Consider the following 72,089-nt stretch of genomic DNA (forward strand, 5'->3'; position numbering starts at 1 on the left):
TTGTTGTTGTTGTTGTTATTGTTGTTGTTTGTTTGTTTTTTAGTATGCATATATATGTAATAGGCATACATATATATATAAGGCCAGCACTTGAATAAGGCTTGCTTTGGACATGAGGCTACCTACTTGGAAAGTTTAGAAAGATTAAACAAATATTTCTAAGAACAACCATGCCTCCAAGCAGAACAACAAGCCAGAGGGAATGCATAAGAACCTTTCTTCCTCTGCCTTTTATGACAGTATTTCAAATGTTGCTGCACCAATTCACAAGGTTTCAGAAAGGCTTACAGTGTTAAACTTTTAAGTGTTTATAAAGCAGATTATCAATTCTTCTCTGCTTCTTTGTTTTCTTCCCATCCAAACAGTAATAGTTTGTGAAAGGGCTGACACTAAAGAGCAACTGCTGGAGTTCACACAAGTTCAATTCCCATCTGATCATTTTAATGATGCTTTGGTGAGAATCTTGGTTTTTGTGGAAATAACCTCAGCTCTTTGTTTCCTTTACTTAGTTGAATCTGCATCCAAAACCTGTAAGTACAGCTCCATTCCCCCAGATATGGATTAAAATGAAACCAGGATTGGTAAAGATTCTTAGAACAAGTCCATAATGATTTCATCACATTAATCTGAACATTTGTCCTTTCCCCTTATAGAAGGGGAGGGTTACAGCTTCAAATTCTATTGTGTGATGGACCAAGAGCCCAAGGTGCAGTAGTCCAAATGAACAACAAGCTTAATGGTACAATCCAACCCAAAGGTCTCTTCAAGCAATCTGTTAACAGGCACGTGTCTGCTGTACTGACTAAATGCAGTTATTCTGCGGCAAAAGACAGAAGAAAAAGAAAAAAAAAAAAAAAAGTGGAAAGGATTTTGAACAAAGAAAAGTGTAATGAAGAGGAATGAGAACCAGGGTCCTAAGGAATCTGGGCCTCTATGAAGCCCAAGAACTGCTTCAGAGTGTCACAAGAGCTCTGGGTGGTTGAGGGTACAATGATGCTGCATTAATGTTTGGTATCTGCTGGAGGACCTCACAGCCCACACCTTGGTTTGGTCCCCCTTAGGAGCTGGAGGACATTTGGACTGAATTACAGAAAAACTGCTTTAGGGAAGTCATCAATGGAAGGGAAGGAGAAGGAATCATCAGAGAAGTCTACAATGAGAGGTCCAAGGTCAAGTTGAGAAGTCAAGCTGCAGGTCATGACCAGGCCCAGTGACAATTCTAGGGCCAGATGCAGTTCAGTGACTGCTGGAAAGGCTCACAGTGATAAGGAAGGGACAAGGAGAAGCACAGGCCCAACAGTGCAGTTCAGGTGCTGACCTGAGGGAGAGGAGGAGTACAACCTGGAAAGGAGCAGAGTGCAGCAGACTTTCATCAGTTTAAGGCACTCCAGAGCTGCACTTGAAGAAGTCATGTAACTGGGTAATAACAGATGAGAAATGATCCATCAAAAAGTGTGTATGCTTTGATGGAAAAATATGCGACCTCATCTTTCAAGAGCACTGTCCTCAAAGTTTTTGTCTACCAACTCACACAAGGAAAAATAAATACTCTCTGGATAGAAGGCAAAAGGTAAGCCCTAATGCCATTTTATCTACTCTTCAATCTCATTCTGAAATCTTTAAACAGAACATAAAATGTAAGCACCATATGACATCTGATGCCTGAGTGACTTCAGCTCCTGTTAGTGGAACGGTCAGTATTCACTCGATGGGGTATATCATTTTGTGGAGCTTGTACTAGATGCAGCACTAGATGCAGCACTAGATTTGTATATGTTTGTGCCATAGAAGAGCATTTTCCAGACTCACTGCTCAAGCAACTTCCAAATTAAATCTGCAATTGAAACATCAATTTCTCTCTCCTATAACCTGCTCCTTTCTTTGCTGAGAAGTGTGGTCACTTGTTTGGGTCCACAAAAGAGCACAAAGCAGAAGCTTACAAATGTCTTTCTTTCTATTCTGCCACTGAAAATATATCCACGACCTCCCGTAGCTACAATCTCATCCCATTAGCAGTGCTCCCACATTTACAAAATAAAAACACATTTTGAGGAGAAAAGTATCATTACGTGAAACAGAGGTAAGAGCTGTGCCTGTACAGGAAACCTAGCTTCTGGCAGATAAGTCAGAAGGTGGAAAAAGAGGTTATGCATTGCATTACATGGAGTTTCACTAGACCCCAAAACCCAGTCAAGCTGCACACCCCGTAGAGAGGACCTAGAGGAGCATGACATTGCTTTAAATGTTACAAGAATATACGCCAAGAAGTGCCAAAGCCCTTTCCACATCTTCAGCAAGACTCATGCATAAAAGGGTCAAATTTTGGTTCTAGTTGTGTCCACCAATATTTTGCAGCAATCTGATTTTTCATAGACACAATTAACTCACCTACTTTCATTAGAAAAACACTGTTATTACAGGAACCTGTGGTTCTTCTGAACATAGGTGCAACGGGAGAGATTTATTATGCCATCTCTGGGCATGTCCTTGCCAGGAGCCTTCTTGTTCCAGTTTTCCCACATTACTGATGTGCACTGAGTGCAGGGCTTTGCTAGAACAACAACAACAACAAAAAACCACGGGTGGGGCTGACTGTCACTTCCTTAAGTCATGCAGATGCTAAAGCTTTTTCATTTAACTATTCTGCCTTTTCTGATGAGGGCAGAGTTTGACCTCATGCCCTCAAGTTCTCTTTCTAGAAAGAGTATAAGAAATAGAAAAGAAGCAGCTTGTTACTCCATGTCTGTGGGACTGTTGTGCCAACAACACTGATGCAAAAGGAAACCATTTGCATTAGTTGTTAAAACAGCAGAAGCTTGTTTTACTTTGGCTGCAACGTCCTTCTGACTCCCACGCAGGAAGTTTTCGTGCAGTATTCCACATAGGCAGAATATGTCCAATTCCTAGAAGTCCAAATACAAGAAACCGTAGCCCGTTTTAGAAGCTATGCTGATCTTGAATTATCAAAGTGAGGGATAGTTTCCTTTTAGGTGTAACCCTGGGCTACAGTTCCTGAGTTCTCTTGTATTTTCCCTAGACTGGGTGGCAAAACATATCCTTCCAATGTGTCCCTCACCTTTAAAACAAGGATCATGACCAACTGGTGAACAAACAAGCCCTTATTATTATTCTGTGAACAACTTCCTACAGATATAAAGATACCTCTGAAGGGGGAAATTCTTTACTGCTGGTTTCTAACAATGCCTAGGTAAAATTTGCTATGAGAAATATAGACACTGTTCCACCGTTTCTGTTCTTTTGCACCAAAGCAAATGAGAGAAGTGGATTATGAAACTGGACACATCACCAAGATGGTGAAGGCATATGGTGTATTCACAAGAGCTTAATATTGTTTTATTTACACTTTCAATGCAAAGGGCTGTGAAACGGAACAGAATTCTATTTACCAAATGCTCTTCCCAGTGCAGTAAGTTAGAGGATTTCTCAATTAGCACATGGAGCTTATGTATAAAAGACAAGAGGTTAAGCAACACTGCAGTGCCCAGTGGACCATCTGGTGAACATTAGGATTGTCAATAAATCACGAAAGCATCAGTTCATCAAGAAAATTCCATTTCAAACCACTGACACACACACACAAAAAGGGATGGGAAAAAACTCACAAAATTGGTATTTTCATCTTTTATAAAAACAGGAGCATTAAATAACTTTAATCTAATTTCAATTGTTTTATTGGTTCTCTTCTGATGACCACATGGCTTCACATACTGAATGCTTAGCCTTTTGTCTTGCACAGAAAAGCATAATGAAATAACTTGGTGCATCATCGCAGGAGCTCAGCTTTCATTTTAGTCTTTCTCCTCACCATGGGTGATAACGTAACAGAGGTTCTTATAGTCAAGATTACCAGAGACATCTGGAGGGAAAGCAGCAAACATCTGGTTGATCTGCCAAGTGAACAGGAGATAAGTGTTACAAACATGGGACTGTGAGACAGCAACATGTACTGCTTTTCATTTTCAACCCAGTTCAGCTCCCTGCTGGCCTGATTCGTTAACCATTATAGAAAACTTTTCCCTAGTTTCATTAAAATTGAAATAGGAACAAGGACAAAAGTGGTTAACAATCCTATTAGAATCCCCAAAATTTCTCTATCAGAAAGAGCTTTTCCTAAAGTCCAGGTAAGCTCTGACTAAATATTGTATTCCAGTCTGCACTCCAGTCTGTTTCTGCCATGAACAAACTCCACTCAATCTCTTCTTTTGAAAGGAAAGTCCCTCTAAATTCCTCCCAGCGAGCAGTATCCATGTTCAATCTCACACAAACCACAAAGTCAGTACCTCATTTCAGAACTCATTTCGGATTTCAAACAAAATAACTCTCACAGAAATGGAAAACAGATCACAGTCCCCACCCAAATGCATTTGAACTCTAGTAAATTCATTGCCCAGCTCACCATAGGAAAGAACAGCAAGAGATAGGCCACGCTTACACTTGGATGGAAGTCCAAAGAATCTGTTTGACTTTGATTTAGCCATGGAGCTATTCAGAAGAGATGCTTTGAATTGTTCCTAATTGCTAGAGCTGGCATCAGCCTTCTCTCACACTGGATTTGAGCTGATTTCATGCATTTAAAGAGGGGCAAATGCATATGGCTGAGGAGTAGCTGGAGATGCATTCCTATTTTGAGTAAGGTCCTTACCTCTTCTTGACTGAACCGGTCTGCCTGTGTCATAAGCATTTCTTTGATGCTGTCCAAATAAAAATGAAATAACCTGATTAAAGGGTGATAATGGCACATGACAATTCAGATGGCAAGATCCCTCCTGAAGTCGCATGAAAGAAAATCTGTGTGACTGCATACATTAAAGCTGTTAATCCTTACACGATATTGTAAGAGATTTTCTGTGGGCACCCATCAGTGTCAATGCCTCGCTCTGCCAACTTATTTTGCTTTTGTGACATTTTATAGAGGTTTAAAATTGTTTAACGTTATTACCCTAATTGTAATACAGCAATTTTGTATGCTTATCTTAACCTAAAATGGTAGGTTTTCTCACTTGCTGTTTAAAGTTTGGATCACTTAGCAAAACCAAAAGAAAGAATATTTTCTGTAAAATCAGAGGATGAAAGGAACAGAGCATGAAATGAGAAAGAGGACTTGAAAGAGAACTCCAACAGCTATTCCAAATCATCATCTGAGGATCCCTTTATTTGCATGTAGTCATTCCCAGAGGAGACTGTGAAACTGTGTGAGACCTGTTGTATTTCATGGTACAACATCTTGATCTGGAGTTACAGAACTGTAACAAGGAGCTTATCCCACACACAATCTGCATCTTATGCAATTACATCAAAGAGAATATTTTTGGGACAGATCCTCAGCTGATTTTACACTCTGTTTTCAAACCCATTGTGGGAAGTCAGTTGAGCGTGTAATTTTTTTTACCTAAGTGTATAGGTGAATAAAAGCCAAGAAGAACAATTACTGCTTCCAGTTCAACCCCTTTACATAAAATGTCTTTACATTTCACCCCGTTACTCACATACTGAGGGCAGTGTATGTACAATCTGTGAAAACATCCACCATTATCAACTCACTGATATCACACAATCATCCCTTCCACTTGCACTGATAATAAATAGGAGAATTCCTATATTAATTCAAAAGATTTTGCATTCACATTGCAAAGGCACAGTTGTTTGTTGTTGTTGTTATTATCAAAGGTATTTACCAGGGCTTTTTCCAGATCAGTAAAACAGATTATAGATCAGTGATGACAAATGAACAGCCTGATGTACAAAAACAAAAGCTGAAATAAGTACAGAAATCTGTTTTAGTTTTCTGTAAAAAAAGGCCGCTTTTTTTTTTTTTTAAGAATTGGTGTGGGGAGAGTACAATAGCTCTTCTGAAGACAGCCCTTTCTGTTTTTTAAAGTGAATATTTAAAAATAACTACTTATAATAGAAATCATGCCTGCACAGGAACACTTTCATACAAGTAAAATTCACCTACTGTGGATGCAGATGTTCAGGCAAAATAGTAATGCTTCCCTTCCTGCTCCCATCCAGCATGCATCTTGAGTGAAACAAGTCACACAGATAAAAGTGTAATTTTGATGGCAAAGCTACAACTGTACTTCCTCATATCTCTAACACACATATTTTTTTTCCAGTAAAAAGCTACAACAAAGACATTTGCGTAAGAGGCATATACACTTCTGAATCTCTTTTTCATTGATGTGAAGTACTCACTTGGAAGGACACAAAGGGAAAACTGAAAAAGGAAGTTTATGGGTAATGAATAAGGACCTTACCCACAAGGACAAGCATGGAAATATGCAGGCAAGTTTGGGGAAATACTCTGAACTCACAGACAGGGCTTAAGCTCTTGTATATGTTTTCCTTGCAGTACTTTCCCATGCTCTTTACTAAACAGAGCCTTTCTTCACCTCTTTCTCTCATATTGCCATTTCTGTCTTATTAGTCTGGTCATTTGTTATGTGAATGCACTTTTTGAAGGGGAATTCTCAGATGCTCTCTGGTTGGGGGAGTAGAGAGATCATTCTCATCAGCATAAATTGATTATTGGATGTATGTGCACTGGGGCAAACATCATTAGCAAATGTAAATAGGAAGTGTGATACAGGAAGGAGCTCAGTGAATAGAAGGAAGCACTTACAGCAATTTTGTCAGAAGTCACAAATAAGCTTCATCAGAAACAGGACTGAATTAAAAAGAGATCTGGGCGCGATGTGTCCTCTACTCACATGCTTAAAGTATTTAGGGGAAAAGAAAAGATCAAATATCTAATTATAATCTTCTGATGCATATCCCAGTAGGCTCTGGCACACTCACAAGGAACAAGGACTGAGTTAAGGATCTGTGCACATTTTCCATTATTTATTTTATAGGGAAATGAACACTTGCAATTTCCAAAGCTAGAGATTATGTGTTTTTTTCTTTCTTTCTTCATGTATCTTGTTTTCTTTTTTAAAGACTATTTGTTTCTCAAACAACAACAACAACAACAACAAAGTCTTCTGGGCAAAAAAGAATATCATTTGCCTTGATGTGGGTGTTTAAATGTTATCTCTTGTCCTGCCTGACTTCAGTTCCTACTACAGAAACAAATATTTTGTTGTCTCTTTGTATTTTCAAAACATTTTTTAAATTATCTGTAAAATCTCTGGGACACTTTGTTATTCCCCTGGGATTTCCCTTCATACATTGTTTTCTCAGAAAATAAAAAATAAAAATAAAAATAAAAAAAAAAAACACAGGTGAGTTACAATAAGCAGTTCTATACAGCTATGATGAGAAACATCATTAGCTCTGTCAAACTAATCTCTAAAAGTCCAGAATGCATTTAAGCTCTCTGGGTCCATTTTCCTCTGGTACAAATCTGTAAAGTTTTGTTGGCATCAGCATTAGACACAGTTGATGTTGGCCTGACTCACTTTGTCCAATGAATGGCATTTAGGACTGAATCATCTAACCTTTCCAAAAGCTATGCCAGTTTACACCAGCTGAGAATCTGACCTAAAGCATTTTCTCTTTTTGACATCATGCTATAGGAAGAAGTTTATGTGTGGTATAATGATGCAGACAAACAAAGTCTGTCATTGAACTTGGAATTAAGTTATAAACTCCTGGAGCTTCTGGAAAGGTTAGAAGACTCCATCACAGCTACCATCAGATGGACTAAGTGAGTCATTTCCAGACTAGAGGTGAAAACACGCAGAGGGAAGAGACATAAAAATCCCCAGAAGGATGTTAACTCCATGAACATAAAAAGAAGTTCTGATTAAAAGGTCAACATGGCTGGTTTTGGAGAGGAACATTCCAGGATTTTTTAATATGGAGAAATATTATTTATTAACATTAACTGTCATATTGAAAGGGCTGCATGAGCCAACATAAAAATTATTTCAAAACCTTCAAATGCCTAAATTTTGGAAGCATATGAATAGAAGTTAAACCTCAAAGACATTCACGGAATTGATTTAATGGTTTGTTCTGTAATGATCAACATTACCCTCGGGTCTAATAAGTAAACATTATGCTCTGTTGTGGTGATGAACTAAAACAATTGTCTAATGTTAGCAGTGCAGTGGGGGTGGGAACAAGGTTGACCTTTTCCATCAAGGAAAAAAAAAATGTATTTCTCTCTCATCTTTATTTTGGAGTGTGATACTGCATTCCTAATTTGCCCCAAACTCCAACTGGCTTCCAGCTTCCAAGGAATGTAGAACTGGACATAGGGTGGCAAGCTGGCAGATTTTGTATGCAGTGCATTGTTACAGATAGTGGTGGGAAATACAACATTTCATGGGTTTTGTATCATCAGAAGGTTGTATTTCATGGTTGTGATTTCACTACCATGTGATCTGGCCTATTAGGCAACAGGCTAAACTTTATTCTGATAATGTTTGAGTCACTTTTGATGTATTATCCTGAGTGTTCTTCCCAAGCTGTTTGGACAGTGTTAACCCCAAAGAAAGCAGAAAAAATGTTAATTCTCTATTCCTCCCACTTGCTTGCTACATCCACTTGTTGCATCTCGATTTAATTAATTTGGAAGTTCTTTAGTGAACTTGGCTTTTTTTTTTTTTTTTTTTTGGGGGGGGGGGGGGGGGGGGGGGGGGCGGGGAGCATATTGCTTACCATAATAGGACTGTCATACCCACTGGGAATTAAGTGCCACTGCCACAGAAAAGCAAATTGGTAATGGAAAAATATATTGTATGTGACTTTCCTATTTTTAACTACCTTCACGAGACATTAGTAATTGCAGATACTGTCCTGGAAAACTCCATCTCAGAGGTTTGGGTAACAGGCTTAGTATTCCTTTACCTTATCACAACATTAGCAGAATTTCTTGACGCAAATACAGTTTTGTAATTCATGGTTCCCTAATAAGCTTGCTATGTGTACTATCCTTTAGAAAACTTACCTGAACTGGCTGCTACATTAATAGTACAGACCCCAAATTCACCGAGGAATTTCATTATATGCATAAATCTAGGCACATAAAGCATTTCACTGGAGCCATAGGTCAGACCTCCTCATCCACTGCCTTGATTTGGTATCATTTATCTCATTTACCTGAAGGCCTGCTTACACCATTTGGACAGTATAATAAGGATTTACATTTGTGCAATTAGCTCTTAAAGTCTTTTTACCCTGCTCTGTTGGTGTAACAAGTTATGAATACAAATTAGGTCCTCCCTCCTTATTTAAAGAATAGCTATATTGATAATAATTGTGATATTATTAATAGCATTATTTGCTTTCGCTCCCACCATATCTAGTAGAAATTTACAGCAAATTGTTGTCTAGATGCAGAATGCTCAAACAGTAAACATGTAACAAGGAAAATGTTCTTACTAAAACCATGTCCCCGAGTTAATTAAATTGATCACTTTTTTTTTTTTTTTTAAGGGAATAGCTTTCCCATTTTATTCAAGCTCTCTGAGAGCTAGGCACCAGACATTCATTTTAATTTTACATATGGAGTTAATCTACAAAGAGTCATGTGTTGATTTATATCCAGATCTTCAAAAAAGGCTATCTAATGGCCTACATGTGATTATATTTCCGTTGCCTCTTGCAATGTCTGAAGACAATAACATCTCTTTTTGGTATACAAATACAATCATACAATGGTCTAGTCTTTTAACTCTGGCTTACAAAGCCTGCCAGTTTCTCTGTCTCTTAAAATCCTATGAAAAATACAGCTTTTAAGGAGTTCATTAAACTTGTACAATTACAACTACTACTACTACTACTATTATTATTATTATTATATGATTATTATTATTATAAAAGAATTTTAGGTAAACTTACTAGTCTGCCTTTATGTGGCCTTTTCCTTCTGGGTCGAAAATCTTAAAAGCATTCAGAATGGTTTCTTCTGGGTCCGTGCCTAAAATTAATGAAATATAATTTAGAAGCCAGGGTGTATTTCTGTAGCTGCCGAATACTTGCTATGTAATTGCATTCACTGAAAAACAGAGCAAAATGGAGAATTCTGCAGTTGGAGGTTTGAAGACAAAGGTTCCTTAAGTCGGCAACATTTGTCATGTCAGATAAACAATAGAGGTGAATAGTTCAATGCTCAGAAGCTTAAAAATAATAACTCATATCTATTCTATGTCTGCAGGAGAGAAAACTTCCAGGAACTGGTCTCCAATATCAGTACCCAGAGGATTAGTGGCTTTCAGAAATGAAAATATAACAAACTGTTTCCCTCACTGGCTTCCTCTAATCTTGTACTGTACGTTCCTTGTAAAAACACTTTTTGATGTTACTTGTTCTTCACTATATAGAGAAGAGGTTATTTCCCTCACTAAAGGAAATGGAGCTCGTCATAAAAATCTGAATGTCAATGGTACGCAGTGGAAACAGGATGATCAATGCAAAATGGTGATTTGCTCTTATATTCTGTAGCACGCTCCCACTTAAGAAGATCTTTATTAAGTAAGTGTTAGTTATAGAAACAGGATGGTTTAAAGCACTAGACTGTTGCTCCAAGAGTTTGCTTCTGCTCTTAGATGGGCCACAAACTTTTGGTCTGACTTTAATTTCTCTGCTCCTCTACTCCCAGCAATAAAATTTTAGTAACAGTCTTATTTTTCTTCCATCCTTTATCTGCCCCATCTATTTAGACTGGGGAAAAAAAATGGGTCAGGGAATAGCTTTCACAGTGCCTTTGGCTGGGATTTTTGACTATTCTGTAGCACTGCAGATTCTGCGTATTCTTAATCACGATCAGTTTCTAGCCACAACGAAAGATACCCTATTTACTCTCTTTTTCACTATTCCTCAGTATTTCAAAACATTATGCTAGCACAATGCAAACCATTATTCATAACTTTAGGAAAACAAATTTACAAGCAGGTATATTGACCCATGAGGTTACTTGGGATGCTGAAGTGTTAAAAGTGTGATTAAAAAAGGTGATTAAACTATTGGAAGAATCCCGTTAGTATTTAAGTTTATATTCCAACATTTGACACAGAGAGAACCTGAAAGAACCCAGGCAAGGTTCTCTGCTCTAACAAGTATATACATTCTTGACACCTCCTTAGTTTTCTTTGTAATCATAAGGATTAGTACTAGTATCCTAGGAGATATAATGGTCAATAAACGAAAGACTATATGGCCTCCCTCCTGTTATACACTGGCCGTGTATATTTTTCTGCCAACCTACAAGCAATGTATTCAATCTACAATGAATATATGATCAATACAATGAGGATTGGTATTTAATGACTGTTTTGATAGTCCTTTGAACAGAAACTTCTCCCAGTTCTGAGGAAAGGTCTGCATTTTAAATAGTCACCACTGTGTGGGGGATTTTTTTTTTCTCCTTACTGTGTTTTACATTTTCTACTCTGTCATATCCTTGGACTTTGGCTTTGAAGAGAAGCAATGCAGCAGGCATTCTTTATTGATTAGCTGGTAAATAAAGTGGTTTCTTTGATGTGCGGCATCTCTGTTTTCTGTACAAATTGTATTATTCTGACTCCCTGTAGAAACAGCTCCATGTGGTTGGCATTAACATAAACTGAGTTTTGTTAGCTGTTCATCTGGCATCATAATCTCCATATACAAAGCTAAAGCTCGTCCCAAAAATCCCAGCTTCCCCTTTATGACAGAAATCAATTATAGCACAACAAATTTTACTTAGAAAGCACCTTTCACCAAATTCTCTGAGTGGTACTTAGCTAATAAAGAGTGTTGCAAAATTGCCATATCCACTTCCTCTAGCCTTTTCTCCCTTTCTAATTGCACTACAAAGGCTCTTCATCCCAATTAGTTTTGATTGGGAATGTGCAGTCTTTTGGCTCTGCTTCCTTTGCATGACAAACCCAACCAGAAGGGCATGACAAGCACAGCTGTGATTTTCCCTTCACCAAATGGAAATTTAAAAAAAAACTCCTCCTCTGCTAGTAGCCAACTGGAAAGCTGCAGACAACAGGGACATGCTTTACCATTCACCTTCTTGTGCTGGCACTGGTTTTAGGCCACACAATCGGCAGGGCTGGACTCTTTGCCAGCTTGAGCAATCATAAGAGACAAGAGGAAAGATGGAGATGGAGGCATGCTCTGTGCAACCACAAGCAACACAAATAGACAGGAATGTGCAGCAGGGCACCCCATCAGAAACCCACAGAAACACCCCATCAGAAACAGAAGAGCATGGAGAAGGGCATTACGTACTTTGCCAGATGATATTCAGAATGTAAAGGTGCAGGTACCACTATGATCAAGACAGATCAATGACTGTGTAAAAAAATCTGCTCCTCAGTGTCAGTCTAGAACCTTACCGTCACCTCTTATACTTCCCACACATGCTGTATTCCTTATCAATAGTGAGTTTCTTTGAGGACTAGTTACATCAGTTCTTCCTATTAGACCTCTCTATTTTCTATTCTAAGGGTAGAAAGCCTTTCTTTGAAATTGTGGTTAGCAGTATAAAGCCAGAGGCTGTCCACAATACACTAAATGCTTTTTTTAAGAAGAGGTGATCAGATTTTTCCTTTTCTCTAATTGTTTGTGTGTGTGTGTGTGTGTGTGTGTGTTATCTTCATAATTTTTTACCCCAAGAAAAAGTAAAGAGGGAAAAGAGAATAACATAATATTAGTTGTTTTAACAGACTTCTGGAATGTGCTTGGCTAAGGCCAACTACCTTGCTCTGAAGGTCCAGGCTTTCACCTATCTCTAATTCATACAGAAGGATGACTAGAGGGTTCTCTTGGCTTCACACTCCCTATTTTGCAGTTTCCAGCCATATAAATGATATAACTAAATTACTAGCTTCCACACAGAATTTAGTACCTACGATTTCTGAACTCCCTACAGTCATTTATATATATTCCATGGCAATGGGCCAAATTCCTCTGTGTTATCATTCTAAATCCACTGAGATTAAATTAGTCCAATTTATCCATTCATTAGGAGTTATTCAGCAAAATCTTCATTCAACTTAAGCCAATAGCTTAATTACCATTGACCTCAAATGAAACCAACCCTGGGCTACAGGGTTACTACTGTAACAGAAAATGAGGGAAGATCATGCTGCTTCTTCATGGCCGTTAACTGCAAGGATAGTGCAGAGGTCATGTTCACATAATGAGTCAAAGGAGTTCAGAAAGGTTTTCACAGAAATACTGAAGATAGTTTTAAACCAGTTAACACTGGGAATAATACCAGCACAGCATGAGCGACAGACTTCAGCCTAGAACCCGCAGATGGTGAATAACTCTTCTGCACTGAGCTCCAGGCTGCCATGATTTCATTACTTTCTAGACCTCAATTTGCCACTTTCATGTTAGCTTATGCAAGCTGAAATCACACCTTTGAATTGTCCTCTGGACTGTCTCTCAGCCTTTTCATACTTCATCTCTGTCTGCAAAAATGGAGATCACTCCTTGCCTTTAAGCATTGTTCTGTGGATACATTATTATAATTTGCAAGGTGCTGAGATATTTCAGTGCTGAGGATCTTTGACAGATACCTCTCCAATCCCCCAAAGGTACTTACCTTTCAGCTTTTCCCCAAACATAGTAAGAAAGACAGTGAAGTTAATAGGACCTGGCGCCTCCTTTACCATGTCTTCTAGCTCTTCATTCTTGACATTCAGACGACCTGCAGCAGAGATCATTTTTCATAATAAATCACAAATTGTGTTTCAAAAAATTATTCCCATTTATCTCCTCCCACTGGGGAGCTCAGGGCTCTGTGCAACTTTGCTAATAACATGGTAGAACACAACTCCAGAGTACTCCAATGTATTCTGACTTGGAATACAGAGTTGGCTCTAAGATCAAAGGGTGACTGAAGGAGTAAGAGGGATAAATGATACAGACCTGGCCAGCAGCAGACCAAAGAAGGGGCCACTTCCAAATAAATTGTTTTGCTGTTTGTTTTTGTTTTTGTTTTTATTACCTCAGGTGAAATACAGACCCCATTGTTATTAATATAGCAGAGTTCCAAGTGACTGAAGTGGATCCAAGGTCTCAGACTTTGCCCTCCCGTATATTGAGATGCCTTTGTGTGTAGAGGGCAGATGGATGAGCTGGGTAGTCCTATCCCCTCCCCATCCTTGTCCTGGACTACTGATGAGAATTTAGAACCTGGCATCTCTACTCAAATTGAGTGGTAATTTGCTGTGACTGTACTTTATAGGCATTGAAGGGCTTCACTGAACATGAAGGATAGCAGAACTTGGCCTTAAGAAATAAATATTTCAGGGTAACAGTAGCTACAGGCCAAAGTTGGCAAACTCCTTTGTCACAATAAAGAGTTCAGGAGCTTCTGCTCTTTGCACCGACTCTGCTGCAGTCTGATTCCACCCCAGGGAGCACTAGAGATTCTTATCAAACTCTTTTTAATAAGATCCAGATGGCAAAAGCCCAAATGCCTACATCACTGTTCAAACCTCAAATGTTGCAACATGGATAGAGCTTCAGGTTTGGGCTCTGGAGCATTTTGATTTTTCTTTTTCTTGGGACAATTTTTTTTCAATCTGCTTGATGTTGTCACGATTATAAGGCACATGAAATGGACAATACCTAATCTCATGACATGCGCATTCCACCCCACATCAATGCACAACAGCACAGAACCTCACATGAAGTCTTCCTACTTTTTGTGTGGGCAGAGGGGCAGCTAGTCCATGACAAGAACGTTAATTGGTAGATATCGCATGGCTCCTGGATAATAAAGGTGCAGCTTGTGAAGCGTGGATTCAGAGGCTAATCAGAAATGCCTGGCATGGACCCCTACTTGGGTGGGCTTTTTATGAAATAGTTGCAGGGGAGGGATCAGTGCCTTTGGACAGCTGCCAGCTGCATAGCTCTGTAGCACCCGCCAGTGGGTCCCAGAGAGACCTTCATTCAGCATCTGAACAAGGCTGCTCAGGAGACTTCCCAGCTGGACCTATGTAGTCAAGATAGCGACTACCATAAAGGAGGAGGAACAAACTGAACAGGTTTCCTTTTGCCTTCTATGTATCTCATTACTTCCCTCACTGTAATTCTAACACAATTTTTCGTTATATGCTTGAAATGTAAACTGCATTTCTTTGAGGTATTTCATTATCACTACCAGCTTACCTAGGGCAGCAAATGTGTCTCTCAAGTCTGCTTTGTCAATAAAGCCGTCCCTGTTCTGATCCATGATGGTAAAAGCCTGTTGAAAGAAAAGGGGCAACGTATTGCCATTGTCATGTTGCACTGGAGAGTGCTACAATCACACATACCAATACAGAGGGGCGTTATATTCATGCTGTAAAGAATATTTTACTTCCTTTGATTCTTCCATAACATGCCACATCATTGCACTTTCCTCACTTTCAACACTGTATTTTGTATTTTATACTGTATTTTGGCAAGTGACTTAATTAAACCCACCCAAACTTCTTACTAAATTAATGCTCGGTGCAGCATGTAGCTGGGCTGAAGCCAGTGCTGGCAGCTCTGCTCCAGCCATTCAGGCCTTAACCCATAAAAGCTTGAATTAGGGAGGTTTTAGTCCTTTCCCATATCTCATTCCTTTGTGCAGCCATCATATTTTGTAAAACATTTAATTACTGTAGGTATCTCTCTGCTATTGAGCAAAATTCAGTTTCTTCTGGGCCTTAGAATGATCCTTCATACAGAGATAGCTCAATTTTCCGAAGCACAGAGAAATGTATGTTTCCTAGTATTATTTATTCAAAGTTTGTTTCCCTTTTCAATAAATGGTATCCTTCAGATGCGTTGACCTTAAGTACTTCTTGTTAGGCAAAATTTAACTTCTTACAGAAAAAAATCATGAATATTTGTTATCCAGCCAGCTAACTGCCTAGCTGCCCGTCTATTTACCTATTTTCATGCCTGTCTATTTGCTGCTATCACACTTTCAATGTTTCATTGATTTTGAAAGATTTTAATGACCTAAAATTCCCCTGCATGTACTCTGGGGAGTATTAGTAGGACCAGGCACATCTCTGAAGCTGGTTATCTGTCAGACATGCACATCAATAGGAGACTGTGTCTTTACAATGATCAGGAATTGTTTTTATTTCAGGATTATTACAAAAAAACAACATTCTCCTTAAAATACAGCTAGTCCACTGCAGTTACAGTAACTTTCAGAGTTTTAAAATCCACTGCTCTACAGGCTGCACTTCTTTCCATGATCACATTATATCAACATATCTTCATTCAGTTTTACCTCCAGTTTCTTACAAAGCCCCACTGCTCACATTCCAGTTTGCCCATGTGATTACTTGCAGCATGCATGTTCATAACCCTTCATTTACCTGCCAAGCCATCACCTAATAAAAAATTAAGCCCAGGTCTTTATAGTTGCTTTCCTTCCTTTTTGGGGGGAGGCTTGCTTTAAACAATGATTAAGCATCCCCACAATTTGGAAGCAAAACAGAATGAAATATGAAGAGCAAAGCAGAGCCCAACAAGCTCACAGAAGAGAGGAAGAGTTTTAGCTATGTATCTTAATGAAGGAACTTAAAATAACATAATAATGGCAATGCTGATACATTTTCTAGTGAGCTGATTGAAATCTCTAAGTAAAACTGTTCTGATAAAAAACAATTTTTTAGCCAAAATTTATTCCAAGTAGGCAGTCTTTAGACACAACATGGTCTTGGTTTTTATTGGACCACTTCACTGCCTTGTGACTTTGCCATTTTCTGCCTCCATTCTCCCAGAAATGTTCTAAGTATTAGCTTATTTAGAGTAGATAAAACCAGCATTCTGACCAATTCTTTTTAATGGTAGGTCTTCAAACAGTAGTCCTTAAAGAGAATAAAACTGGATGTTCACAGGATGCTGATAAGAGGTGGGAGAAGAGTGCTAATGAACATGTTCCCATTAACTTGGGAAAATGTTAGCAGTTTCAATTAATTTACCTGGGCCACATCTATAATACCGTGTATAGGTTTTTAGTCTCATTCACCACTGAGCTTTACCTATGGGAATCCTCATGAAAAGTAAATTTGAAATTCACATGCACAAAATGAAAGAGTGTATAACATTGGAAATTGCTTTGCAGATGTGAGTTAGCAAAAAATGAGGGGAAAAAAAAGAGTAATTAAAAGAACAAATCAGTGGAAAATGTGATGGCCTCGCAGACGTTCTAAAATGCCCACTCAAGAATAGAGCCTAAACTCATCAAGCAAATTATCTCTCTTCAATTATGCATCAGCTTTTATGCCCATTAGATTGGCCTCATCACAGGTAACTGATCAAAGAATCCATAATGCATGATAATACCAAATTTTGGGGGAGCCAGAAGATGTTTAATTAGTTAACCTCAACGTGTTGTTTTGGTTTATGGGCATTTATGGAGAAAGTTGGCTGAGGGCTTCTTGGTATTTTTGTTTCTAGTTTGTGGGCAGTATTAGATGGGCACAGAAGAATATTTCTATTACTGTTGTAGAACAATCCACTAATTAATGCCCTGGTTCAGTACAACATCTTCATTCAGGATTACACTTAAGCACACAAGACAATTCTTATTTAAAATAGCACTTAAATTTAACTTTAAAAATGTGCTCAAATGTTTTCCTGAATTAGGGCTAAACTGGATTAGATAATAATTTTCTTTTCTTCCTCTTTTCTTTTCTTTTTTTTTTTTTTTTTTTTTTTTTTTAGTGCTCAGGAGTTTCTCAAATAAACCTAGAACTTGAAAAAGGGGGGGACAGAATGAAGGAAAGAAAGACTGAAAAAAAGAATGAAGGAAAGAACAAACACACAAGGAAAATGATATACTAGCCAAAACCACAGAGATGATTCAGAAAACAACTGTGTGTTCTATTAAAGCAGATGGAGAACTGAATAAGGATTACAAACAGAACCTATGTTATTCATTAGCAATGACAGGAGACTATAGAGAACAGCACAACAGTGACCAACCTCTTTGAACTCCTGGATCTGGGTTTGTTCAAACATAGAGAACACATTGGAACCACCTTCTATCTTCTTCTTTGCCTTTTTTGGAGCCTGTGAGACAAATAAAATCAAATATACATTACCTTGTCTGTTAAGCACCCATGAAAACAAATTCCATTTTTAACAGAAGGTAAAATATATGCAGGTAAGTAATACAAGAAGATTGTGTTTTGTGTTTTCTGGTTTGTTTTGTTTTAATTGAATCCACAACATATATATATATATATATATATATATATATACAAAAATGGGATAAAATATGCTGCTTTAGTTACAGCTGAATCTCTCACTGAGGGTTTTTGCCATTTCCGTGCTCTTGCCTGGAACCTGACAGCTCGTATAAGCAAGGACAGCTTGTCACTGTGCTGCCGTAAAAGAGGTGAGGGACCCAAAGTGTGACTCTGAATAACACAGCTGGGCCACTGCTTGTTCCTTGGGTAAGGCCACCTGTGCAAGCCCATTTGACACAGGACACTACTCCCTCTTCTGCACTGGTTTTGCAGAGCTCCATACTATGGGAGGAGAGATGTAAGCTTGTAGCCTCCCATGGAGATTTAAGATGAATTCCCAACCTGCTGTTCTGAAGGAATACAAGCAGTTCAAGTAAGTCCCCATATGAACTCCTTCCCAGTTCCCATGTGGGGACGGGCAGCCAGACTCAAAATTAAGCCCTGCATGAAGGCTCACCTCAGGGACTATAAAGGGAAATGATATCGATTCCAACTGACAGAAAAGTTTAGGAGTCTGCTCTGTCTAGACCAACACTGAACAAATTCTTCCTATGTAGGAACGCCTTCTGCACTTGGAGAAGTGATCATTCCTGATCATTGTCTACACTTGCACCAACCTACAATGCTGCACTACATTGCCTTACTAGCCCATACAATTATACTACTCTAGATAGTTATCATCAATAAAAGGTAGGGCTTGCTTTTATCGCTGTTCTATAGACAGGAGACTGAGACACAGAAAGACTGGGGAGCCCTACAACGTTATCAAAAAATCTAATGCTCACTAAAAATCAGTCAGAACTAGACATCATTATGTATCTTTGAAAAAGGGCCCAACCAGCTTGCCTAAGACAATATAGTTTTTGTTTTGCAGCGAAGAATAAAACCTGTGATTCCTACGGATTACAGAAATGTTTTAACCACAGCATTATCCTTACTTGGGGCAAGATAATGAACTACCCTGCCTTTTGAATTCCCTTCCAGATGGATTATTCTTTTCTTTATCATTCCTACTTTTAAACTTCATCATCATAGTCCCACCTGGTTCTCTTGTCATGGAAAATTAGTCTTACTTAGTTTGGGCTATTCTGCATGAAACAGAAGGGAACTTCTACTGTCTCCTTTCATCAAAATAAAAAAGCCTCTGAAAGTTCAAATTCAATACTGATTTCAAATATCCTGAGGAGCACAGCAGCTCAAGGAAATATTCCCACTTGACTCTGTTTGAAGTATACATTGTCTGATCAATTTAATTTGCCAGGCAGATTTCCTCACTCAGCCATCCTGCTTTAGATCCCAGGTTGAAAATTAGGGCTATGGTAGACATTCACCCACAAGTCCATACTCCAGACCTGTCAATCTTTAATCAGCTAATGCAAAGCAGTAAAATCTGGAATAGGAATGGAAATGGAAATGGGAAAAAAAAAAAAAAAAAACGTTTGTAGTGAGGATAAAAATAAGGATAGAATGCCACCACAGACATGGGAAGGAAAAAAAAAAAAAAAAGTGGATAAGTGGAATATTTAATGAACATAGAAATATTGATTTTGGAATAAACAGATTCCCTCCTCCTCCCACACATGAAATAAGTGTTATTCTGAGCAGCAATGGGCAATCATCCACATAACGTGAGGTGCCTAGTGGAGGTTTTCAGCACTTCCAGATTGACTGGAAATATTAAGGACAATCCTAAGTATTTACAATGTATTTGTTCCCCGAGGTAAAAAGAAAGCAGATGTTACCCAGTGAAATGTATTGCAAGCTGTCTGGGGGAACTGACCACATGGCACAAGGCTGGCCCCAGCCTTTACAGATGGGGTGGTAAAACCACTTCTCCTGTGGTCATGTAGCTGGTCTTTATGAAGACAAAACATGCTGCACCATTCTCAGGCTCTGCTCTGCTGTGACCAAATACAGCATCCAGCATGACAAACTCCCCGTGACAGCAAGCAACCTGCATCTTTTTAAACTAGCGCTGTGATGAAGGACAGTGGACTGCAGCTCCGGGTTTTGTTAACTTGAAAGGCCAAACGCTGGTAATACATCCATTATTCCTCAGCTTAGTGGGTTCTCTCTGCTGTAAGGCTTTAAGCAAGTATTGTGGCTGTAAGAAAGGCTCAGACAAACCCAAAAGCTGTGGCTCATTATCTATTAGAAACAGACTGTCAAAAACAAACAAAAAAAAAACACCCCAAAACTTTCCTAAATGACTGAAGTCCTATTCAAGGCAAGAGAGATTGAAGATTATTTATCCAGAGGACAATCACCATACCCAGCAAAATTCATCCCAGCACAATATTTGTTCGTTGCTTCTCTCTGGTTAGTCATCTCCAGGGATGATAAAGGAGACCAGTGCCCATGTGGCTTGATCTATCTTTAGTTTTTCTGTTGAAGCTCTGGGCGTGGATCCTATTTATGATCTACTCACTTGTGGAATGGGGCTGAGACCACCAGTACATTTCAGAGGGGCCAACAAACAGCTGTCAAATGGGAATGGCTTTCCATCACTGGTTTCGAGCTAAGTATTTTGGTATCTTGGTTTATCAGTCTTCTACCTTTTTCCATATGCAGTGTTGGGAATGTAATTTATCTGCTCTAAAACCTTGGGAGTTCATAATCACAGAAAGAAACTGCAACTTGGTTTTGAATGACTGGTGAAGGTGCCATGAAGAGGAAGGTTGAGAGAGAAGGAGGTGGTGCAGGCACAGAGAAGAGTGCGTTGCCACTGCTGCTCTGGTGGATCAAACTACAAACAGCTCTAGGAGCATGGAAATAGGACTGTGCTGCTGCCTGACAACTCCAGACACTCCAGAAAATTTTAATGAATAGAACCAGGATTCTGAGCCTGGAGTATCTCTTAAATAATTATATGGCAAAAAGGGCAACACAGAACTGAGCAAACATGGTTTCTAAACTGTCAAGGATTTAGCAGGTAACCTACAGAGGAGCAAGTGGGTGACTGATGCATGATTGCTGTCTGCCTTGATTTCCCCATTTGTAAAATGCAAAGTGTACTGAGCGGCACTTTGTGATGATAGCTGCTCTATCTTTGCAACATGTGCTTTGAGACTGACATACAAAATGTGCCAGATGAGAAACTGAAGAGCTGAGGGTCCCCTGGGCTCAGATTCCAAGGCCTCAATAGCACAGCAGTGGGAAGAATGTTGCAACAACTGAACAAGCCTATTAATATTCCTGCCTGAGTGTATTAATCATTCCATTGTGAAGAAAACAACACTTCACTTCAGAAGAGAAACCGCAGGCTTGTCGCATATCACTCATTTGTCTTACTAATGTTAGCACTCTCTCAATTAGCCTGGATATTAAAGGGTCTTTTTTTTTTTTCTAATGTTTAGGGGTTTTTTTAGAAACCTTAAATGAAAAATGGAGCCATACCAAAATTTGGTCCCAAGAAAACTCTGTTTAACCAGACACTGGCTCTGAGTTGAGTTTCCTTCAGTGAGGTTCTTTACATTTCTCCTGTCTGGAGTGCTGGGGAGCTGGGCAGAACAAGGACAGTGCAGTGACATGGGCACGCAGAAAAAAGGAGCACACACTGCCTTTGCCTCTGTGGATAGAAGAGTACGGATTCATTTTCTATATGTAGCTGGGAGGCAAGGGTTATGTTCAAGTGCATCAGAGTGAAGAAATCTCTTGATTTCAGGGTAACCTACAAAGAGAAGCTGGCAGAGAATCACTTATGTCTCTATATGGAAAGGAGGAAAGAGCTGAAAATACTTGGTTCTCACTTCAGAACATGAGGCCTTGTTTACCCCGATATATTCACAAAAGGCTGGAGCTGCAGTAAGTTCACAACACCAGAGATACAAGGGAAGAGACACTGAATTACTGCAGAATTTTACCATCGCTACCCCTTGTGACCTCTGAGGAGGTCAGCTCCTTGTTTCGACCACCATGCCCTCAAAAACTCAGAAAATACTCTAAATAACTAAAGATGATATGGTTCATAGTCCAGACAGACAAAGTTAAAAAAAACAAACAAACAAAAAAAACAACAGGCAGAAACATTTCCATGCTCAGCAACTTACTGTGTTATTGTCTTCTTCTCTCTCCCCCCCCCCCCAATGTTTTGTTTTGTTTTGTTTTGTTTTGTTTTGTTTTCCCAAAGAAGACACCAACCCTTTCCACTGGTGGATAAGCAAGACTCTTGAGAGGGAGTTCTTCAGAGAAAACCAGCAGCTCTCTATTAAGAGCCTGATTCTGTTGTCTTGTACCTTTATGGGCTCATTCAGCCCAGGGCAAACTAGACTTAAAATATTAACAGCTTTAAATTGCATTGTTTCTCATTTTATACTTCCTTCCTTGGCAACTACGTCCGTGACTACAGAAAAGACAGACTCATCCATCATCTCGCTCAGATTGCGTCCCCCACTGTGATCCACAGTATGATGTTAACTCCGAGTTACTATTACTTTTTCATCCATCATGCTCTCTCCTTAGTTTTCATCTGCTCTGGAATCTCAGTACTGACATTTCCTGTCTTTGAATTTTGGTTATCATTGAATCCAGCTTCCCAATCAAAAGTTACATCTTAAACCCATCCGAAGGATTTTTGCAGCACTGGACAGGATTGTTGTCATTATTGTCACACCAGTTTGCTCTGCTGCAATAATTCACATTGCATCTGCACCAAATCCCCAGCTATGGCAAAGCCACTTTTTTTTTTTATTATTATTATTATTTTTTTTTTTTTTGTATGGTTTAGGTCCTTTTCATGGCAGGTGAGCATCGTATGGGCAGCCCAAGTACATGCCTTTCAGGGAACAGTCTAGAGGAATAAGCAACATAAACTGCTCTAAGGGCACAATTTGCATTTCAAACAGGCAACAGCCTCAGATCATTCAAATAAAAACCCACGTTATCAGAACTGAGAAACACAAGATCTTTTTATTGCCTACTCCGCACTGGCAGACAGAGCCCTCCCTTCTCATCCTCACTCCATTGTGTATGTAGTCCCGGCCTCCCACACACCCACACAGACACACACACCTTTGATCCCTGCTAGATACAAAAATCTGTTGGACTGCATCCTCCCGGCTTCACGCTCCTGCACACTGGAGCATTCTCCTTTGCCCCACATAAAACCCCTTTCCAATCAGTCTCCTTTTTCCCCTTGCATATATACACAGCGAGGACGTGGCGTGTCCCAAAGCTTCTCTGTGAGCAGCAGATAACCTCTCCAGCCGCAGACTGCTCAACCTCTGCGACCCAGAGTTCACCAACCGCTTTCCCCACCCTACCAATTTTTCTTTGGCATACACATATCCTCCTCCTGCGTGTAAACAGATAGTAGTCCCTCCCCATCACGCTCCCCTGCACACAGACGTGCACACACAGGAGCGTGCATGTGCAGATGCGTGCGCACACACTTCAGCAGCTAAACAACAGGCCACATTTCCAGCTAGTGAAATCGGCATTGCTTCGCTGAGGTCAGTGCTTGTTTCAGTACAGGTGGTACGTTCCAGACAGCAGAGCAGGCTGCAAAACACACTTGATCAGAACGCAATCTATTTTTGGGTACTCGGTTCCCTTCGGCATACAGAATTTGCTGCAAGGTGTCACTTGAACTGAATAAACACCAGAATGTTTCAGGAATATGAAAAACCCTTCCCTCTCCCTCCTTTCCCTCCATCAGCGCAGTGCATGTGGAGACATTACAGGCTCGACTTCACTGAAATTCCCTGGAATTAGCAGAGAGCAATAGACAGTTCTCAGAACTCCATTCCATAACACTTGTGTGGTCTGCTCTTGTTAGAAATTATCTCCCTGAACCCTGCCTCTCTCATTCTCATCAGCCCTGTATGTCAGAGCCTAGTAGCACTGGCTGACTTGTAATTATTTTTTACTATGCTGCTTTGTCTGCACTAATCCTTTGAAAGTAGCTTTACTGCACATCTGAAATATTATGATGCTATAAAACCTCTGTAATATTTATAAATCCCTTAAGACATCATAAAGAGAGAAAAAAACCTCCCCACAGAGTTCATCTAGCATAATTACATATACATTTCCCTCTGATTAATAAAAAATGATCACTTCCTTATGTAAAGATATTCTTCAGCTTTCTTTCATTAAGGCTATTTTTTTCTTTCCATGTTAAATCTGTTTCATGTGTCCCTGTATAGTAAGGTACCTCAGAAGATATTTTCCCAAAACAAAAGGCACAGTGAAAGGAACCATCACAGAGAATCATCAGTTGAACTGGGAGTGAGGAAACAGCATAGTCTTTCACTGCATTTTGACATCTTCCAACTCCAGCAATTTCACCACAGAATGTCCTGAAATATCTTAAAACATCAAGCAGCACGGTGTGTCGTTTCACTGAACAGGAGGGAAGAGAACTGGTAAATAGTCAAAAAGAAAAAGAAAGGAAGAAAAAGAAGGGAAAAAAGACCCAGCACTTGCCCACCCTCACCACAAAGCGGCTGGCATAGACTTTACCAAAGCTGATTAAAAGGAAACCTATAAATCCACAACTGAAGAAGAAGAAACTGTCTACTTCTGAAACGGTGGTAAAGAACATGATGAGTGACTGGCATGGGGAGCGTGCAACCATTTACACTGGGATTGCACAAACTGCACTTGGATCCTAGTTTTGTGTGTGTGTTTTAGAAATGACTTTGAACATGGTGTTATCCTGCTCAGAACAGCACTTGGATCACATTTGTCACCTGTTTAAATAGGATCAGGTTTGAACTAAGCTTTGAGAAAGCTTTTCATATACAGCTCCTTCTCCAGTGTTCTCCAAAATCAAATACTCTATGGCCTGAAGGAGCCACTGAGCAGCACTACTCTAAGACAACCTGAAAAGGACCTGCAAAAAGAAGAAAAATAAGAGAAAATCACCTTTTTTTTTTTTTTTTTTTTTAATATTGTAGTCGTTCGTCTGAATTTGCAAAAGACAAAGATTGAGCCCAGTCTACCTGCTGTCCCTTAGGCAGGAATTTTTTGCTCCTCGGAATCACATCAAATGCACCTTTGGTGCAGAGGTGACTGCTTGAGTCCGAGATAAAAGCCATCAGTGAGCTAAGTAAAGATAAGACAAAGAAATCTCCGCAGTACTTCCTATTTCTCCCCTGTCTCAAGAGCAATACAATTAAAATTATAGAGATATCCCTCTCTCTTACTCCCCATCACGCCGTAGCAAACCTTAGCACTAATTAACACCAGCCATGCCAATCACTGCTTGCCCTAGTGAATTAGTCTTGGAAAGAGATGCACAAACTCTACCCTTTAGCAAGTGCCTCTGTGTTCCCTACCTTACTCGTTTGTTAAACATTCGCAGAAAAGTCTTCGGAAGTTCACAGATCACTATTGGATGTACCTTCATTGTGGATGTGGTACTAAGAGTGAGATTTCACGGAGTCCAGTGTGATCATTACTGCTGTGTTAGAATTGCTACGGCCAGAAAGAAATACAGACTGCTAAAATGACAGACATGGAAAGAATAAAACCTACCATGTTGCTGCTGCTCCTTCCGTTCCTTCTCTGCCAACTAGTCAGCCAGCAAACACAATGCCAATTGTCTCTTTATATAGTGTCACCAAGGAACAAAAATATGCCTGCTCCAAGTTTAGACAATAGATGTAAGATTGGAAAAGTGCAGTAATTGGATCCCAATACCATTCCAAGCATCTGTTCCATGCACGGCTTTAGCTTTCACAGAAATAATGCAGCAGATAAGTAGAGTAGGCAGTTGGGATACACTTGTACAGCACTTACAATAAGCTACAGCTGAAGGGACTTTCCCGTGTACTTCTAAATAATGAGCACAGGGCAAGCACTGAAAAGATCTTAAGTGGACATGGCATCCTGAAAAAGTAGAAAGAAAAATGCACTCCTTGAGAAAATGCAGAAGAAACTAGCAGTAAACCCCGGGCACTAAGATACCCCGTTCCTCCAGAGCATGCTGCACGCATTCAGAGCTCAAGAAAAAATGACTGAGGTTCTGTATAGGTGCGGCTGGAACTGGGAGGCATGCTGGAAAGCACGGCTCTGCAGGTGCCAATAAAGAGAGGCAGATCAAGCCTTTTTTCCCTGGATCTCTCATGCAGTCCAAAAGTTCAGGGTCTAGATCTTAAGCTACTACTGCAAACTGATGGACAGTTGTGGACTTCAAAGCATGAAAAGAAGTTACGTAGCAATGCATATGGAGTTGTGAGCAGGAGAAAACAGAAGGCAGCAGAGGAAACACAAGAGCTGTGTCTCCCAGGGAATGCTCGTGGCCATTAATGCACACACATTCCATCTGATTCATTAATCCTGTTTGATTTATATTTGATTTCTGGATAACAATGGGCCAGAACACTAACCGGTACAAACTGGTATAATCCCTCAGAAGTGAAATCATATTTCCTAAGGTTTAATATGTGTCTGTGAGAGTATCTAAACAGGACAACTGGTCCATTAGAAACAGCAGCAACACCAGGTATTTCAGGATCTGAAATACATGTCTGCATCAGTCACACTGACCTTGATTCAGGAAAGTTGTTAACCAATTAACTGAACTTTGAGACAGACATCCGTTTAAGTATCTAGCTGAACAAAGACCTTGTTCTTTCCCCAGGTCCAGCCCCTTGCAGTGCTGTCATCTCTAATCTTAGATTTGACTGCATGCTCTTCAGGGCAAGGACTGTTTTAGCTGTTGTGAAGTACCTCGAACACCTACAGGGATAACTAAGTAATAAATAAGCATAACACAATTCCTCTGGCTTTAGCAAAATTGTCTTGGATGCAAGTTGGAAGTTAGCCTCGTGTTCGTTGTTCTGACTTCAGTGGCAGTATACCATTACCTCATGTAATGCAGCATAAAAATAAACCCCGTGGTCCACTTGCCTGCAACTGCCCAATTGATAGTTATGTCTGTATTTTAGATTGAGTTTGCTAATCGGAAAAACTAAGAGGGAATTTTGGGGAAAATCTTAGGGAATTTGATGGGTTTTGTGTGGGCAGGAAAAGACCCACCATGTTCACTTGTTTAGGTGCTAATCCGGGCTTGTACTTAACTTTAAGGAAGAAATAGACCCGCTGAAATCAATCTAATAGCTCACGTACTTACATTTTATAATATGGTTTCATCTTCTGCAGGATCAGTGCTGTAATTCTAACAAGACAGCCAAATGAGCAGCAGCTTTGTCATTGAGTTCACTGGGCCCAGGACTCCATCCTGTGAATTTTGTGTCCTTTTTTGGAAGAACACTTGTCTTTTCATCCATCCATTTCATGAGTTTTTTCTAACAGCTCTGTTAACAGATGCTTTGTACTGTTTCCTTGGGAGTTTTGCTTTCTCTTATCTAGTATATCATCAATCATCATTATTGTCATCAATTTTCTCCTTAGTTTCTAGCTTGATCTGCAGGCATTTTCCAATAGTGCATGTATTTTCTACATTGATCTTTGTCTTTTCACAGAATTTCTATATTAAACGAATTCTTCCAAGCTGTTTTTAAATGACATGACATGTTAGGATAAAACCCACACAATACTGTGTATTTGTGATGCACGTGTACTGAGAGACCAGAACCCTCTCTGCTTAGTCTATAAAACAAATCCACAGAGGAATTAAGGGAGACATACATCTTGGCTTTAAAGGTCTGCTTGCTTCTGCAACTGCCTCCAAATTATAGAAAGGCTCCAGACTGGAAAGGGGAGGGAGAGAAGGGGGGAATAACATAAGGACTGAAAAAGAAAGGCTTGAATTTAATTGCCCTAAAAATTTCAATCATTCAATCTGGTAATTAGAGAGCTGGCTGATTCAGAAGGCAATTTCATCTGAAAAAAAAAAAAAAAGGAAAAAAAAAAAAAAGAATCCAACAAGATAATTGATGCTAAGTGAATATTTTACCTGAAATATTAAATACCAAACTTAAGTCTGCCTCCAGGGCCCTTTCTGCTACCCCTTTTTGATCTGTCTTTCTACTTCTTTGTATTTTCCTCTCACATGACTCAACAGAACAGGACACTCCTTTAGAAAATCAGATTGTCACAGGGACAGGTTTATTTGAACTCTGTGTGCTGTGAAGGAGACAACATAATGATTTATTAGTAAAGAAAATAATAATAGGAAGTCTCCTGAGACCCAGCCTGGCTGCAAATCTCAGTGAGATTTTACAGTGTTGAGTCCCTGTGTCTCTCTGGCCGTAAGCAAGGTTCGATGTCCTACCAAGGGCAACAGCTTTCTTTACAAATTTAACAAGGAAAGGCTAACAGCTTTCTTTGTGATCTTAATGATACTTGCCAGAATGTTTCATGTTTAATTCTGGAGTCTCTGATGTTGCAGAATGATACTTAAAGGTAGATCTCTGCGCTCATGCAGAGCACTGTGGATGTCAGTGTCACAGGGGTCTGATTGCACAGATCTCTTCGCAGGATGGAGAGCAGAGCTGGTTTATTGCACACTGATCAGAAGAAATAATTGCGAATCCTCTAATATTTAATAGCCTAATGAACAAGGACAGCATCCCATACACATCCTAAAGAACTGCTACGGGCCTGAAAATTAAGTAATATTAATTTATACTACATTTATAGATGGAGAAATAAAAGAGAAAATGCATGTGACTCACATTGGATTCTGATATCATGTGCTGTTCTAACTGCTCATCTGTGAGCCTTCTTCACAAAAACGGACAAACAAACAAATAAAAACAACCTCTACACTCTCCCCCTGTCAGCAATATTAATTTTTAACCTTAAAAAAACTTTAAAAATCAGATTCCACATTTATGACTGCTCAGGAAGACCCCATCAAATATATTCAGGTGCCTCTGTCACTTATATCTTTAAAATTGCTCATGAAAATGTTTCTGCTCCTTATATCATTCACTTCTTAAAAAGACACAGAGGGCAGGACGTAGAGACAATCTTTGCAGTGAGATGGGAAGCCAGGTAGAATACGGCCTCTTCTCCCAAATCAGTGAGGTGAGACAAAAGCCACTAATTCTGGATGTTATAGAGGAAATGTGTAAATTAATAGCTTACACATTTAGCTATTGTAGACTGAGTTTTGAGATCATCTCCACACCACAGCATTTCACTTCTCATGCTGCACACAGAGAGTTTTATTTCCTGTCTTTGAATGGCATGCCTTCCAAAGAAAACACGTGACAGCTATTCATATTTGAGAACCCAGCTAGTCTTATTTGGGAACTGAAACCTCCCATTGGCTGCCAATACACAGGGACGATTCCCAACCATTTAGAAGACATGTATCTCAGCCTTCATGCCAAAGGACACCCCTTCCCATGCATTGACCATCTCTCCATCTGATACCTAATTTGCTGCTGAGGCTAAAGGTAAGGCCAGGACTTGTGTAAAGAAAGGATTCATTTGAGCCCCATCTTGACACTGTGCTCTGGCAAAATGTGTCTTGAGGGATTGCCAGTTACTACTGCTCTCTGCCCATGTCATCTGTTTGCTCTCTGCTACGTATTCCTAACATCCTCTAAGTCACAGATGTTCATTTATTCTGCAGGTGGAGAACAGATATGCTCAGTGATTTATCCAAATGTAAATAGGAATTAACAGCAAACCAGCAAGCTGAAGCATTGCCTCACCAGTTGTGGCAAGCATGCCAACCCTGGATCAGGAGTGCAGACCAAATGCCTCTCAAGTAGGCACTGGTGCAAGCACACCAGCTTCTTCCAGATAATCCACCAGCAAGAACTACCAAGCTGAGGTAGCTTGGTTCTTTTTCTTTATTACCTTAAATTAATGAGGAGCTCCCCTTCCTTTTAGAGCCAGGATGGTTCCCTTTTCTTTTGTCCCTACAGAAGTTCTCGTAGCAGCTGATTAAACTCCTGATACAGAGGACAGGTTACACAGTGCTGCCCAGAAAGTCCATTGACTAAGCTTTGTCTGATTTCTGTATTTCAGAGCCTGGCAACACTGCGAGTCTCAGAAAAGCTAGTCATATGTTCAAGGTATATACAGCTCCTACAGCTCAGGTACAGAACAGGAAGAGCTATTACAGATACCTCTGCAGAATTTTAAATAAACCAAACAGTGCAAGTGCCACTGAAAATCATCTCTCTCTGTTGAGCAGACACGCGGCCCTATTTGGAAACAGCCAGGGCTGCTGTATCTGTTAACTGAGTTCTGTGCATTTGTTCAGGACACTGAATCCAACCCTCCTTCTCTCCTCTGACTCCCCCCTCCCTCCCTGAGAATTCATAGTCACTATCTAATCTGACAAAAACTGTGTTCTCTTTTATACTTGGAGGTCACTTTATGTTACTTACAGCGTGTTGCATTATGTCAAAAGGCATAACGCAACATAATGAAAAGCAGACTAATATAACTCAACATGACATCAATGACATAATATGATGTGGCTACTGAAAAATGCACTGTTGTCATTGTTTGGTGTTTTCATCTGACACTTACTTGCTATTCCAGCATGGAGCATTTGTTGCAGAATTTGGGGAAGGAGGTTGTGGACTGAGCATGCCTGATTCTGCTGTGGCTCCCGTCATCTTTGCAGTGGGATCACTTCATTGGCTTTGCTGGGGTGCCTCCTGATTTATGCTCGTAAGGATCAGGCTCTAAAAATCATCACATGAATGCAATTACATTAGGAAAGCCATCAAGTAGGAAAGTGCAGCTCCTGGGAGTAAGGAAATGACAACACTGTTATAGTCCCTGTAACCTTAGCTCTGCCCTCTTGGGTAGTAAATGAGCCTGTACTATTTTTCCTTCAGGATGTCATTTCATTTTGTAAAAGTGTGTAGCAAAGCAGCTGTTCAATATTTCTTTTAACTTCATTATATAGTCTGTGGTCCCATATCTCATTTGTTGCACATCAACCAAATCCTTTTGTGGGTTAGGTACTTTTCTTCTTCCTGTTTTTATTTGCTTTTGTATTGTTCTAATTACCACAGTATATGTGTATTTCAAAACCAAGGCTGAATCTGTCTTCCCAACATACCCGCAAGGTTGAAAAACACTGTTATTCCTTGCTTTGTACACAGAGAGCAGAAGCAAAAAAGGACTCCTACTTTGGGCCCAACAAGGAGTCTCTATAGGCAAGGCTGGAACACAAGGCAGCAGAATCCTAACCTCCTTTTGCATTAAGTCCTCATTTTTCATTCCCTGGCTACTTTATCTTGCCCAGTTCCCCAGTGGAAAAAAAAGTAGACATAGGCCATATTTGTGTAAAGGTCAGGCAATAATAATAATGGAGCTGGAACATTCTGGTCCTTCACTGAATCGCTGTGTAACAGCTCTGCCCTGTTCTCCACCCAAGAGAACCAAAAGAGAAGAGACCAAGAACAACAGTAACCAAAATAACCAGTCTGATGGATAGTAATGAAATCTGTTTGATACAACAGTTGCTGTATCAAGTGCATGCTTTTTGGTTGAGCTAAAACATACTTTTTGAAGTTACTATTATTATTATTATTATCTTATACTGGTAGTAATTGGCCTATAATTGGCCAAGCCAACTCAAGCCATAGCATCTTCAGTGACAGAATTCAGCCCTGTTGACTCTAAGCCAGCCTGGTTAATGGACTTGTCTTCACTGTTCTGCACTTAGAATCAGAGAATTATTAAGGTTGGAAAAGCCCTCCAATATCACCTGGTCCAACCATTACCCTACCACCCCTGTCACCCACTAAACCGTGTCCTTAAGCAGCAGGTCCAACCTTTCTTTAAACATCCTCAGGGATGGCGACTATCCTACACACCCCCTTTAGACCACTGGTCACACAAGAAGTGTCGCCTATACTGGAATGATCTGGGAGGGACTGGAAACAGTGGGACAGATCACATCATATTTGCTGGAAGATAGGATTTGCTGAGAAAGTAATTAGTTTCTGCTGACAATGCTTGCTCTGTCTGGCAGGAAAATACCTCTGAGAAGTTGGGTTTAACAAAGCAGAAGTCAAGAAGTGAGGTAGGCTGCAGAAAAGCTGAAGAGCTCTGGGAAGGTAGGTGAGGTTTTGATACCTGCTAACGTTTAGGGCATGTGCATTCAGAGAGAGAAAGGTTATGTTCATTTAAAACCCCAAAAGGATGGAGGAGCCAGCCCAGCACTTGACAAATGGCTCTCCCTGTCAGAAATTTTGCTTGAATCTTTTATTTAGCTTTTGCTGGCATCTACCATGCCTTTTTCTGTTAGGCTAAAATCGACTTTTCTAAATTAATCTGATGTATTTGAAATTTCTGTTTGTATATGCAAATATGTAATTTCTGAAAAGTTTTGGAATATATATGACATGAAGCTTCCTAAAATTTCAGGAGAAACAATATGATCTTTTCACCTAAAACCCAACTATATCAGGATGTGCTAAAATATAATGTTCTGCCTCCTTTGTCAAAAATCCAGCATAGCAAAAGCCAAGGTCATAAGAGATTTTTGTTTACAGAAAATAATAGCTGTATATTGACCTAGTGGCTAACTTCATGCCAGGTATTTGTGGTTTAATTGCAGATGAATCCCGGAGTATGTTGGATCACATCATACTGAGGTTTGGAGCCACTTATGTTCCGTTGTGGGTTACAACACAAACACGCATCTGAATGGAAGATAGGCAGCAACACCACCTCCGAGTACAGCATGGATTTTAGGCTATGCCACCCATAAGAGCACTAGAGAAAACACTGCCAAATGAGAGACGATACAGAAATTTAAGTCAGTGACAAACACAAGCTGAACTAGTCACTTTCACTGGAAATTATGACTACAACAGCTTGGCATTGCCTTGCAGATACTGAGCGTAGGACGTGGTAATGGGGCCGTATTCCACCAGCAAAATAGCTGTAAAAGCTATGGCCCACAAAGGCATTTAACAACTCCTTGTAAATATCACGAGTCCCTAATTCAATCCTTTGGCACTTTTCTAAAGCATCATTAGAGAAGAATCATCGTATGGCATAGGAGCAACCCCTCCTGTTTGCACTAAAGAAACAACCCACACATCACCCAGGCTTAAAATTAAGAAAAGCAATAGGACTGCAGCACAGCTGAAAGATTCCATGTTCTGACCCCCAAACAATAGCAAAAATCCATTTTTATCTCTCTAGAATGAGTGTGGTTATCTGGGATTTACTATCCTATGGCTGAGGACAGACTCCAAGCCAACATATTTTTCTTTGTAGTGTTCCTAATGCAGCGGGTGACAGCACGTCCTGGCAGCACAGGGAGTCAGGGTCAGACCCAGCCTGGCCAGGCAGTGAACACTTGTGAGACAAGATGAGAACCTCGTGTACCAATTTTCGAATAACAGGCAAAAAAAAACCAAATTCACAATGATGGCTAAGCAACTTGAAAATGCAGACTGAGTCTCTTGGGACTTAGGTCCTAAATATTTTGGTGACAGCAGACAAAGCCTTGAAGAACTGTGACCCTAAGTCATGGCTGAAGGTCTCTGCTCCTGACTTTGCCAGTAATCTTTACCCTGAGCTGAGACTAATCATGTTCTTTTAACTCAGGACCCCTCAAGCTATGCTCATTCTGTCGGTTGACTAATACTGTTGCGACATGTCTCGACCTGCTGCTTGGCTCGGTTAGCTCGCTAACCCGTTTTACATTCCCGGCACTTCAAAACAGGCATTAGTTATGTATGCATGCGAGCCAACATACTCAGAAATGCAACACAAAACCCCATGGTGGCTTGAAAACACACAGTAGAGGCACTCAAACAGGAGGAAATGCAAATGCCACATTCGGCCATATCATCATATTCCAACCTATTCCACTCAAGTACCCTGAAACCATGAGTCAACACCACAAAAGTCATGTTTTAGGGGACAGAAGTTTTGAAGAATAATGCTTAATTGTAGGAATTGCATCTCAGGTGGGCTGAAACACTCCTTGAGGTGCTAGTCTGTGAAGGAAATACCTCTAATGAGCATTTTTGAGGTTTAAAAACACATGAAAGAAATCTGGGCCATGAACTCAGCATCTTGGCCATAAAGAAAGACTCCCTGCAGCACGAGGTCTGATATCAAGCCATGAGAACAGACAAAATTGAAATGCTCTGAATGCACAGAGGGGTGAACTCATCTAAGAAACAAATTCAACCTACATTTTCCCTTTCAGCAGAACTCGAGACTAAGGTTTCTAGCAGAATAAAATCTCACTTGAAAGGAAGAGCAACAAACTGCTCATGGGACCTCCTTTGCTTGGTAGTTGCAGGTCAGTGTGTGCATGTGGAGACAGTGCTCTACAGGCTGTGTTGTACCCTCTGCAGACATGAAAGCTGCTCCCTGCTGAGGTAAATAAATGCAGGAGACGACTGCTGTTGGCTTGTTTCATCCGTGCTGAAGCTCAGGCAACTGCACTGTCAGCTCAGGCCAGGTTCCTCCAGAGGGCTGACACCAAGCACACAATCTATCCCCAGGATGAACTTAAGTCTGACACTGCTGTGATATTGCTCAGCATAATTGTGGACACGATGCACCATCTCGTTGAAAAAGTACAGAGCGATGCGGTGAGGAAGAAGTGCACTGGGAAGGAAAAATGTCTGGAATCTAAACTGGAGGACCCTTATCATTAATAACAGTGGCTCCCCGCCAGCCCTCAGCCTAACTTCCAGGAACAAATGGTGTATAGGTAATAGCAGCAACTGCAGGGGCAGGACCACGACCTTCTACAGCAAGTCAAAAACTAAACAAGCTTCTCAAAATGCAGAAGCAAGGAAAATACTTTTTTTTTTTTTTGTTTGTTTTAATTCTCTTATGAAGACTGAGTAATGCTCTCTCACCAATGACAGACATTGAATTAATGCTCTATTAGAGAGAAATATGCTTAATTACCCAGGAAATTCTCTGTGTTGGCTTACAGACATAAGGACACCATTCAGAACTTCCAGATCACGTGTGCCTCAGTCACAGAGAGCACAGAAGAAAACAAAGTTCCTCAGGAAAGATGCTTCGTGAACTCCTGGCCTAAGGTTTTTTCTCTACTATGCCAGGCAGAAAGGAATCCTGTTTTCATTAAGCTCATTAAGGCAGACACTATCCTACTCAGCCTACTGAGTGTGCACTTCAGTGAGGTGTGCAAGTGTACAGCCTTTCTAGACCCTATTTTCACCCACTGTTGTTTATACATGATGCTGTTCTGTTCACTCATTTAACCACAGTAGTTTTGCACTGTGCAGAAACCCATGTAGAGAAGCATGGGTTAGTAAAGGGATGTCATCATTGAGATGGGTATTTGTCAGTGGGACATGAAAACAGCTAATATGCTAGGAGGTGTCAGCTGTCTGTCATCCTATTATTTCCCTTCTAGTATTTATTATTTTTTCATATAAGAAAATAAACACTCTGATATTCGAGGTTAATAGAAGCAAAGAGAGAAGTAACTTCAGCAAATCCAGTCAACACTTTACACTTAAGGCTCAGTTCAGGACAGCTTGCCTGCTTCTTACCAGCAAGCTGACAGACCTTGGAAGATAAGGCCCCCTTGAAGACAAGGACACTATGGGTAGATTATTCCAGTTACCCTACTCCTGCCTGTAGGTCAAGGAATGTCTTCTCAGACTTCAGTAGGAGCTCATGGCTATGAAGATTTTTTTTAATTAACTCACTTATCTACTTGACAGAATGTACAATTTAAGTTTCTCGTGTGGAAGATAGGATGTCTAGGTGTCCTGCAATGTTAAGAGGCTAAAAAAAAAGCACCTCGGAGCACTTCAAGTAGTTCTTTCTCATTGTAAACCATGCTTGACTTCCTGATTTGTTTGAGGAAAAAGCCACTGAGTGTGTAGACGTCTTTTATCCCTCTTAGCCACAATTCCTTTGAGAAATCCAACAGCGAAGGTGGATACAATTATTGTAAATAATGTTGGATAGAACCCAGAGCAAATGAAGGTAGGAGGATACAGCTCAACAAGAACAGAAGTGGTTTCTAATGAGAGAGGGAATATTTCACTCTCAGCATGGCTATTATTATGTCCAACACATTAATTCAGCTGAGAAGTCTTGAAGTAGCAGAATGAGTTTCTGTTCGCTAAAGTGGCATGCGCTGGAATAGATGCCTTCATTTTAAGTCTTATAGTTGTTCCTTTCCTGATTCTTCAGTGAATATGCATTTGATGAGTTAAACCCTTTGAGGCATTGGACACCTAACAAACTCCCAGAACTTGCACTGGAGGCATTTTCAGACATTCAGTTCATTGAGATATTCCTGCCTACTTCATTCAAAGCCTTGCTTATTTCCAGTTTTATTTTGATTATTGTTTTCCCAACCTATAACAGAAATATGTGACAGGATTTATCTTCTTGAGAAATAAACTCTAATAATTCTAGTAGATTTGTGAAGTCAACAGCCTGGGGACACCCCCTGTTGGGTAGTTTCTTAATCCTTCCTTACAGTTCTCCTGGAACTGTCCACTTTACCCTGGACGACATGGTTTTGCTGGTGAGTGACCAGCACATGAGCTGCTGTAGTTATTTACCTTAAAAACTTGAGGTCTTTTCACCTTTCTTTAAACCTTTCTCTCTTCATTGTTCATCAGTGTTCTAGACCTTCCTGACTTGTGCACGTAGAGACCACCAGTCCTTCCAGCCAAAGCGTGAACAACTTTCTGTTTTCCTTTCCCTACTCAGACAGAAGGGCTGAGTTCCTGTGCTCTTTATGAGCAACTCTTCTCACACTGCTTCCCAGACATACAGCTGACAGAAAAGTGCCTAATGAGACAAAATGAAGTTAAATATGAGCAGGAGGCCAGGAAGGGTGAGGGGGATTATTTTCATGCTGACAGAAGTAGCCATGAGTAACTTATTTGGCAGTGGGACTCCAAGGCCTCCGTCTCCATATAGGAACTTTGGACTCCCGGATCAGCCCAAATCCTTAAAGGTGAATCCTTTATGTTATGGTATTATTCAGGAGTTACTCTTTAAGCACAATACAGCCTGAATATTTGATTTCCTAAAGGAGTTAACTCTAAATCATAAATCCTTGTGACATGTCCCATATTTCAGGAGAAGCAAAAATGTCCCACACTGCTTTTTTGGTATAGTTCCCTTGTCACCTGTCTCACGCATCCTTCCAGCTCACTGCGGCAGGAACTATTTGTTGTGCAGTTGTACAGCACCTAATAGGATGGAATCTGAGCCCACGATGGTGCTTCCTAGGTGCTACTGCACGGCTGATAAATAATTACCTGCAATTGGCAGAACAGCCTGCTGTTAGGCAGCATACCGCTGAAGATGAGAGCGAAATTCAGGGAAGGGCTCAGTGCCTGCAGTTCTCCGTGACTCCAGCCGAGGCTGTGGTAGCTCAGCAGCTCTCAGCATCTCTGAGGATTTATTCTGCAGCATGTTTGCTTTTGCCTCCAGTGTGCAACGTGAGGAAGCCAGCAGTGTGACTCTGAAAACCACAGCTCCCAGCCACTTCTGCCCTCGGTGCTGAGTGAGAGAGTGAAAGCTTGCAGACCAGCCGTTACCTTTCTCATGCGGGTGTCGCAGCGGGAATAAAAACAAAACATGGAGCTGAATTTATTTCTAGCCAACGGAAATTTCATATTGAGGGTTACAGGCGTCCTGTGCCTCTTAAAAGAAAGTAATAAAATGCTGCTCTCAATTACAAATTGTATTTACATTTTAAACCCCCATATGGTTTGGTGAGGTAGGGGGAGGTTTCAAATGCATTAGCAGCAGCACTGTGCCGTGATCAGTTACAATTTTTCACTCTTTGTAATGAGCAATTAATGCCTCCCCTTTTTTCTTCTCTGTCTTACAAACTAACCCTGTGGCCATGCCAGGTCAATAGCCAGTAGACAAAGCACAAATTCTGCCTGATGCTATGAACCAGAGCAAGCAAATGCATTGAACTGACCACCTCTGAAAAGCCTCCTGTAATGGGATTCACATGGTAAGAATAAATTCAATAACAATTGATTTTTTATGTGACTTCTTGGGCTAAACTTTTTAAACTGTAGGGACATTTAACAGAGAAGTGCAAAATTGCACACAAACATGCACAGCTTCATTTTCCTGTGCTAGAAAAGTCAAACTCTGTCCCCCGGCAGTGATAGAGGCAAAGTACTCATCATCCTAAAGGATCCACAGCTCTTGTGGCTGTCCCGCTGCTTTTCAGAGCTCACATATGTCCCTCAGTGTCAGCTGCTTAAGTGAAAACATTTTATCAGGTGCACTTTCTGAATAGAGACATTCAGGACTGCCTACAAGGCCTCAAATATTTACAGACTCTACTCAACATCTAAAAAAATCGGCTCTAGATCACTGCTCTCACAGTGTTTTTCCTCTTTAACCAGGCCAAGCAATAGAGATTATCTCTAAAGATCCTGGAGACTACCAACCACTTGACGTCACAAGCTGCCTTCTCGGCAGCCTGGATTAGCAACAGTGTCAGAAGGTGATTTCACATCAGCAGCACTTCTGTAGGAATAATCAGCAGGTCCTGGGCAGCTTCATTCAAAATCTGATATGGATCTGCTCGAGCCACCCTGCTCTGGGGTTTGGAGGAGCTCCTGATGTGAACAGGGATGTTTCCCCTCTGTTCACAGATGTATGTTCAAGTCACAGGTACGGGACATTGTTACCTTTTTGCACCTAATGATCCCCGTACAGTGTCAGGCTGTGTCAGTGCATATAAATGGCAGCAGTGTCCTTTGCTCTGAAGGCAATCTGCAGTTCTGCTGGGAACAGGTAAGGTCCCTGAAGGGAGCAAGGCCTAGAGAAAAACTGGTAATAATGCTACAACATAGAGAACAGATGCTCAGATTTTATTCCAGGGGGGTTATTGATGACAGGTAAGTAATGGCCTCCCAGGTGAGACATAGGAGTTTTTAAGGTAGCTACTAGGAACAATTTCTGCCTGGAAGGAAAGAATAACGAAAGAGATCCTCCTGAGAGGGTGTGGAATCCAGAGGGTTTTGCTAAATGTTAGCTAGCGGTTTAGCAGTCTGATTATGCTTTGGTTGTAATGATGCTCACGCCCAGGTATTGCTGAACAAGCTTGGGGCCTCAGGGGTGAGAGGATGTTCCCAGCTGGAAGTCGATGAGAACCTGTGCAATACTGTCCAGGGATGTCTTTTCCATGAACTTATCTCCAGAGCAGCAGTGACAGCCATGCTGGAAAAGCCTAGGCCAGATTCACTGCTGGTGTAAATCAACTTCACAATCAGCGGAGCTGTGTCAGTTTACCGTGGCTAACCTGCTTTGCTTTTATTTATAAATAATGCATTTATGACGCCGTGGTTATAAATAGCATTTCATTAATTTTATTACTTATTTAGATATTTCCCTACAGGGGTAAAACAGAGGTACGGCTGTGTTACTATTTCTGCTTCTGTTCTTCCCAAAGTTTAGGTTGCAGCTCAGCTGGACGGTCTGCTTGGAGCTGAGGCTAAGCTCAGCAGCTCACCTTTGGATGAAGAGCACATTTGGTGTAATTAGATTTGTGGGTTTAGGTATTTTGGGTTTGTTTTTTTTAGTGTACAACAGAGTAATAAAAAGAAATGGCTGTAATTTATAGCCCGGCATTTGGCAAGTGGCTTGTCTGGTCTAGGAGTTTTTTAATGGCAGAAATTTAAAATTTAGGTTAGAATTTCAAAAGAGATTAGCACCCACAACTAAGGCAGATGTTTGGTGTTGCCAAGGTCAGGCATTTAAAAATCATGAATCAGGCATGAAAATACTAATATTAACTTTAAAATAATGAGAAGACAGACACAAACTCACACCCATGTGCACACATAGCTATACAGGTACCTCTGAATAAGGCTAATATTTAATTTTGTATCGCATTCACTCTTGATGTAAATTTAGTCTATTATGTTTTTCATACAGAATGTACCGTTTGTGACACTGAAAATGAATCTTATAAACAAAAACATCTTGATGTTAGATTAAATATCCTTAAGGCAATAAAATTAAAAATATTTTATTTAGCTTAATAAGCAGCAATTCTCAGTGAGAACCTGGAACTAAATTATTCTGTATGCAACTCTAATTTAGCTTATGAATTTGCGTTCCTTTTTTAGCTCTCTGAGATTTGCTTTCTGTGTGCAGTTATTTCCAAGCAGTTCACTGCAATAACAACAGCTCCAAATTTCCTATTTTGAGTATCACACAAACTGAGATTCTCTAGGCATCATCTAGCTCCGGGGACTCTAGACTTAAGAACACTAAACATGATAAGAATCACAAAAAAAAATCAGAACTCTGAATAAGGTGTGTTGCTCTTCTTTATCAAGAAGGCTCAGACTTTGCTTTCTTTGCAAGACTTCAATTAATACCTAGGCATAATGAATACCTACTCATAAAGAAAACTTCTAAGAGAAGAGCTTTCTGAAAAATGTAATTGCACTTTTAGGTGCTGAGTGCCTCGGTAGAGCAAATATGCATTAGATGGTACAAATGGCAGCATAACAAATGGAAATACTTTGTCAAAACATATTACCTGAGTTACCGTGTACACTGTGCTCTGGTGCTGTAAATGCTTAGAAAGAGGGGCCCCTTTCAAACGTAAGAAAGAGGGGCCCCTTTCAAATGTAAGTATTGACCCAGCGTGATCCAAAGCCATCCAGAAGCAGCAAAACAATGTGCCACTGAACCTTGGATCGAGTCCACAGAGTGCAAAGGAAAGCACATGAAGAAGGCTTTGCAGGACTCAGAAGCCTTTTGAGCTCATGTCTTGCATTCAGGCACAGTGTGAAAAGTGCTGATTGTATCCCACTGTCCCAGTGCATAACACTACTGCACGGACTGATCTGCTTTGCTTTCTTAAAGCAGAAGTCCACTAGCCTGTGTTATTGTAACCCAAAGAAGTGATGCCTTGGCGCTGAAATACAGAGCAGCAATGGCACATTAACACCGTGTTACTGGAATCAGAGCAATTGTGCTTAGTGCTGTGTTACTTACTACAGGGCATCTCAGTAACAACACTCACAGAAACGTTGAGTACTCCTGCTGAGGTGAAAGAAACATCTTAATGGGAGACCCTGACATTTCTGCAGACCCATCTACATTCCTTCAAATCAACACAGTGTTTGCCCTAGCATGAGGTCACAAAGAGCCGCGTAAAAACTTTCAATCACAAAAAAGTCCAAACCCCAAGTCAAAACATAACTCACAGGAGTATGTGAAATCATACTGGGCTTTGAGCTCACTGCGTGAGCTGTGGAAACAATCATGGGTAGTGAAAGAAGGGAATTTCAGAGCACTTCAAGAAAAGCCTTAACAATATTCTATTCTCATGATTTAAACACTCAGAAGTCTATAGTGGTCACAGGGCAATTCATTTGGAAGAATTCATGAAAAATGTCATTTTTTTGGCTCCTGGACCTGAAGCTATGGAGGTGCCTCACTGTTTATTCAGTTTTTAAAGCGACAGTGATCCTCTAACCAGCCCTGGGAAAATTTCAGCAGACCCTTCCACAGAAAGAGCTACCTATACAGGAGAACTGTGAGCATTAAACCGAAATATTTTTTAAAAAGGCACGTCTGCCATGGAGATTTTCTTTCCAGTTCCAGTGACACCCTGCTGTTCCTACCAATTCTGTACAAGTATGGGTCAGAGAGATTTCACCTGGCACCCTCATGGTTATAACACTACAAGTCTTTCTTTTGTCACAGTTAAAGCTCAATCAGTGTAAGAAGCCTGCAATGGAAAGTTTGTGCAAAGTAAACTAGAGCATAAATACACAGCAGTCATCACATAGAAACTCAAAACAAAAACTCAACCTATGATAGCCTGTTCCACTTTCAAAGCTTGCATTTTGGGAAACACTGTGTGCTAGTCAGTCCAGCTGCAATTCACATTCAAACTGAAACCTTCACCAGAGAAGATTTCCAGTGACCTGGCATTTAGATAAGCTGCAAAACCCTTTATATGGACAAGGTCCACCTTTCATCTGCAACAAAAGAAAACAGAGATTTCATTCAGAACTTTAAATGGAGGATTTGGATTCATTTTGGTTTTACATTCATTCCACCCTACAGTTTTAGGGCTTGATTCTAGCAGCTTGTGAAGTCATTTACACCTGGGCAGACCAGGAGTAAGAAGCTTTCTACTGAGTGTGCAGCAATCCACACTCACCTTTGCATGTGCACGATGATTACACAAGGTGTACACCCCAGTGCCTGCAGGTTACTGACCAACACCTGAACACAAACCCACCTTCATTGGTAACGGGGGCTAAAATGCCACACTGTAAACTTGTATGGCTAATGTGCTGGCACAGCTCCTGTGCTGCCATCCCTGCTGCGAGGCACGAAACTTCCTGCAGACAGCTGGGACAGATGATGCAGAATGGTAACATCTCAAACTGCTTCAGCTGGAGCAATCAAAGTTCATCTGATGAATGAACGTGACCTGCCCAAGGTCTCAGTAAGCCAGTGACAGTGACTCTGCCTTCTAAGTCCCAGAGACCACGCTCTTGCTGCTTGCTAACATTTTATGCTACTTCTTTTCATTAGTATTTTTAAGTGCTCTGCCCAGCACTCAGTCACAATTTGACCTTCATTATTGATCATCAGGTGAGCAACTGCGAGTAGATGCCTACCTCTAGCAAAGTTCAGGCGGTCTCACCCAAGCAAACCCATGACATGCACAACAATCTTGTTCCATTTAACTGTGATTTCAAGGAAAAGTTGTGATTTGACTAATAAATTGCAAAATATTGTGTTTGCAATGTTTGTTGCGCATTTGGTTTGCTGATGGCATTTTGCTGGAAAAGTAAGACTGTTTTCAAGTAAAATCTGATTAATCAGAGTGTTTCTGTTTCTGAAGAAAGATTTTGAATGTTTTCAGATTTCCATGCTAATTCAGAAAGAGATTGAATTTTGTGTCAAAGCATGTAAAAATATGACTGTTCATATTTCAATGTCAAAAATAAATATTGTGTCAGATTGTGAAGAGCAAAACACAAGGCAAGCAGCAAAATGTGAAAATCTTATCATGAAACACATAAATATTACTTTTTACTCAACTTGATCTCTGATAAGAAATCAGGGAAGAGTTACACAGCAGTCAGTAGTTGCTGTAACACAACAACTGTTCAACAAATGTGGGAGAATCCCATTAGCAAGATGTTTAATCTTTAAATTAATATTAATTTAATTTAAATAGCCTACCTGGACTTGTGCAAAGCATTTGACACTGTCCCACACAGCATCCTTGTCTCTAAATTGGAGACACATGGATTTGATGGGTGGACCCCTCGGTGGGTAAGGATTTGGCTGACACCAAGCTGCGTGGTGTGGTTAACATTCTGGAGGGAAGGGATGACATCCAGAGGGACCTGGGCAGGCCTGAGAGGTGGGCCCATGCGAACCTCTTGAGGTTCAACAAGGCCAAGTGCAAGGTCCTGCACCTGGCCTGGGGCAATGCCAAGCATAAATACAGGCTGAGAGGAGAATGGATTGAGAGAAGCTTTGAGGAGAAGGACCTGTGGGTGTTGGTTGATGAGAACATGAGCTGGCAATGTGCGCCTGCAGCCCAGAAGGCCAACTGTACCCTGGGCTGCATCAACAGAGAGGTGGCCAGCAGGGCAAGGGAAGGGATTGTCCCCCTCTGCTCTCGTGAGACCCCACCTGGAGCCTTGTGTTCAGCTCTGGGCCCCCAGCACAAGGACAGGGAGCTGTGAGAACCAGTCCAGAGGAGGCCATGAGGATGCTCAGAGGCTGGAGCACCTATCCTATGGGGACAGGCTAGGGAAGTTGGGGGTGTTCATCCTGGAGAAGAGAAGGCTCCAGGGAGACCTCACAGCAGCCCACCAGTGCTTAAAGGGGGCCTACAAGAAAGCAGGAGAGGGACTCTTTGTCAGGGAGTGCAGCGATAGGGCAAGGGGGAATGATTTTAAACTAAAAGATGGTAGATTTTGATTAGATATTAGGAATAAAATCTTCACTCAGAGGGTGGTGAGGCACTGGCACAGGCTGCCCAGAGGAGCTGTGGCTGCCCCAGCCCTGGCAGTGCCCAAGGCCAGGCTGGAGGGGCTGGGGGCAGCCTGGGCTGGTGGGAGGTGTCCTGCCCATGGCAGGGGCTGCAGTTGGGTGATCAGCTCAAACCATTCTATTATTCTATGATTAGAAATACTTAAAATGCCAGAGTGAAAGCATAAAGGGCAAAGAGGTTTAGCAAATCGTGCTGATTCCTCTTTCTCTTGAAAAGGTTGTAACATCACCTGCAAAGTATCCAAAAGTAGAATTTTTTTATTTTTTTTAAGTGAATGCACAAACCTTGAACTGTACATTGCTCTTTTGTGTGTGTGTGTGTTGGAAAGTGTTCTGTTCTATATCTAAAGGGCGATTCCCATCCAGTGCCCAACACACAGCAATGAGGTTAAATTGGTTTGGATGATATCAGCTACATGTAATTAAACCAGCAGCCCATGTCTGATCCTTTCTGTGACCATGTTAGGTGTTAAATTAAGGTCTGATTAAGAGTGTGCTGCTGCAGTTAAGGTCAAGGACTAAAGATCACAAGCTTTGTTTCATCTAATAACAATAAAGACTGTCTGGCTGCCAAATACCACAACAGCCCTTGTTCTCCTATCAGACTGCTGTCCAGCTAGAGGGATCTGATTTCACTGGTATCCCTTTTTAAACCCTACTTCTAAGAGGGTTTGTAGCTATTTCATCTGTGCTAAGCAGCACTGTGTTACCCGAGGCTATATGGTACGTTCTATATGATCAAAGCAGAAATGCAGCAGCTTCTGACGAAGAGTTATCGTGGCTGAGGGGAAAAAATATCAAGGAAGGAGAAAAAAGATACAGCGCTACAAAATACCAGGTCGTGCCACCAAAGTAAACACCCACAGGTAAGTTCATACCATCAGACCACACAATGGTGGAAAGTGCACGTGTTTGCTTGGAACAAGTCATGGGCTGGCCCCACCAGCAGCCAGCAGGAGAGATGTGTCAAATGGGATAGACAAGAGATAAAAGCAGGGCGGTGAAGAGAAAAGACAGCAACTTATTTGTAGGATGTAGACAAGAATCGGTGCACAAGAGCTTCTCCCTGCATAAGTGTTTTCCACAAAGGCAGGTCAGGAAACATAACCAGAGCAGTTGTCTGTTGTGAGAGAACAGAATTCCTAACAGCCCAACAAAGTGTTCTCACAAAGCACGCCCGTATTAATCTCTAACAAATGCAGGGTACTGGGATGTGTTTGCCTCACAAAAAGGGGTGAGGAGCAGAGTAAGAAACCACATGGCCCCAAATTAATCTCGCACAGCCACATCATATTTTATGTTTCCATCCTTGGGGTCCAATTTCATTATAGATATGGATTTGTTTTTCAAGAGTCATCTGAAGTGTCTGTCGTTCACTGCTTTTACAGGCAACTGGTAGAGTATTAATAGAGTCCTGCTCATACCTGGGAGGACAATTCTGTTATTCTGTGAGGCTGCATGCAGGAAAGTCATCATAGGAACATATTAAACACAATAAAACCTCTACATGTTCAGACAATTCTTTGTAAATTGCATTGTACGAGTCATCCAAAATCTTAGTTGAGGTGTCTTGGTGCTTTGGATTTCAGGATTTGAGACATGCCTATTTCCTCATGAAGGCTGGGTGAATCCCAAAGGATTCAGTGGTACAGTTCAACATGGATTAGGCACCAACAGCTTACTGTAGCTGCTGAGCGAGAGCTATTTGCAGAGGAGGCTGTGCTGTGGGAGTTCCCACACTTCCTGGAATCTGAGCTGCGTCAGAAATACAGTGAGCACTACAGAACAGGCAGGTGTGAAAAATGACCTCTCCAGGACAAGAGAAGTGTGCCCACCATTAGGAGTCTTTGCCTCAACCAGAAAGCAGCCTTTTATCTAATTAAGAGTCCCCTACACCTTGATTCCCACCTGTCTGTGAAAATACTGTGACATTTCCAGTAAAATGGTGTGCTGGTCCTGGTAGAGTCTATCCAGTAAATGAGAAACTTTTCACATGAACACTTAAATTTCAAAACTCCAAACTTAAAAAAATCCAGTCACAGTAAAAGGGCAGGTTTGGTGTGACTTGATTCACTTCCTGATCGTTCTTCTTACTAAACTTTACAAACAAATATTGTACACAGAGAAACACAGTTTTATTTAAGTGCCAGAAAGACTGAACACATATCTGAGCACATCTATCATCTGGACAGCAATGCTGAACCATCCTGACTGACTTCTGCTAGTCAAAGGAAGTTGCTTTTGAAAATGATCAATAGTTTTGAAAATCGAGTCACTGTTAATAAGCTACTTCGCTATCATTTTAGATACCTAAATGTAGACACCGCAGTCTGAATCCAAATACAGTCAAAGGTGAAGTTCAGTGTAGGTGGCAAGTCAGAACAGCGCGGTTCAGCCACTTGCTCTAGTACGAGAGCAACGCGATTGTGTTGTGTCCTGACATCCTGGCTACCCAGGCTGGATGACCAGGGAGCCAACCACATGAACATGGACTGGCAATGGCTCTTACCATAAATCTGGAGTGAGCTCGGAGTCCTGCTTTTGACTCTGAAGCTGCTGATAGAAGGATTGCTTTTGAAAACTTTCCAGCCTTGTCTTGGATAGCTGCATTACGTTATCTCAGGATCTGCAGTATTCCCCAAACTACACTTAAGCTAGTATAAGAGGGATTGTTGCTCATATTATGGTAATGTCATTTATTTATTTTACACAACTGGAAAATTTAAGGGCAACCACTTCACTTCTGTGCTGTACAGATTAGAGCGTTCACAGTAACACCTGCTTACCGGACAGATAGGAAAAAGCCCTTCTATTCCTTCTGTATTGCAATTTATTATTATAGCTTGAATGGTTCCTACTGACTTCCTAAGATTAATGTTAATATTCTGATCAGAGTCTTCCCTCTGGGGTTTTATTATGGGTTTTGAACATTCATTTCATTTAACGTACACATGGGAGCAAGTCTGGTGGTTCCAAAAATATTTGTAGTTGGAAATCACAGTGATTTTTTGTTAGGCTCAGTGCCAAAGAAATCACAAATCAGAAGTCTGTTATAGAGTAGTTCCAATTTCTTGGCATCAGAATTTCTCTTTATGTATATGCATAGTGAGATATTTTCCCTAGCCATACGGCACTGAAGATTTACTCGGATACACATTGTTTATCTGCTTTTTAAGGTTTCTGGTGGAACTGGAGAGTTTGTCTAGCTGACTGGGGATTCATTGGGATTTTATGGACTTCCTGTGTGAGCCAGAGACTGCCCATTGGGTATGCATCTTTCTCTATCACAGCTGGTGTTTTTGAACCAAAGTGTGGAGTAGAAATTTCATCCCTGATTTTTTTTGGCTGGATCGATTGTTTAGTCTAGGAACTCTAAAGTAGACTTTCTAGGTGCTGGAATTCCTCTTTTTCTTCAGTCAGCAGCTGATGTAGTATGGTGTACATCAGAGTCTAGATTCACATCTTAGTGAGCAAAGATTTATGTTCCTCCTAACGCTTCTTGACATTAATGAGTATTACAGACATGTATCCCCATGGATTAAGTTGAGAACATACCCCAGAGTGTGCGTGGAGTTTGTCATTAGGGCATCACACGATTAAAACCAACAGAGAAATTCCAAGGGTAAAAAAGCAATTGGATCTCTTCCCTTCTCTCTGCTGGAGCACATGTAAGAGATACACTTTAAATCTTCTCGTATTTCCAGCCCTCTCACACCAGTTCCTGCATTCATTTTTGGTTGTTAATGACTTCAAAGAAGAATTGACTGCCACTTTTAAGACATTTCCCATAACAACATTATGGGAAATATTTTGCTGGCAGAGAATGTTTCTGTAGCTCTCTAGTGCTCTCTAATTAAGGAACTTTTATACAGCTGGGGGAGAGAAGAGAGTACTTTTTCCCTCATCTAGCCATTTCAGGGATTGGATCAATACAATGGGATGACCCTGCACACAGAACTCTCCATTACCTAGGGATTGTGACTCCTTGGTGAGACGTTATGGATCCTACTGGACATGCCAGAGACTGTGGCACAGACAGGCCTGATGCAATGTAGTGCATCAGCTACCATCCAAAAGGGCACGGTAACTCTGGATGCATCAGAGCAGGGCAGTTTCTGCAGACGTACATGGATGCGTTTGCTCTCCGTTGCCCATTGCTCTGGGTTTGGGGCTTATTTCAAGTGCAGCGCTGCATGGACACGTAGTCAGCTGCATTATCTGTACATCTTGGGGACAATTTAACTGCAAGACAGATAAACTACACACAAATAATAGAGTCCTGGGTGTAATTTCAGTCTCCCTTAGGGCCCTACGTAAAACGGACCTGTGGGATGGATTCAGTGCTTAATTTAACCCCCCCATGATCTACCGACTACAACAAGCAACTCTGGAGTCAGGATTCTTAGATTTTCTTCATAATATCCTAGCCATAAAGTAGAGATCATTACTGTGTACCTGGTCCATAGGAGTTTCGTAGGCTGGCTATTGTCACACGTGAGGGTTATTAGCTGGTATAGGCAGGATTACACAAGACTAACTGCAACGTGGAAATAAAAGCTGTGTTTTCCCGCACTTGAGATCTTTTTGAGAAAACTTTCACAGGAAAATTCTGATTTATCTCACTTGAAAGCAATGATTCCTGGCTCAGTCACTTCCCTTGAAACACACCCATTTCTCCCTCAGTAAAGGAGGGATAACAATACTTACAGAGATTTTTAAAATACTTTGAGATCTGTGAATATAAAGAGCTGTCTGTAAAGTGTTTAGAAAACTTCAAAAAAGGTGCTACATAAATGCATATTTACTGCAGCTCTCACACTCATGTGGCAGCTCTGAATGCAGAATCAAAAGCAGAAGGGGCAGCATATAAGTCAGAAAAAGAAACTGTCAGCCTTTAGCCTGTATCTTAAAGTACTTTGAAATGTTGCAGACATTCAGAGAGTCTGGTTTGCCAATATCATATGTGCTACAGTAATTACACCAATCTGGAATATAAGTTTTCCTCCCTTCTCCTCAGAGAAGGCAAAGCTCTTGGGAATATACACAAATGGAGCCCTAATCCTACAAACTTTAATGCATGTACCTAATGTTAGGCAGCATAGCTGACCCACTGATTTCAACAGCGTGCCTCAGATGCATGTGTAGAAATGTTTGCACGATTAGAAGTTAATACTAATAAATGCACGGTTCATACAAGATCCCTATGTAAACAATCTATTTCTGCATCCAAGTGATGATTTTATTGCTGTTCTGTAATTCTGTGGAGTGGTTTTGTGAAGAAATCTTATATTCTCTAAAGCAGTAAAATGCTTCTGATAGTGTTTTTCATTGCAAGCTCTTTGGGGGCTAATTAAAAGAAATATCTGTTAAATTTATTCAGTGTTTGGTTCCTTGATAGCAAGAGGCACCTGGTGTAAACAGTAAAAAGAAAAGCAGGCAGCAGCCAGACCTCATCAAATATTAGATGCATTAGGACATCTTATTTATAAATATGAAATTGGTTTTAATGACTTCAAAAGGAGGAAATGCCAGGAAGAGCATAATATGTGCAAGCTCAGTAAAGCTGTCAAGAAGATGCCAAAACCCACAAAAATCTAGAAATTGTACTTGCTCCCCCCTTTTCCCCTCAAAAAGTAAGTGACAATTCCAGCTGCAATTGGCAAAAATGTACGTAAAGGACTCGAGGACTAACCAAAACAAGCTCCAGATGAGATGGAGTATCTAAGAGCAGGTCTGAATGGAAAGCGCCATCAGTGGTTGATCAGCAAAGAGCTAATTTATACTAAGTTGACTGCTTCACTGAAATGAATCTTGAATTTTGACCCACATGATTTAGTGCAAAATGCTTAAGGAGGAGAAATCCATCCTTCTTTTGGGACAACAGTTAAGCAGGCACTTAATGTTAAGCATATGCTTTACATTCTCTTGACTTTACTTTCAAAAATGCTTAGCACTGTTTCACTCTGTTGCGCCTGCACACATCAATAAATCAGCGATGAAAAGTGCCTCAACACTTAATAACTAAGTACGCTTTCAGCACTGTCCCAGAAAAGATGCAATAAATTCTTGGTCAATAGACTAACAATGCAATTGAGAAATAACAACGATAATTCTTCTGAAAAAGTTCTTTCCTCATAGAGTCAAAATCTATCCTAAAGATAGATTTCATCTTAAGGCACTTATAATAAGAAAGCATACAAAAAGGTGTTATTTCACATGAGTAAATTTGATGTCTGTATAAGATCGTTGTCCAGTAGGATGAGTAGGATGAACTACGGCATCATTTCTTATATTGAGAACTGAAATTTTGAGCCAGATACATGGCTGGGTCCAAACAGGTAGCAACATTTATGTTACAAGAAGTATTCTCATTCAGTGCAACTCAGGAACTTAGGAAAAGTTCTAAGCTCAGTGGAATTTGGACCCAAATTAACTAAAGTCCAAACATTCTAACTTAATAAAATGAGAATGAGAACTCCATTCTAAGATAACCTACTGTGTGAAAACCTGACACAAGCCCCAGACTGTACCAAGCCTACAAAAGTCTCTCCTACTTAGTTTGACCTCTTCAAAGAGGCACTTGGACACAATTGTCCACATACATGGAATAGTTTTTTTAATTCTGGTTGGGTTGAAAAGCCTTCCAGTAACTGTTCTCCTCCTTGCACATAGCAGAGAACAGTATCTAGAAAAGCGAAGTGAGGAAGACAGTTAGAATGCCCCACCTATTTTGAAGCTTCTTGCGTTTTCCCAGTTTTAGCACTGTATAGAGTGATCGTGTGGACAGGGGATGCGACTACCTGGTCATAGAGGAGGAGAGAAATTAGGAGACCCGATGCAAGTTTTCTCCAGAGAAGCAACTTTTCTTTGCTCTGCCCTAAAGAGGCTTTCACATTGTTCCAACAGGAAGTGTAAGCCCATTCATGGAAGTCTTGGGCTACTCATAGCCCATAATACGATAAGGATTGTTGTAGCTCATGCTGTTACTGTTGAAGGAGCACGGATGGAGATGCTGTTACAGCTAGCACACTTTAATTTTTTGGATGTGTTTCACCTGTAAAACTGCTCTGTGCATATTCTGTATGGACCCATCCTGGTAATGGGGCTGGTATCTTGAGCATGTAGAGGAGGAACATTTCCCACACAGAGAGCAGGACTGATCCTCCACTGGCAGCAGGGCTATAGAAGAATTGGGCTCTTTTACATGAAGGAATAGCGTGTCAGGGCCTCCTGGAATACCGTCGATGTGATCTTTCCAGAGGGTCAGTTCCCAGTTTTAAAGAAGAAAATTCTGTTGATCTTTTAAATCACATCAGACGTGCCCAATTGCAGGGCAGGAATTTTCTCTCATGTTCTTGCAAACAAAATAGACACCAGTTTTCCATCCTGCCCTGACCTTTGGAAGAAGTCATCTCTGCCAGTGCTGTGCTCTCTGGCACCAGAGACACTCAGCATTTCAGTCTTGACTCTGAGGGAACCAAGCAACCTCTGAATCACCATCACACTTCCCACAGGCTAGCACCTGTGTTTTCCTTGGAGGTGACCCCATCCAAGAACTAACCAGGTCTGACCCTGTTTAACTTATGATATCCAAGCAGCAGAATTGTTCAGACCTCCAAAATTAAATATGAAACACTCTATCAAGCCTCAGAGGACTCTGAGAACAAGCAACTGCAGCCAGGGAATGCAGTCCCTGCTCAGAACTGCTGTTTGCAAGATACAAGCCCCGTATGCCATAGCACGTATTCTCCATTCCAAGTTTTAAGGGACTTCAGTGACAGGACCTTGCTAGGTTTAGGATGAGAACAGGCCCAGACGAGGGGGAGCAGCAGAGACTGTAACTTATAAAGTGACTCATTCCTACCAGCCCTATATGTGAGCCTTCTGCTTCCACCAAGCCAGGTGACATTTAACCACAGAAATATTTAACCTACTTTTTATAAGGATGTACATCATTGACCATGATAAAATACAGGGATGTGGGAGAGTCAGGATGCAGCCTTTTCACTGTAACTCCATATAAAGAAAAAAAGGCAATAAAAAGGAGGTCTTGACATAAGGAAAACATCCCAATGAAATCCTGCCTTTTAATCTTGGCCACAATCTCTCTTCTCATCATCTTCCCTGCTTTTTAATCCTTTGCTGCACTTAACATTTTTATACTCATTCACTTTATCAACTTCACCTGTCTCAAAAGTCAGTAAAAGCAGAGGCCATAGTTTTAAAATACAGGCAAATGAACTGAGGCATCAAACTTCTCAACTTCTCCAGAGGTGCCAACTATTCAAGCTGTCAGAACTTCAAAGCAAGCTATGGGTGATCAGTGCCTTTAAAAATCACTTAAGTGCTCCAAGAGGAACATAATGCAAAAACACAAAGGATAATAATTTCAAACGCATCTGATTGAAGAGTCGGTATTTTCAGAAGTGATTTCAGCACTTGAGAATTCAAGAACTACTTAAAAAAAATCAAATGTCCTCTGAAATGCATAGCTATTTTTAAAAATGATATACAAATATCATTTTTCATAACATATTTACCTAGGCCCTCCTCAGAGAGGGTTGCAACATGGTACATTCAGCATACCTAAAAGTTACTCCAGGTTTGATCACGTTCTCATCTACACAAGCTCCACCAACACTGTGGTGGAAGAATAACTTCCCATATTCGCTGACATGAATCTGACATCTGTTCATCACTGAGCCAGCAATAGATACAGAGTCCTGCCATATTGCATGTGAGCTCCCAAAACACTTTGAGAAGAAGGAGGAGTTTGCTAAGTGTACAGAGAGATGGGCAAAGCCAAGCATGTCATGTTTTAAGCCAGCCTGTTGATATAGGAGGTTTACAGCTGTCATTAGGAAAATAGAGAAGGGGGCCAGTATTGTAAACTCACACCAGTGACAGCTATAGATCAGGAAAAACCATTTCAACACGACAGTGTTTTACTGTTGAACTGTTGGACTGAACTTCTGTTAATATTTATCTGATTTGCTGATCTTTAACATTTGGTCTGCTGCTGGTAGCAAATACAGTCAAACCAGCCTGAGGCCTTCACAAGATAAGTGTGTTAACCGGTCACAGTCATCGATTAAAGCCTAGCAAGTCATCCTACCAAAGGCATCTAGACCTAAAGGGGTCAATCATCGTTTGAGCTCTTTGGACTCTTTTGTAGATAAAGGCAGTGGGGAGGCCTGGATGTGGCTCGCATGTATGATATACCTACACTATGAATTTGATCAGGGCCTTTGACAGATGGAACAGCTTGATCGTGCAGACTTCTTGGTCACTGCTTCTCAAGCTCACAAGAATCACCCAGCCACCATTTCTACCCCATTTCTACCCACTACTGTACATAGAGCTGAAACACAAAGAAGCAACAATTAACTGTGAGCACAGTGGAGTTAATATCTTTGAAACATACTGGTTTCAAGCTTTGCTTCTCCTTGGCAAGACACATTTGGAACACAAAGATACATAATAGTTTCTCTGTCAGTGTTGCTGAGGAGGATGAAGGTTCTCCCCTCACTTGAGACAGTTTAACAATAGCCTAGCTCCTTTGAACCTAATGAAGCTTTCCTCATACCATCTCTAGAAGGAGAAAAGATTCAGAGCCACTAGGAACTTAGAATCCTAAGACTGCTCTGTATTAGATTTGTAGCCTTGGTCTGCTGTGTGATGGTCAGAAGATTGAACTCTTGAACTGTTTGCTGGTTTTTAACTTTTTGTGAGTCTTTGAGTGGGCTGAATCTGGAAATGGTAGCAACATGCAACGCTGGCTTACCAGACAGTGCCTAGCATACGAGACTATAATACTGGTTGGAATATTAGATACCATGATGTACCTAGAGAAGAACAATTTCAGCAATTGTAATTGATTTTGCAAGGTAAAATTCTCATTGCTGTAACCACGTTAAACTACAGATTTTTTTTATTTTTTTTTAGAATCTCTTTTCTTTGATTGAGTTCAAGCTCTTTCTTTGGGATAGCATTTCAGTTTGCCTTTCTTAAGGTAGATAAGATTCCCATTATATATTTCACTGCATTCATTTTTCTTTGGTTTTCTCTTGCACAGAGAAAGGAAAACCTGTTGGTTTTCTCTTCTCTGATACCACATGCCACTTCTAATATGATTCAAGCAACCTACCTAGCTACATCCAAAAAAGGTTTTTCTCAGTTTGTCTCCTGGTCTGAAGTGCTGCTCAGATCTCTCTCACTGCAAGAAACCTTCCCCTCTTCTGCTATTCATCATAGCAATTTCACATGCTCCCTTCAGCTGTTCTCTCCATGGGTTGGTGAAGCTGGTACGGTTATTATCCTCTTTATCCTGTACAAAGTAAAAAAAAAGATTATTTATGGATAACACTGGAGACCACCCATGTAGCAAGAAAAATTGAGAAAAACCAGTTGTTTTCATGCTCAGGGCAGTTATAAGCATACATAGCTTGGATTAGACGATCTTTCCCATTCAACTTCTGTTCCTCAGTAAATATTTGTAACTTTGCTGATAAAGCAACGCTGGGTTTCTCAGCTGGATTTCCATGTGGACAATAAGCTGTGGGACTTGAGTACAGGATCTCATTCTATAACACTATTTCTTGAATAGTCAGTTGTTCCATTCTCTATCTTGGTCATGAAAAATCTTTTCAGGAATCAAATGGCAGAACAAAGTCACTAAATACAGCTGCTTTAACTGTGTTATTGATTGCTGCTTGTGAGGCCCACAGCAATAGATGGTAAGGGCTCAACGCCATTAAAATGATTTCTTATTGTGACCTAAATGCAGGCAATTCACGTTCAGGAAACTGCAACATTGCACATTTAAAAATACATATATTGTGTGGTTTCTACTTGATGCACAGTATCTTGATTTAGTTCTGTTGTACTCATGAGCAAGGCACATTGCTTCTTTGTGCCTGCCCTATCTACACAGACTAGAAGCTCCTGAGGACAGTCACCACGTGGAAGTATGAGCTACCCCTTGTGTGGCCAGCTTGGGACTTTGAACTACATGAAGTTGAGAGGTAGCTTAAGACAGCCTTCATGCCAGCAGGAACTGTGACCAGCACCAGCTCTGGTGCAGGACTGCTGATGGATCTGAATTCCAGCTGGCCAAGGATGCTGACTCTGAGGTCAGCACCAGTGGCTTGCCTCTGACCCAGCTTTCCATTCAGCCCAACACATTTTGCAATGGGACGCCTGGAGAATTGTCACCATCTGCCACCTGTAAATTGCTTTACAAATATCTGCGGCTCTTCAGTGCGCATAAACTGCATCCAACAACTAAGCCACAGGAAGGTTTGATACTTGGCTCGGGGGTCAAGACTGTTTGCCACTTCTAAATTCACTAGTTTGCAATCACTAAGTTCTTTCCAACAGAAAAAAAAAAATAATAAGTTAAATTAAAAAAAAAAAAAGATCCATCTTTAAAAGAAAAGAAGCGTAGGAAGATAAGGGTGATTTCAAACTTCAATTTTACATTTTTTTCCCTTGCTGAATTAATAACAACCCTAAGACAACCCTTTCACCCACAGATCTGCTTTACAAAGGCAACAAAAACGTCACTGACACCAGTTTACAGCTAGAGAAATGGGAGCAAAAAGGGGAAAGTTATTTAGCTGAGAAGCCCTCAAGAGACCAAGAGCAGAGGTAGGAACATGAACAGTAATCTGCCGAGTATGAAAGTTGCCCCACGTACATGCTGCCTGTAATCATCACACTTCTAACACCAATAAAATCTTTGTTGAGCATTCTTTGTCCTTCTGCTACAGACAGACTCATGCAAGAGCTGTTTAGCCCTCTCTGACCCCCTTATCTCTCCTTTTCCTCCCTCCCCAACATACACATTCCGGGTTAGTCTTCATCTGACAGCAAAAGTCCCGTTAGGATGGACTTACGGGTTACACTACTAAAGTTTCTTTTTTTCCAAGGCCTCTTTCTTGCAGTGTTGGCTCTGGTATTTAAGAGAGAAATTTTATGTTTTGTGCAAAGTGAGATTAGGCATGTGGGAGGTTCAACGTGTTCAATAGGTAGTTGAGACAACATCTTCTATATAAAGATTATTCCAAAATTGCACTCAGTGCAAGTTACAGTTGAATGCACTATTTAAATGCAGCCTTGGCTTTTTTGCAATTTCCTGCCCAGAAGAGCAGTTCTCTAACTCTTTTGAAATAAAAAGACATAAACATTGGAAGGATGTAAGCAGTCAATTGACCTCAACAGTGCTCAGCCCTGGTGCTAGTCAGGAATTTTCCAACAACTTTTTTTTTTTTTTTTTTTTGACAGAAAATGCTGATCTCTCAAAACTGGAAATCTTTGTGGGAAAAACATCAGTTTCAACAAAATGCTTGCTGGGAAGAATCTTCCACTCCAACTTGGGACGAATGGTCAAAACTTGATTGGGAAAGGATCCTCGCACAGCCAGCAGCCCAGCGGTTAGCACATTCCCCGATGATGTGGATTTATACCATCTGATACAGGAAAGATTGAGATGGCTCCAAATAAAGCAGAGCAAGGATTTAACATAGGCTTCCCACAGGCCTTGCAAATGCCCTAACATCTGGGTTATGGAACACTGTCTCTCCTCTGCCCCAAGGAATGGGATTTTATGAGTCAAAGCCAATCCACCAGGAGCAATTTTGCATAACAGATCGATCCTAGCCAAGGAGATGTTGTAGATCATAGACTTGAATCCTGGTTTCCCACATCTTACAGGAACGGCCTCAGAACTCAGAGCTGAACCTCTCTCTGTTCACTTGCTCTCTCTGTACCATGAGGTCCTATTTTTATTTTGATGAGAAAAAAATTCTAAAACCTCCACATTTTTCCTGAAACAGATGTTTCACTTTCTAGCCAGCTTTACTCAGCATTTTGTAGAAAAGAGTCCTTGGTCTGATACCAGATGTTTAACATCTGCCTGACTTCGGGTTTTCCACTGCAGCCATTTCTTTAAAAAGTGGCCAACACACAGAGAGTGAGAAGTACTTTCTATCGACCACAATAGACTGTAAATCAGATGCCAAAGTTTTTGGCAACTCCCTCAAAATGTTCATGTGTTTTTTCAACAACAAAAAGATACCTTCTTTACAATAAAGCATCACTTAAAGAGTCACTGCAGGAGCCCACATTGGAAGCGAAGGGGTCTGATGCTTTGCCTTCTGTGCAGTGCTGGTCTTTAACGCCTGCTTTGTCCGTTCCTGGTCTCAGAGATAACTGGTACGACTTGTGCAAGACCCTTGCATAGCTCAAGTCAGCTGATATTTTTGCTACAGCTCTGCAGCTACCAGAGAGCTGGTTTGCACTCCCTTCAGCTAGCGACTGCTCCTCACTATGGTCTTAAATATTGCAAGGTAGTGTGGAGAAAAAGGAGGAAAGGATAATCTGCTAAAAAACACTGTGACCTCCTGGTATTGAGGGAGGCAACGAGCGGTTTTCTCAGAGGGTCAGAGAGATACCAAGGTGTAGCAAAGACCTGTGAGATACGGCCTCGTCTGTTCCTCCCTTTGGCCAAGGCCAGGTACTGGAACCCTCTTTCCGAAAGCGCTTGGGCACACAGGAGGAGTGGCGCTGACAATTGTTTCTTTAACCAGTCCAACAGTTTCCATCTGGAAAAGAAGCTCTTTTCTAACCCAACAGTATAAACTAATGCTTTGCTCGGAGCTAATCCTTCTTCTAAATTAGGAGCTGAACTCATCAGTATTTACACAGAAGTAGCTGGTAGCTGGATGACAACCTCAAGGAGCATTAGCTGAAAGGTGCTGAAGAGTAATAGCATTATTCTATCATTACTACAAGAAGAAAAGGAAACTGTACATCACAGGGAAGGCTGACCAGCTGCTAGCATTACATAATAGATGGGTTCATTGTTGATTCAATAAATGCTAAGAATACAGAAATTTATCTAGAAAGCCAGATACTCTTGTGTCCACATTAAGGATTTACCAAAATGTATGGTTCAAACATACTATATATTTCTTGGTTAATTCTCTTTGCATGCTGGCTCACTTTATATCTTTTTTCCCCCAATAGTATTTTTTCAGAGAAATATAAATTGGAGAGGAGAAACAAAAAGTGTGTTTAAGCAAACAAGCACCTCATCTTACCAAAATAATTGAGAAAAAAATAAAAATCATTTTCAGACTTTACAAGAGCCCAGCTCCACACAGCACCTACTGTATCTGAGGGAGATTGAAAACTTGAATACAGACAGGAGGCACATCACAGCCCACCTTCAGAAAGAGAACAGCTGCAGCTGAAGGGGAAACTGGAGGACTAATGATCGTTTAAGTACTCTATTGCTGCTGTCAGGATGTTTACAACACAGCACAGGGAAGATGCACAAAAGGACTCCTTAGACAAATGCTGAGTATATTGACAAAGGATGAAAACATATCTTATATAAAAAAGTCAACATTTGTTAAATAAAATAAAGCACAGTAAAAACACAGTGCTGAGACTACCGCTCAATTCAAAGTGAATCCAGGCAATTTCACAGGTAACTGGAAAAAGTAGTGGGAGAGAGACAAAACTTGTGCTTCTGACAGACACCTGGTGATTACAAATTAGAAGTGGATATTTACTGAAATAACATTACCTACTATTTGTAATTTCTTGCATCTTTGTTTGCAGAATGTAGTTCTGGTGACTGGAGGTGTAAAATACTGAACGCTTGTATCCTCTTGGAAAACAGAGATGAGGAAAAGGAGTCACATCTGTTGTGCAGGTAGGCATGAACGTACGTCAGAACACGGACATGAACATGTTTGGCAAATACGGCGTGTGGATGGAAGCTTTGGGATGCTGATAACAGGAGCAGAGCCCTGGCAGCCCTTTCACCAGTAAAGCCTCTACACTGCAGCTGTACAAGAGACCTAAGGACAAATAAGATACCATGCGGTAATCTCACCGTGCTATCTAAACTGTGGTTCCAGCTCCTCTGCAGGAGGAGCAGACTTTCCAAGAGTTCAGCTGCCATTTAAATAACAAACCAGGTATCTTGGTTTTCCACAGAGCGTGAAAAATCCCAGCTATCACCGCTCTATATCCTGGAATCTATCAGCATAGCAAACTGTACTTCATTTGTAGCTGCACAGCTACATCAATTTACACTAGGCAGGGAGCTTCTGTTTCCAAACAGACCATGAGAGAGTTACGACCCACAAATCAGTCCAGAATATCCTTGGCTCGGTTTCAGGATGCAAATACAGCTTTTTCTCTTCAAAATATTAAAATTGAATGATCTAGTGAGGAGGCCTTTTCTACCTATTTTGGTTATGGGTCTTTTGAGAGGTTGTTTTGACTATCAAGTAGCTTTTAGTGGTTATCAGTGACCACAAGATCAATCTACACTCTTAGAAAATAAATACAATTCTTGTTTACAATAAAAAGCAAACGTGCAAGTAGAGAAGAAAAGAAGAGAGAACAGGATTAATAAATTACAATTGTTAGCAAGCACTAACATGTATCAAAAATGGCAAATCCTCTGGAGTACGGCTGAGCTTCTTTTATTCAGGTCAATGACTCCTTTTGCGATTCCCTTCTCTAAAAATGAGCATTTTTCAATGATTTATGTATAATAATCTCCACATCAGCATATCTTATTTTTCACTATTTGTTTGTTAAACATGCAGCAAGACTCTCATACTGAAGCCCTTAGCCTTGAAAATACAACTGGGACAAAGGCATAAAAATATACATATAAAATAGAAATATTTATTAGTAAAGCTCATGTTTATGTTTTGACGTGTAGGTAAGGAAACAAAAAACACACCATTTTAGATTGCTGAGCAGTTCAGACTTTAATGGTGTGAGTGTCAGACAGATACGTGAGGGCTGGTTATTAAGCAAAGAAAAGAAAATCATCCATCAGAGGCCACCCGAGCAGGAAACTGCAGTAAGCTTTATAGGGGCACCTTTTCCTTGGCCTTCGAAGCACGTCTCTCTGCAGCCTGTAGGACTCGGAATGGGACACAGAAAAAGACTGTTATTTGCATTAAGATGACTCGAGTCAGTTTAAACAGATCTGCAAATTCTCCAGCTCAGGGTGGGTTTCTCACAACCAAGAACTTCATCACAGAAGATTTTCAGCTACCTCTGCTCCTGCCCAGTTACCTAAATAAAACCCACATTCTCTCAAGTGCTCGCCCACCTCTGCTTACCCACCCCAAGTGCCCATTTCAAGTGCAGGAAGTGGCACGCTGATTTCTTGAAAACAATTCAGACCTCTAAGAAGTGGACACCCCCCTTTCATTAAAAAGACTTTTGCCATCCAATTGACCTGGGAAAGAGCCCTGTGACAAAAAGGATGTGATTTTCCAAGAGTGAATCTAAGGACTGAAATAGCATCTACAGAGAGGACCAAGACCACCTCTTATCAGGCTAGAAAAGTCAGAGCAGGTCTCAGTTGACCCTTACTATGCATGCCCCATTGGATTATTATGCTGGTAATCCCCTAACTGGATTTCCACCATTTCCACCATTTCCACCCTGAAGACTTTAAAAATGCAGAATTCACATATGGGAATATCACACCAGGCAAAATTGCACTGCATATGAGAAGTGACAGCCCTTTGGAGGTTGTAATTTCTTATAGGAGCTACTCAGATAATTTTGATTGAATACAAGTGACAATCCCAACAGATTCCACTCGCAGTACAAATTACCTTTGTTTCCAGCTCTGTCCGTGCCCTGCTCAGGAGCGAGACAGATCTGAACAGAGTACAAAGAGGGGCCTTCCCCTTCACACCTTTTCCAAGGGACTGTCTGTAGGCACGAGCAGGATGGAGCACAAAGAAAGTGGCCTCATTCCTGCTCATACGGTACCTGTCCCCCAGCGATGAGGAAGATTTCATTCTCTGCGCTGCCGGTACAGAAAGTTTCACCAACGTGAAATCCATTTTTAAAGTCCCGGGGGATGGAGGGGGGCAGAACTGATAGATGAAATGGCACATTTCCAGCACCTTCCAGCTAACAGGCCTGTCCCACCCAGCCAATCTCTGGCCAAGGCTTTAAAGACAACTGAGCCTTCTTACTAGAGCTGTACTCTCAAAATTGACTGGGTACTAAGTAGGCACTGATGTCCATAAATATTTCACAAGGAAAAGAATGCATTTCCCAAGCATTGACTAGCTACATATATTATTTATATAAAACCATAACTTAAGTTGAAAAACAATAAATGCTTCAACAACATACCTACTTGCAACCTACTCCATTACTAAGTAAAATGGCCTCTGGCTCTTCCTCAAGACCTCACAACGATGCAGAAATACAATGAGACCTGCACATAAACATGACCTACGAGGTGGAGCATGCGATTGTGGTCACTTTGCCCATACCAGTTAGCTATACAATTACTTGGGCAAGGGATCATAAAAGCCTGACATTCATTTACATGTTCTATTTGTATTATACTTTACACTCCCGTTTGAGATCAGGTCTCCCACTCCAAATAAAGGGCTGACGATGCACAAGGAAGTGGTGTTATCTCCTAGTTCATAAACAAAGGGTTAGAGCTCAGGGAGATAAAGGACTACATTTTCCACTGCCATTCACCCAGCAGAGCTCACTGATAGCCTTTTCGAGAGGAATAAGTTGCTACAAAAAAGATGAAGGTCAGGAAAACCAGAGATTGCACATTCCAGGGTCACGCCAAGAGACTGCTAAAGAGTTGGGAGCTGAATTTAGCCTTCCCACTTCCCAAATGACTTAGCTACAAGACTCCCCTTTCTTGGTAAATGATCGTCAAACAGTTTTTTAATGACTGCTTTGTCATTCAACCTATTCAGCTTTGTAAAGGAGGCATCCCAGAGGAGGTGCAACAGAATAAAGCTCTTTTGCCTGAAGCACTCGTAACATTAATGGAAGGAAGTTAATTCTGCTGCTGAAAAAGGGTTAAGTGAGTTTTGCTAGCTCACAACCACAGCTAGGGAGAAGGGAAAAGCTTTTGGAGGGGAGAAAGTAGATCTAAGATGTAGGCAGAGCCACCACCATTTATGTGTTTACCACTCAGCTGGCAGCTAATGGCCCATGTATAAACTCAGGATGAAAGTGGGTAAAATAAATTGCATTCTTTAAAAGAGCCATCTCTTCTTTCACTGGCACTGAAAAAGCATCTGAAACGAACCCCAGAAAGCTATTTTGAGTTTGTTTTTTTGGCAAGACACAGCAAGTGCCAAGATAAAGTCAGTCAATTCTGCATTGTGAAGAAAAAAAAAAAAAAAAAAGCAATAAAAACAGTGGAAGCTCTGGAGACGAGACTCACCTCAGTGCAGACAGCAAGAAGGATATTTATGCACTATTTGTACCACACCAAGTGCAAAGTTTGCCTTGCATCGATTAGAATGCACATTTCAAAGATCCTTCCAAACTTTGGCGTAGCGCTGCTAATGTAGCGACACCAGCCAGCTGAAGAGACAGGGCAGCCCCTCTGGACAACGTCAAACGGCACGTTCCTCTCTGCTTGACAATCTGAGACACCACGCAAATCCTGATAAGCAAGCACGGGGACGGAGCAGGGCAGGCTGAAAGCTGCGACACAACAGAGCTGTGTTAGTCAGGGACCGTTCCCCGAGCATCGCCTGGTTGCTTCCAAGCTCCTCCTGTGTCCCTTTCTCTGCCTGGAAGTGAGAGGACTTGGGTGCTGCTTGGTGTTACAGGGCTGTGCTGGGGCCAGGCGCCAGCCACTGTTAGCAGATAGAAGGGCGATTGGGATGTTGGAGATCTCCTGGAGATCTTCAAAAGCCGGCTGGATGTGGTCCTGGGCAACCCGCTCTGGGTGTCTCTGCTGAGGACCAGATGACCTCCAGAGGTCCCCGACAGCCTTAACGTCCTGTGATGCTGTGACTCTGTGATTTTGTGAGGCAAACCTGACTGCTGTGCTGCCTCCCCCTCCATCACTGCTCAGTGGGGAGGGAAAAGCAGCAGGTTTGTGAAGGGACAGGGAAGAAAAGTGTCCCTGAGAGCATCCCCGAGCTCTGCACAGCACAGCAGGAGGGAGGCCAGAGCCTGCCCTGCTTTCTCCATCCCCGAGGAGCAGAGAAGGGCACGGATCTGCATCCCACCTGAAACACAGCTCTCAGGAGAGAAGCCCACTCACTCACTGCGGTATTACTGGTTTATATGGCAGGTGTGAAGTAATTCAGTTCGTTTGGATCCAAGAGCTCTCAACAACAGACAGAAAGATAAATAACCTTGGGAAATGGGGTGTTGACAAGCAGAGACTTGTGGAAAGTGACGGGAAGGATCGGGAACCTGCACACCCAGCTCCCCGCTCCCTCAGCAGCCTCAAAGCACCCGCTCCATCAGAGCCTTGGCTGCTCTCCGCGTTTCCCTTTCCACTGACAAGGCATTTCAGGGATTGCTACGGTTGATGTAGGCAATCAGCCCTTGCAGCCAGTCCTTCCAAGGCCTCTCCTTACAAGGATTTCTGATGGCAGCTACCACGAAGACATGCCCAGCCCTCTGTTGCCACCTCACCATAAGGCCAGGCTCCATTGATGTTGCTTCTTTGCCCCAGGACCGCTTTGCCCCAGCAAACTGGTCCCACCAGCTGAACGTGGAACCAACCAGCAGGAGGTAGTGAGCAACCCAAAGCCTTCAAAGGATTATTCAACCGTGTGATCGAAAATCTGAATGCATCCCCAGCTTGGCTTCAAGCCCCGACATCCAACACACCTCCAGGTAGCTGCTTGCTCTGATTTCTGCAGCAATAACATCTCAGTGACCATCTTACAGAACCGAGTTAGACCCCTGGGAGGTTCACCTGAACGTCCCATGTGCACAATGTCCGTATCACCTTACGGCCACACCACAAGTGATGCAGATGCCTCTGCACATCCTCAGCACAGGAGAGCCAACTTCACGCCAAGCATAAAAGAAGACAGAAGGATCACGTCCAATCCAAGTCCCCTCAACACCGGTCTCAAGCAGAGGTGAATTTGTACAGGCTGCTTGTGAAGGCCTGGAAAAGGAAATCCTGACACAGCGGTGTGAAATCGCATGCAGCTCTGTCACTCTAAGGGCTCACACTATAAAACCTTCATTGCTCCAATCCGTGAAGCAAAATGACAAATGACTCCAGTCAAAAGCTCGCAGTCAGGACCTAAATCTTCCACCACCCCCTTTCTGCGTGAATTAATTTTAGGTGTTCTGTGAGATAAATTGAATTTTGCACTCTTCCAACTGCAGAAATAGATTGTTCTAGTTATTAAAATAAATATGTGAAAAAAAGGGGTAAAAGAAAAATGAAATGCTAAAGTAGTCAAAAGTCACGTCAAAGAATCACAGTGGTACTCAAACACTGGTGCTACACTTACGTAGTAGCACCAAGAAGAAAAAAATAAATAAAACCATGCACACATCTTTTTTCAGAGAGTCTTTTTGGAGGCAGTTAAGGTTAAAAGAAAAGGCTGCCATTCGGCAGGTGTCATCGTTTATCCTGATAGCCTGCACTGCACTAACAGATTGACTTCGGTGGGAGCAGGAATGGGCCAAGAGGTTTTGCTCTTCTGCTTATACCTCCAGCACTTTCAGTGCATTCTCTGATCGGTATGGGTTTTTCATGCCTAAATTACAGATTTTACCCATCATGGTGATCTTCTTCAGCCTTCCTCTGCCCTCTTCCTCTAGGCACCATTTTTCTCCAACTGACTGAGTTCAATGCTACACAGAAGACACTATAAAATCTTAATTGTCCAGGCAGCTGCAGTCGGACTTCCCAGGTCACAGGATGCAAAGTCCTTCTGAAGGCTGTCTTGGTCCCTCAGGTACGATTTACCTCCTTCCTCGTTGCATTACTACACATCTGGTTAACACACCTACCTTCTACCAATATTTCAGCAAGAAAAAGCCTTCAGGCAGTAAAAAGGAAAATACATGCCTACAGGGAAGCTGGGGAGGGACTCTGTTGGGGAGTATAGCGGTAGGACACGGAATAATGGCTTTAAACTAAAAGAGGTAGGTTTAGATTAGATCTAAGGAAGAAATTCTTTACTCAGAGGGTGGGGAGGCACTGGAACAGGCTGTCCAGAGAAGCTGTGTGTGCCCCAGCCCTGGAGATGCTCAAGGTCAGGTTGGATGGGGCCTTGGACAACCTGATGTACTTGGAGGTGTCCTGTCCATAGCAGGGGTTGGAATTGGGTGGTCTGTAAGGTCCCTTCCAACCCAAACCGGTCTATGACTCCAAATAAATAAATAGATAGTTAGATATCAGATATTAAAGGCTCAGAGATTAAAAATAAGATACTGACATCTACACATTTGTATATTTGGGACCCCGAGACAATTAAGCAGGCATTATCACTTAAAGGGCATGAGTCGTCCAACATCCCAGCCACCCATCAGACTAGGACCCCTCAGTGGGCCAATCTGACCCAGTATTTTCAGGCATCTATTTTCTGACAATTGCTGATCAAGATCAACAGGGACTATTTGCTAGACTTGTAGAAAAAAAACCACTTTTGAGTGAGAGATGAGGACATTTGATTTTAAAGTATCTTTTTTAACTGAACAAACTTTGAACACAAAGGTTTCATTTCATCTCAAAATATTTCCTTTGACTTGAAACAAAACTTTTCTTAATTTTTGATTCAGCCAGCAAAACAAAAAAAAAGATCAATTATTTCCACAGCGCTGCTCAGATTTGGGCTCTGAATAGATTTCAGTACAGAAGAAAAACAATCAAGTGCTGTATTGCTAACTCTGACCAATTAATTCTGAGTTCTGCAATCGTGGATTTTTTCTTAAAGCCCCAGCTTCTCAAATCATGTGATTACATGAAAATCTCAGCTTTCATTACCACTGAAAGTAAGTGTCTGATAATCTGGGTTGCAAACAAAAGCTCGTAGAGTGTAGCTCTAAAGGCTTAAACCCCCCAAACAAGCAAAACATTTATTTTTCCATCTTGCTAACTTAGAAGAAAATGAACCTCATGATTTGGGATGGATTTTATTTGTGATTTTTTAACTCTTTAGGCAGACAATACTGCCAATGACTTTCCAAGGGCTGTCAAGACAGATACCTCCACCCTTTGGGCTTTTTCCCCCTCTCCGCTGTCAGTCCCTCCCGCAGCGGTTGCCCTTTGTTTTGGGGAAGGAAACCATCAGCCCGCTAGCTCCGAACCCAGCAAACAGTAAGAGTTAATTTGGTGCAATGTATCTCAGTGTAGTAACTGATTACATTTTTCCCCAAAGGAAACTTCAGTTAATTTGGTTAGTGACTCATATGCCAGGCTGCCAATTACAACACAGATGATTACACACATAAATTCACGTCGGAGTGGCTCAACGATCACAGGGAAGAAAAAAAAGAAAAAAGAAAAAAAAAGAAAGAAAAGAAAAAAAGAAAAAAAAAAGAAAAAAGAAGCAGCAGCAGAAAAGAAAAAGAAAAAAAAAAAAAAGCAGGCTCCCCTCTACCCTCCCAGGAATGGGGCGGGGAAGCACCCCACCCTCCAGGCGCTGGGTGCCCACCAAGGCTGTCTGCGAGCGGGTGCCAAAACCGACGAGAGCAGGGCACGCCGCCTCCGAAATGGCAGTGTCTTCTAGCTTTCCGTTTGGGATTTTCATTGCAGAAATGTGTTGCACACTCTCTAAAAGATTGTTTGCCAGTATCATTAGAGGAATCCATATACAAAGAGAGCAGGAAGGAGGTTAAATGAGCAGTGCTTGGCAGTACATCAGTAAATCATTTAAAGATAACCTGTGCATACCAATACAAAAAAAAAAAATCCAATTAAAGTAACTTATTACAAACCTAGTCTTCTTTCTGAAGAGCTTTAAATTTTCTAAGGAGGAGTGGGAGAGGGGGAGGGAAGAAAGAGGACAAGGAGTCGGAGTCTGATACTGCAACAGGAGGAAAGCCCAAGTTAGGCAGTAGGAAAGAAATCCCTCCATGCCTCATCAATTGGCCGTGCAATCAATAGCCAGGGAGCTGGCCAGGCTCCTGAATACATACATACAGAGAAAACTGGACTTTGTACTTAAGAGCAATAGGAAGCTCAGATATTTGGTGGCGTGCGTAGGAGGAAGGTGTTCTTTTATCTTCAATGAAAGATACTTCACCGGCCTAAAATGTATTTCTATCTAGGCATTCCTCTAGATAAACAGCTGCAGACGTTTCCTTCACTCGGGGTCAGCAGGCTAGCTATAGTATAACTCACACAGTTCCTTGCTTGAGAGGTCAAAATCCTTTACAAACAGTAATTAAGCTTCGTGGCACCAGGGTATTATTATACCAGTTTTACAAGCGAATAAATAAAAGGATGTAGCGGCTAAGTGATTTGCCCAAGGTCATTAAGCAAGGCAGTGGCAGAATCAAGGCTGCACACCAATGCCTGGTCTCCCAGCCTCACCTCTCACCGGTAGGCAACTCCCCTACATTGGCCTTTATTAAATAACCATTACAAAATATATTAATTGTAATTTGGAACTATGTAAATCGACTCTTTCCCAAAAGACAGCAATTGGCTGTTAAATAAATACCGAGTGATTATTACAATCATATTTGCTGAAGGGTGGATCATCAGCGTAATGTGCTGGGTTCAATAAAAAGGTTATTGCCTGTCAAATAAACATGATGAGCAGAGCCTGGGCTGATGTGGAACCTATTCTACAGTCACCAGCCCTGGTGGGAACCGCAGCTGCTCAGCACCTTTCAGAGTCTGAGATCAAGTATTTTTTGTAATATGTAGGGAGAAATCCGGCACTGCCAAAGCAGAGAGATCTCCATTAGCAAAATAACCCCAGGTCAGATTGTGGCACCATGAGCTTTACTGTAAGAATAGTTAAGTCTTACTGATTTCTGTAAAAACAATCCGTAGTGTGAGATGCTGTTCTTAACAAGGATAAAGGCAGTAGAAATCGTTCCTGCAGTATAAAAGAGTAGGATGGTTTTAGTGTTAATGCTAAATTAAGTGCAGATACAGGAAGCTAAGGATCTTGCTTCTGTTTTTATTATAACTCACCAGAAGGGGAGAGCTGTAAATACAGTTGAATGGTCAGATTATGTCTTTCAGAGAGATGGTCTGAGCACAAAGGAAGCTATTTTAAATTGCCAGTTTCTTTTATGTTTTTCCAAAGTGTGAGCTTATAAGAATAGTGTTTGTTCTCTGCCAGACGATCGTGGAAGCATCAAAAAAAGTCTTTGTACCCTGCAGAACTGACCGTCATTTGCAGTTTCACACTAAGGCAGCACCCTGCTATAAATTGTAGCCATCCATTTTCAGGCTGCTTCGCTGCCAAAGCAGGGTAAAGGGACAGCCCTGCAATAACTCCCCTGTTCCCATGTACTTTGTCTGCACAAACTGCACCTTCCCCTGGAACAACAAGTACTGCTGCTCGTCTCAGAGCAAACAGAGCTCTTTGCAAAAGCTAAAAGCCAAGCAGTCCATGCATGTAGCAACTGCCACTCCTGTTAAATAAAAAAAAATTTAAATCAGCTTTTCCAGCACCAAGTCCGGGCAAAAGGAAGGGAAGAGCAGTACCGAAGTACAGCACTAGGTGGCAAGCCTCTAACAAAGAAGTAACTCCGGGGAGCAGAGCCTCAGCCGAGGCTTTCAGCAGTCACCTGACAGAATTTGGCGTTGTGGAAAAATGTTCTTGATTTAAACACCTAATGTTTCCCATTAAGAGCTAATGTCCTCCCTATATGCTGGCACGGAGCAGCAGCTAAAGCATACAGGACATGTTGTACTGCAGACAATACTCGGCGAGAACAATTCTTACCATTCTTATCTGTAGACCTTACCAAGATGTTCTTTTCCTGTTAATGTTTCTTTATTATAGTTACTTTCTTCCCCCCCCCCTCCCTTCACATTTAGGCTGCTTGGGGTTTTGCTACTGGAAGCGGCAGAAGGTTAGGAGATTGGGACTGCAGCAGCCACGAGGCTCTGCTGGGTTCAGGGGGAGCGAGTTGGGCCGGGAAGCACGGGATGCAGCTCCTGCCCCGACGGCGAGCCAGGCAGCGCAGCCACGCACGCACATCCGCACTCGCACAGGCCAATTAGAACGTTAATAATAATTAAGTGTCTTACTCCTAAGACGCTCCTACACAGGGGAACGCTAAAGTGCCAGTCAGCTCATTTCATTACACGCAGCCAGACACCTCTCAGACCTCGTGTGTTTGCTAAGGGAGCGGAGCAGAGCGATTCCAGCCCCAGCCAATCTGGTTGCAGACGATCTGCTGGCAAACAAAGTAGAGTGGGCTACAGAAAGAAACGTGGACCAGAAAAAAAAAAAAAGAAAAGGCCAGCTGTGGCAGCTGAGCTGTACCTTTCACCCCGAACTGAGCCACAGCAAATAAATACAGGGTGAGACCTATAAATTTCCAGTTTGCAGGAGTTTGTGGGAGTCTTTATCTAGCTTTGGTTCACACGCTCCAAAGCGGCTCCATTTCAGATTGGAGCTAATCTAATTAAACACAAACTCGGCCGTAAGTTGCATGTCATCTGATTTCTGCCCAAAAAGCTCGGAACTGGACCCAGACGTACTACGAGTTGTTCAGCTCTGAGATTACGTTTCTCTGGACGGCGAGGGCTGGCCCAGAGGTCGCCTTCCATCTGCTTGAGCCACGTGAGTCACCCACCTTCCTCATCCTTCACGAATGCAGCAGTCTGGCTCACAGCTGACCACAATGTGCTGCTTATTCACGACTGAAGCCATTTCAGATGTTAATCTGCAGGCAGCTACGTCCTCCGATGGGCAGCAGGACAGAGAGCCAGCACGAGAGAATAGTGGGCTTGCTGCTGGAAGAGCTCTGGGCTTCGAGGCCTGCCCGGCTGGTGGCACCCAGGAGGGGCTGGAAGAAAAGCTTGGATATAATTCTCATGAGCAGAACCTCTTGAGTGACCCTGAGAAGCTGTGGAGTTTCATCATCCCTGGCTTACAAGGAATGAATTTAGTGTGTTTCCAGTATCCGAAATGTTATGGCTATTTTTCACCCAAGCCTCTACTTTCAGCAAACAAAAAAAAACAAACAAACAAAAAAAAAAAGTGAGGCAAGAAACAAAATCTACAGAGTACAAAGCCAAAAAGCCCTGCTCAGAGCACACCCTCAATAAAGCAGATACAAAATATGTTAAAGCTAAACTGAACCGTTCACATTTCCAATAAATTAAAGGGAAAAAAATCCCATCATTTTCACTCTATTTCACATCAGAGCACAATCACAAGAGAATACTCACTTAATGTGATGATGACTTTACCCCTGCTCCCAAGGGGTTTCTCTGCCTCTCTCACACTGCTCTTAAAATTATCACATTTGCCCCCATTTTACATCTCTCCCCACATCCAGTTTGCCCCATTTTGAACACTTGGGGCTGACACAATTGCCTGCTTGCAGTTATTTTTTACTATCCTTTGATTTTTACCAGCTGCAAGAGAAAAACCAAGAGCAAACAAAACCACCAATCTTCTTAGATGTGCATAACAAATAACTGTGAAGCTGGGTACAATTCTGGTGTTGTTTTCCTGAAAGATCAGGAGTCAGGGCAAAATAAAGCCAGTCCAACAGCTCGAATCCAGTAGACGAAAGCACAGATGAAGGTCCCCTGGATCCTCTTTCTTGCTTCTCTACCTCTAACCAGAGCAGATGCTGCTGGATCCACTCACTGCTGTGGTAAAAGCCTGGTACCCCCAGCCTCAATTTTATCTTCAGCCTTTGGAAATACAAAGCCAAGTGAAGAATCTAAAATGAGGACTCGTCTTTCTGTTAAGCTAAAGCTCTTTCAAGCCACTGTGGAGACAGAAAGTTTCCTTAAGCCACATAAGGGCACTAATGACTTTTATTGCAGAAGAGTGAAAAGAATCATGAAACGTGGCTTGGAAGGGAACTCTGGAAGGGACCTCCATAGTTCAAACCCCTGCTCACAGGGAGACTAAAATTACAGGGCTATATACAGCACAGGACCTTAACAATGAAGTAAGATGATGTTGGGAAGTTTCTAGGTAAAGGTCCTTCCAGAGCTTAGTAGAAAATTTCATCCAAGCTCAGCAGTATATAAATGAGCAGAGTTTTTTCTAGAGCAGAGCAGCTGCTCTCTTACTCAGTAAAATGGTTTCTGAGCTTCTAAAAGCATTGTAAGAGGTGGCATCAGAAGTATATGATGAAAAGCAAAAGGGAAATGGTTGCATTTGAGTTTAGCACACAGAAACGAATCGTAATTTCATAGGAGAACTGAGGCAGAATAGAGTAAACTCCTACACTGAGTTTCCTGCTTGGAGACCCTGCCAGAGTGAGGCAGGGAACCAAGAACAACCTGGAGACTTCGCATGGATATTCACTCCCACAGGGACGCTGCTGACTTCACTGGAACTATACTTGAGGCAGACTGCTTTGTATCTTCTGCCCACTTTGTGTGAGATTGGATTCCATCCACTCACTCATAAACAAGAACTTCTGTTTTCTCAAAAATGTAACTGAAATTTTAAACAGAAAATAGCAACTAAAAGGGGAAAAAAAAAGTTAGAATAACTCTAGGTGGTTTGCCCTATATGTGCTCTGCACATATAAGCTTCCAAACCACAGAAATAACGAAGTGTTCTTGATAGTCATTTGTCTCTCAGGCGTGCAGTAATGAAGAAAATCTGCTTTCTTGTTATTGCAAGGCATCAGTGAAACTGTATGAGAATATCTGAAATAGTAAGAAGTATTAAAACAGTCAAATGGTCTCAACTTTGTTATTCACATGCAGCTAATAAGACTAATGTTAGCTTTTGGAGGCATCGCTGTCTATAAATTACTGGAAAATGAGCTGGGCAATTAGCTGGAAGCAAAATAAGCATCCTCATCTTCTGTAAAACACAGCAAAGTATTTTATAAATAAGTGTTTGATCAAACAATCATTTGATCTTGAGGGCTGTGTAACGAAAGTTTTCAATCACTTCTCCTTAGCTGCCAAGAGTTTCAGAATTACGGAAGCTATATCATTTTGTCAACCTTCAATGCACGGAAATGTTGAGGCATGTCCCCACGAGATGATTATCCGTCTGACTTGCAGTTGAAAGCTATTAGATGTTACTTTTTACATTAGCTGAGAATTGCCCAGTT

General features: G+C 41.3%; 1 protein-coding gene across 1 annotated transcript; it reads right to left on the reverse strand.

Moving 5' to 3' along the window:
• Positions 1–3,809: 3,809 nt before the first annotated feature.
• MYL10 (myosin light chain 10) lies at positions 3,810–25,509 on the reverse strand. The gene is made up of 7 exons (XM_032201137.1): positions 25,439–25,509; positions 17,893–18,016; positions 15,088–15,163; positions 13,514–13,618; positions 9,811–9,889; positions 4,664–4,712; positions 3,810–3,908 (listed from the first exon to the last, which is right to left on the reverse strand). Exons 1-7 carry the CDS (start codon positions 25,507–25,509, stop codon positions 3,810–3,812), a joined length of 603 nt encoding a protein of 200 aa, XP_032057028.1.
• Between the last annotated feature and the right edge of the window lie 46,580 nt (positions 25,510–72,089).

Source organism: Aythya fuligula, chromosome 20 (assembly GCF_009819795.1).
Source record: "Aythya fuligula isolate bAytFul2 chromosome 20, bAytFul2.pri, whole genome shotgun sequence".
NCBI lineage: Eukaryota > Metazoa > Chordata > Aves > Anseriformes > Anatidae > Aythya > Aythya fuligula.

Coding starts and splice junctions, on each gene's coding strand:
- MYL10 (XM_032201137.1), bottom strand. CDS start 25,509: ATGAAGGTACATCCAATAGTGATCTGTGAACTTCCGAAGACTTTTCTG. Junction 9,890..13,513: donor GTTTGGGGAAAAGCTGAAAG/GTAAGTACCTTT, acceptor CATTAATTTTAG/GCACGGACCCAGAAGAAACC. Junction 3,909..4,663: donor ACCGGTTCAGTCAAGAAGAG/GTAAGGACCTTA, acceptor TTCACTTGGCAG/ATCAACCAGATGTTTGCTGC.